A 72,089-nucleotide genomic window follows, 5' to 3' on the forward strand; every position below is an offset into this window, starting at 1 on the left:
GCTACTTTGTGGTAAATATGCACAGGCATTCAGTCCCAGTGCAGCCTTGGTAACAGAGAAAAATTCAAAGGCCCAAACAAGTACCAAACATCTGCTTGCCCTCAGAAAGTCATTAATGTTAATAATAATATTATTAATAAATTACTAAGCTCTAGCAAGCTTTTCAACATTCCAAGCCTTAGAAGGATTGCATATTGCTCACTCTGATTTAAACATTTATAATTACAAGATCGAGAGAAACTGTTGGGATGAGGAGGGTCAGGGTGAGACGTTGTAGTGTAGCTGGGAAAAAAAAAATCAATATATGCTCCAGAGATAGGGTACTTGACCAGAAAGGATATTGCAAGATACAGAAGAGCAGATATGAAATACTATTCCTGTGAAGTTCATTTCTTGATCTTATTGCATCAGTTCTGCAGCAGAGAGCTGGTCTGGAAATACACACATTATTTTGTTGCTTCCCTGAGATTAGGGTGAATTTGTATGGGAAGTTTGGCACAAACTGGCTTTTGTTCTTGCAGCTACATGCATCTCTAAGCGACGCTTTGAGAAGGGCATCTCTGTGTTCTATTTACTAAATGATATTTAAAGGTGTTCATATTTGAATCCTCTTTTTTAAGCCCATTGTTCTGCTCCAAGAGGGAAAAGCAGACTCCTCAAAATCTGCAGAGAGAAGCCTTAAGGTTCCCCTCATCACTTCATACCTTCACATTTCACACATCAGATCACTCACTCCCCATTGCCCTCATGTTTTGTCCAAGCCACTCAAGACCAAAGGTAGACTCTAGCCATGTTATTCTGGGATCGAGGCTAGATGTCGGTGCTACCAGTGGTTCTCATCCCTGCCCTTCCTGAAGCTTTCTTTCTCCAATTCCGACGTGAAGCAGATAAACTGTGAGACAGTACATAAGTTAAAGGAGAGAATCAGCGATGTTGACCTCCCCATCTCCATTCCTGATAGCAGGATCTGGACCTTCCCAGGCTCCCAGGCTGGGAGACAGACAGAACACTCATCTAAGTAATATACTCCCTGGGCTTTTTTCTACCTCTTGATTTATTTGAAGAACAAACAATGGCTTTCAACATTTCACAGGGTTGTCATACCAAAGTAAACATGACAATAGTAAAAGTTAAAGGAGAGAATTGGGGATGTTAACCTCCCCCTTTACATTCCTGATAGCAGGATCTGGACCCTCCCAGGCTCCAGAGGAAGCCATGAATTAGCAAGCATACAGTTGAGCTATTCATACTTATTTCCTTGGCAGCTCATATCCTCACCTAAAATCGTTACTTGATCTCATCATCTCTAGTCACTGCACAATCTCTGCCCTCACCAACTCTGAAATCCCTCTATTCAAACACAACTTCCTCACCTGCTTTGTCTCCCATGCACCTCAGCGTGGCTCAGTGGAAAGAGCATGGGCTTTGGAGTCAGAGGTCAGCTCCGCCAATTGTCAGCTGTGTGACTTTGGGCAAGTCACTTAACTTCTCTGAGCCTCAGTTCCCTCATCCGTAAAATGGGGATTAAGACTGTGAGTCCCAAGTGGGACAACCTGATCACCTTGTATCCCCCCATCACTTGGAACAGTTCTTTGCACATAGTAAGTGCTTAACAAATGCCATCATTATTATTATTATTACCTCCTCCCCACAAATTCGTCCTGCTCCCCAGAGAGACCTCCAATCATTTGACCCTATCCAATTTTCTTGTCATCATGTTCCTTTTAGCCTTCAGACCCAAACTACAATCCTATGATGACCAGATTGATGCCCTCAGCCACCACCTTCTCTATTGACCTCATTTCACTCACTCCCCTATCCCTCATCGATTTCATACCACTAACCCACAACCCTGGATCACCTCTACCATCCACTTCCTTCACTCCTGTGCATGAGCCTCAGAGTGCTGCTAAGTGGAAATCTAGATATCAGGCCAACCTCATCCACCTCAAGGTCATCGTTGCTTATTTTAACTCTGCCCTCTCCTCTACCCAGCAAAATTGCTTCTCCATCCTTATTGACAACCCTTGACCATTGCCCTTGCCAGCCGTTCCAAATGTTTCACTCCCTCCTCAAACCTCCATCCCTTGTCCTTAATGACTTGGCTACCTACTTCATTGAAAAAATTGAAACCATCAGGTGTGACCTCTGTAAAATAGCCCCTGCTCCTCTCCAGTCCCTCCCTGCTCCTGCCCCATCTTCAATTCTCCCATTCTTCCCAGCATTATCTCAAGCGATCTCTTGTCTTTCAAAATCCACCCCTTCTACCCCTTGCACTTGTGCATTCAGCATTATCTTGACTGTGAGTCCGTTGTTCTAGACTGTGAGCCCATTGTTGGGTAGGGACCATCTCTATATGTTGCCAACTTGTACTTCCCAAGAGCTTAGTACAGTGCTCTGCACACAGTAAGCGCTCAATAAATACTATTGAATGAATGAATGAATCCCTTCACACCTAAATCAAAACTCTTGCTCCCAAACTTCTTTCTTCCCTTACTGTCATCTTCAACTGTTCTCTCTCCAGTGGATTGTTCCTCAAGGGTTTTCAACTGGGATATGTCTCCCCTACCATAATAATAATAATAATAATGGCATTTATTAAGCGCTTACTATGTGCAAAGCACTGTTCTAAGTGCTGGGGAGGTTACAAGGTGATCAGGTTGTCCCGGGGGGGCTCACAGTCTTAATCCCCATTTTACAGATGAGGTAACTGAGGCGCAGAGAAGTGAAGTGACTAGCCCAAAGTCACACAGCTGACAGTTGGTGGTCGGAATTCGAAACCATGACCTCTGACTCCAAAGCCTGGGCTCTTTCCACTGAGCCATGCAGCTTCTCTGTCACCTCTGTCACTCAGTCACCTTGTCCCCTCCTACCTCATCTCTCTGCTCTCCTACTACAACCCAGACCACACACTTCACTCCTCTAATGCTAACCTACTCACTGTACCTCAGTCTCATCTATCTGGGTGCTGACCTCTCGCCCATGCCCTGCCTGTGGCCCAGAACACCCTCCCTTTTCACTTGTCTCTATGTGATGCCAATTTGTACTTCCCAAGCGCTTAGTACAGTGCTCTGCACATAGTAAGCGCTCAATAAATACGATTGATTGATTGATTGATTGATTGTCACAATTACTCTCCCTAGCTTGAAAGCCTTATTGAAGACACATATTTCCAAGAGGCCCTCCCTAACTAAGCTCTCATTTCTTCTTTTCCCACTACCTTCCGCATCACCCTGACTTGCTTCCTTTATTCATCACCCTGCACCCGGCACCAAAGCAGTTATGTGCATATTAGTATTTTATTTATTTATATTAATGTCTGACTCTCCCTCAAGACTGTAGTGTGGCTTAGTGGAAAGAGCACGGGCTTAGGAGTCAGAGGACATGGGTTCTAATCCTGGCTCTGCCACGTGTCTGCTGTGTGACCTTGGGCAAGTCACTTAACTTCTCTGTGCCTCAGTTAGCTCATCTGTAAAATGGGGATGAAGACTGTGAGCCCCACGTGGGACCATCTAATTATCTTGTATCTATCCCAGCACTTAGAATGGTGCTTGGCACATAGTAAGTGCTTAACAAATACCATCATCATTATTATTACTATGCTTACTGTGGGAAGGAATTGTGTCTGTTATGTTGTATTCTCCTAAGGGCTTAGTACAGTGTCCTGCACACAGTAAGTTTAATAAATATGACTGATGGTGATGATGATAATGGTGATGATGATAATAATGATGATGATGATTCCCAATAGAATGTAAACTCACTATGGGAAGGGAACCTGTTTGACCAACTCTCTTACATCGTATTCTCCCAAGCGCCTAGTTCAGTGCTCTGCACACAATAAGCACACAATAAATACCAATGATTGATTGTTTGAGTTCCTTCTCAGCCTGTTGAAAACAGGAAAGTGTGGCCCCAAAGTGAGACAGTGCTGACTGAAATGAAGAGAGCCTGATTTCACTTTCAGAGCCAAGTGGGAGACTGAAAAAAATTCAACAGTATCTTCCATTATTCTCCCTGATAGATGTTTTGCTAAAGACACAAGACACAAACTTAACACATTACCAAATTATTTAATTGAAATTTTCATTAAATTAAATTTCACCATTCCCATATTTGAGGGGAAAAAAATGAAGGAAAAAAAATCCCCCTAGTTCCTTTGGGTTTCTGGTTTTGTGGCTATGTAGGTATATACCTTGCATTCCCCCAGTGCTTAGAACAGTGCTCGGCACATAGTAAGCACTTAACAAATGCCATCATCGTCGTGTGTATGTGTGGTAGGATATGCATGTGTGTGTGTGTGTGTGTGTATGTGTGTGTGTGTGTTTTCCCTCAGACAGTTATTATGAATCCCTTAAGCCTTCTCTTCTCCAAACTAAGTAATCCCAATTCTTTTAACCTTTCTTCAGCGAGCCTATCTTCCTCCTAGTTAATCATTTTGATCGCTCTCCTCTGGTCCTTCTCCAAGTTCTCTTCATCCTTTTATGTTCAGCAAGAAGACAGAGATGCCAGTTAGAGACTCCGCTGTGGAAAAAAAGCCGGATTCACAGAGACAGCAAGACAAGCTGCCTCACTAGGGATTTGCCTAGGATAAAGAGTGTGTTCTCTTGTCCAGCGCAACTTGGAATTCTGAACTTGTGCTGTAGCATCCCCCGAGTCCCCCTGCCTATTTGATGTTGATGGCATTGTAAATACAGAACAGGGAGCAGAGTACATAATAAAAGAAAGCAATTATCTGCATATCTCAGAGAAAATATAAAATAAAAATCTTTCAAGGGACCTTTAATTTTAACGTCCCTCTGTGCTTTGCATTGAAGCAGAGAACAGATATTGAACTCCAAAACCCAGATTTTTTGTATAAGAGGGACAGAGACTGAACACTGAATCTCCCAAGCATGATGGTATAATGTTATTAATTTCGCTACCCCCGAGAAAATCATGTGGGCATGGCCCCCAACTTCTGCCTCTCATCTCCATGGTGGAGCCATCTAAAATGTTGACACTGCGCATTTGGAGAGTTGCTACAGCCTCTTCAGCACTTGCTTAAAGAACCTTTTTGTTTCTGAAGCTTTGATTGTTTATCCAAATCTGTTTCTCCTTTCTGGGTTAACATAAGGGAGCACCATTTATTAATCTGCAGCTTGGCTTAAGATATGCATTCAGTGAAGATTAACTGCTTTGATGCTGGAAACAGACTTGTACCAGACCATTGTCTGGTCATTTGATGCAATAACTTGGTAGTACACAATTCATACTTTTTGGCTATGCAGTAGGTAAATAACCTAATGAGAATGAATATCAAAGCTGTTGGCAAGAATGAATTGTGTCTACACAAGCACAGAGAAATGTTTGCAATTGTCTGGATAATTCATGCAAAACGAATCCCAGGTATAGTGCAAAAACAGGAGCTTTCAGAAACCTAGATTATTCTGGTTGGTTACCTTTGGGGGTTGAATTCCCTGGAAAATTACACAGCTCCATATTTTTGGAAAGGCATTCTTATTGTTTACATGTCACTTATTCATGGGTGAGCCCACATGCAATTTACCCTTAACAAACTAAGGTATATTGCATGCTGGTTTCTTCATCTTCCATCCTCTACAATAGACTGAAAAGTCAGAAGGGAGGGTGGGATAGAAAAAAAACTAATCGTGATCAAGCAAATATTTGTGGTCATTTTTAAGATGTTCTAAATTGGGACATGTTTCAACCTATCACCAACCTCCAACTATTTTTTGGCTTGATCTTTCCAATCAGGATGAAGCAGAACCCATCCCCTCCCCAAGAATCCTCAATAACTCGGTAGCATTTATTGAGCACCTACTTTATTCAGAGGACTTTGTAATTGTTGCCTGCCCTCCAGGAATTGACACTCTGGTAGGGGAGAAAGCTGCTGAAATAATTTACAAATAAGAGTAAAAAGGAAAAGCGACAATATATAAGTTAATTTCTAAGTAGTAGGGTACTACCTGCCAGACATTGGCTTATGCTCTGGAGTAGATACAAGCTAATCAGTTTGGACCCAATCCATGCCCCACATAGGACTCACAATAATAATAATGGTAGTTGTTAAGTGCTTACTCTGCAAAACACTGTTCTAAGCACTGGGGGGATGCAAGGTAATCAGGTTATCCCACTTGGGGCTCACTGTCTCAATCCCCATTTTACAGATGAGTTGAGGCACAGAGAAGTCAAGTGACTTGCCCGAAGTCTCACAGCTGATGAGCAGCAGAGCCGGGATTAGAACCCATGACCTCTGACTCCCAAGATCAGGCTCTTTCCACTGAGCCAAGCTGCTTCTCTGCAAGCTTAGCACCCTTTTTACAAATGAGATAACTGAGGCACAGAGAAGGCAAGTGTCTTGCCTGAGGCAACCCAGCAGACAAGTAGCAAGGCCAGGATTAGAACCTAGGTTCTTCTGATTCCCAGGCCCATGCTCTATCCACTAGACCATGCCCATTATTATTTTACCTCCCTGATTTCTTTCTTAAACAGAAAAGCAGCTTGGTTTATTGTATGGAACATGGGGCTGGGAGTGAGAAAGAACTTGGTTCTAATCCTGGCTCTGCCACTTATCTGCTGTGTGACCCTGGGCAAATCACTGAAATTCTCTGTGCCTCAGTTACTTCATCTGTAAAATGAGGATTAAGACTGTGAGCCCCACATGGGGCATGGACTACGACCAATTTATTTTGTTTGTATTTATCCCAGCTCTTAGTACGTACTTGACACATAGTAAATGCTTAACAATTACCATTAAAAAAATCCAGCCTGCTCAGTTTGCTTCTCTAATACCAATCTACTCACACAGCAGGCAAGTTATGGAGCTGAGATTAGAATTTAGGTTCTCTGGCTGCCAGACAACTCTTTAATCCACTAGGCCATGCTGTTATATTGTACTCTTCAAAGTGCTCAGTACACTGTTCTGCAAACAGTAAGCACTCAAGAAAGTTGATTGATATTTCTGGAAATAATTCATTGCATGGAAAGCACAATTTTGCAAAAACATTTTTCTCTTTTAGTAGGGTGTGAACCACCAAAATAGGGTATAAGGTGGTTGCTTCAGAGCAAAGCAAACACCCCCATATTTGTGATTTTCTTTCCCAAAGACATCTTTTCGCCAGTTCTAAATGTGAAGAAAGAAGCAGCGTGGCTTACTGGAAAGACCAAGGGCTTGGGAGTCAGAGGTCGTGGGTTCTAATCCCGGCTCCACCACTTGTCTGCAGTGTGACTTCAGACAAGTCACTTAACTTCTCTGTGCCTCAGTTCTCTTATCTGTAAAATGGGGATTGAGACTGTGAGCCCGTAATGGGACAACCTGATTACCTTGTATCTCCTCCACTGCTTAGAACAGTGCCTGGCACATAGTAAACGTTTAACAAATACCACTATTATTATTATTAATGGAGTCTCAACTTGTCGAATCTTTCTGAAATATTGTGGGCTCAATCCCCTGCCCTGTTACCTCTTCCTTTTAAAGGAAGACCAATTAAATACCACGAGGCATGCCATATGAGAACCTTTTTGATGAGATCTTTAATTCTGAATTCTTGCTTGGAAATTAAACTACTATGGAATGCTCTTCATAGATGGACCTTTTCCTTTTATCAGATATTTAATCTTGATCATCTTGAATAAACTTTGGGCAATTTTGAAGCAGCCTTATCTATAGAGGATTTTAGTCTCTGTGTAAAAGTTTTTTTTGTATTTTGTGTGCTAAAACTCAAATGTGTTATTTTATATCTAGACTGTAAGCATGTTGTCCCTAGACTGTAAACTTACAGTAGACAGGAAATGTGTCTATCAACCCTATTATATTGTATTCTCCCAAGTGCTTGTCTCAATAATATTCTGAAACCATACCTTTTCATCATCATCATCATCATCAATTGTATTTATTGAGAGCTTACTGTGTGCAGAGCACTGTACTAAGCGCTTGGGAAATACAAGTTGGCAACATATACAGACAGTCCCTACCCAACAGTGGGCTCTTTTATTCTGAATGGTTTTATTCTGAATGGTTTACTGTAATTAACAATAATAATTATGGTATTTGTCAAGCACTTACCGTGTGTTAAGCACTGTTCTAACTGCAGGGACAGATAAAATATAATCAGGTCTGACGCAGTCTGAGTCCTGTATGAGGGTCACAGTCTGAGTAGGAGGTAGAACAGCTATTGAATCCCCATTTTACAGATGAATCAATCAATCAATCGTATTTATTGAGCGCTTACTATGTGCAGAGCACTGTACTAAGCGCTTGGGAAGTACAAATTGGCATCACATAGAGACAGTCCCTACCCGATAGTGGGCTCACAGTCTAAAAGGGGGAGACAGAGAACAGAACCAAACATACCAACAAAATAAAATAAGTAGGATAGAAATGTACAAGTAAAATAAGTAAATAAATAAATAAACAGAGTAATAAATATGTACAACCATATATACATATATACAGGAGCTGTGGGGAAGGGAAGGAGGTAAGACGGGGATGGAGAGGGGGACGAGGGGGAGAGGAAAGAAGGGGCTCAGTCTGGGAAGGCCTCCTGGAGGAGGTGAGCTCTCAGCAGGGCCTTGAAGGGAGGAAGAGAGCTAGCTTGGCGGATGGGCAGAGGGAGGTCATTCCAGGCCCGGGGGATGACGTGGGCCGGGGGTCGATGGCGGGACAGGCGAGAGCGAGGTACGGTGAGGAGATTAGTGGTGGAGGAGCGGAGGGTGCGGGCTGGGCAGTAGAAGGAGAGAAGGGAGGTGAGGTAAGAGGGGGCGAGGTGATGGACAGCCTTGAAGCCCAGGGTGAGGAGTTTCTGCCTGATGCGCAGATTGATCGGTAGCCATTGGAGGTTTTTGAGGAGGGGAGTGATATGTCCAGAGTGTTTCTGGACAAAGATAATCCGGGCAGCAGCATGAAGTATGGATTGAAGTGGAGAGAGACACGAGGATGGGAGATCGGAGAGAAGGCTGGTGCAGATGAAGAAACTAAGGCAAAGAGAAGTTAAGTGACTTGTCCAAGGTAACCCAACAGGTTATTGCCAGAGCCAGGGTTAGAGGTCCATTCCTCTATCCTATAGAGGATGGGTATATCCTACAAATCCTACTCAACATCAGGCCTTGAAGATTTGGCTAATTGCTGAGCCTACAGGGAGCTAGAAGAATTTTAATCTATCAATCATTCAATAATATTTATTGAGAGCTTACTTTTTGCATAGCACTAGACTAATGGCTTGGGAGAGTACAATGCAACAGAATTAGCAGACACATTCCCAGACACATTTCCTGCCCACAAGAGAGTTTACACAGAGTCCAGTCTCTCCAGCCACAAAAGCCATCACCCCTTTTCCTTCTAAAAAAGATGGGTTTCTTGAGCCAGAAGTTATATGTTAGCTTTGTCCTTCAAATAATTCTATTAAATGTTTGGCCCCACAGCAAGAAGTTAACAATTTCTTCACTCATATGTTGCCATGCCATTCAGGTAACTCTATTAAATTCCTAGATTCATCACAAGAAGGCAAGAAATTCCTTTATGGAATCTAAGTGTGAGTCTTGATGTCTGGGAAGAAGAGAAATGGAGAGAAGAGTCCCAAGGAGCAATATTAGAAATGTCCAGAGCTGCAAAACTACAGGGTGCAATGTATTGTAATATTACAATCTTTTAGACTGTGAGCCCACTGTTGGGTAGGGACTGTCTCTATATGTTGCCAACTTGTACTTCCCAAGCGCTTAGTACAGTGATCTGCATACAGTAAGCGCTCAGTAAATACGATTGATTGATTACAATCCAGAGCTAATATATGAGAATATTTAAATCGGACTTTGATTCTATTACCATCTCTGCCTTCACCTTATAGGGGTAGGGGGTATCACCTCTTTTAATTTTGATTTTCTCATCTGAAAAATATATGAAACAATTCCATAATACCTACCTCACAGAGGTATTTTAGGGATAAAATGGGATAAGGAATATGAATGCACTTTGGAAAAATAAAAGCGACTTACAAATTTCAGGTATTATTTTTCAATCTATTCATTAGTTTTTATCATTGTGAGGTAAAGCCTGATTTACAGGCAGATGTAAAGTAATCAGGTACTTGTGACTAAGAATAGAATTGGGTAGCCAGTACATAAGCACTTTCTGATTGTAAATCTGACACAATGCTTTGGCTTTGAAGACCTGAGTTGCTCCAGGTGAAGGTGGTCTCAGAAATTTCCTCAGGTAAGAAAGCAACAACTCTTATCAGAAAGGGAAGGAAGTGCTACCATCTGTGCTCTTAGATGCGCAATTGTTCTGATAAGAACAAGTGTTGCCTGTGGGGGTAGGGAGACAATCAAGTGTTTAAAATCAGTGGCAGCGGAGTAGGAAGGGGGGAGGGGTTTATATTTTTCATTCAGTGAGGGTGACGAGAATTGCATCCTTGATTCCTGGCTGCTCTGAAGAGGAAGAAGGTGGCTTGACTTTTTGGGCTCCTGTATCAAGTGTAGACCTCTGCTTGCTTCCTGTGGAAATAGATTGCTGTCTGGGTGACTAGGTGGCTTCCTGGCACAAGTGAAGTTCAATCTCCCTGTTTTGGTCTCAGGTAAGGACTGGTGTCCTGTAATGGCTTTTGTGTTCCTTGGCATGCACATTTAAACTAGTGAGACAAAGCCCTCATGCTCGTTCTGTGAAGTTCCTGGGCCAAAGGACTTCATTTCACCTGAGAAAAAGAAAATTACTTTGACGTTATTACTCCCAAATTCGTGCACCAGCACTTATTATATCAAACATTTATTTTTGAACTCATGTATCATTCTGGGTGGTTTTGGTTTGTTTCTACTTTCACTTGTCTCTCATCCTGAAGCTTTCCTCAATCTACTCTTTCTTGTAAGGTAACACGCAGCTACTACTGTCCATCTTTAGAAAATTCTCCCTTCTCTTGAAAACTTCATGAGAAGGGGGATCTTCCCATTATGCTCTTAATACAGTTCTACATACAAGGCAAGTACTTAGTAATGATTAACTGAAGAAGTCTAATGATATCTTCAGCTGTGAAAGTAGTCTTTCTAATCATTAATGTTCTGTTTCTTATTTCACTATTGGTGAGCTGAAACTGAGTTGGATTAGGTTCTGTTTCCACTTTAGGATGAGAAATACATTTATAATCATAATAATTGTGATATTAAGCATGTAATATGTTCTTAACAAATGCACTTATTGTTGTATCTCCCAAGTACCTAGTACAGTGCTCTGTTTACAGTAAGCTCTCAATAAATACAAATGAATCAATGTGCCAGGCAATGTACTAAACACTGGGATAGATTAAAGGTAAGTGGGTTGGACACAGTCCCTGTCCCATCACTGTGTTAATCCCTATTTCAGATGAGGTAACTGAGGCCCAGTGAAGTTACTCGCCCAAGGCCACACAACAGGTATGTAGTAGAGTTGGGATTCCTAAATGGAGCTAACTGCTTATTGCCAGGGTGACACCAGACATCACTGCTGTTTCATCACCCACCAAATGACTGATACCTGTCTGCCTATTTACAGAGGACTCTCACAGAGGAGGAAATACGAGGTTGTGAATCTGAATTGTGAGACTTCTTACAGAAAGGAGGAGAAACCCTCTTTGAATCAAAAACTCTTGTTTCTGGGTTGGTTTGTTTTTCTCCACTCCCTATCAGAAGTGGCACTTTATTCTTGAACACTTTTAAATGGTCAGTACTTTTAACATTGAAGGAGTCTCACTCAACAATAGTCCACAAACTGAATCCAGGTCATAGAAAGACAGTGTCATTTTTATTTTATTTTTCTCCCCCAGTCTGACTTGGAAAAGAGGACTTGTGGAGAGAGAAAATTTCCCTGTTCTCGTTTTCCTGATGGGCATGGTGGAGATTGTGGGCTTTTTACTTCTTACATGTTGACACTTTCTACCCCAATTTACTATTAAGTATCTTCTATCTTATAACCCTTTGGTTAGGGGCACTGAGTGACAATGGAGAACAGTCATTACCCTGATAAAGATGGCATCACCTGTAACACATGGGCTGGCCGGGTGGGGAGTGAGTATTTACTATTTGGAAGCAGTGTGGCTTAAGGGAAAGAGTATGTATGAGTCTGGAAATTGGAGGACCTGAGTTCTGAATCCCAACTCTGTCCAGCTTCCTATTTGGCCTTGGGCAAGTTACTTAAATTCTGTGCCTCAGTTTCTTCATCAGTAAAATGGGAAAACAATATCTGTCCTCCCTCCTAATTTGTGAGCCCCATGTGGTGATAGCGACTGCATTCAACCTGATTACCTTAGTGCTTTCCACAGAGTAAGTACTTAACAAATACTAGTAGTCCTAGTATTAAGCACTGACTGCTTGCAGAACTCAAGTGCTTGGAGAAAATACATAGGTGGGAGTTAAAGATGGCTGTATGAAGAATTGCTCACAGAAATGGATGGTAGATATTTCCTATCTTTGGGGTGTGTGTGTAGGGGGAGGGGAAGTCTTTGCTTATCATAACAGTAGCTACCTGGGCTTCAAACTGGAGAACTAGTGGAAACAGACCTGTCCAGTGATTAATACACTGCTCTGAAACTTCTGCCTCTTTCTGTCTCTGGTCTGTCTAGTTTGATGGACTAGGTGCTCTTGTGGTGGCTTCTTTTTTTTCTCTCCACAAGAAAAAAGAAAGACTGCTTTTCCCTTTTAACTACTCTATTATGCTTGTAGAGGGGTTTCCCAAATGTGAGGGTCCAGCAATGTCTGCTCTTCAAGTCTTGTATTTTCTGTGACTCCAGAATGCATCTGTTCTCCCTACCAGCTGTCTTGTAATGTATATTACCAATCATAGGGGTATTTAAGTGCTTACTATGTGGCAGTCACTGTTCTAAGCATTGGGGTAGATAGAATGTAATTACGTTGGACACAGTTCCTGTCCCACATAGGGCTCATATTCTCAGTTCCCAACTTACAGATGTGGTAAGTGAGGCACAGAGAAGTTAAGTGATTTGTCCAATGTCACACACAAGACATTTGGGGGAGCCAGGATTGTAACCCATGTCCTCTGATTTCCAGGCCTGTGTTCTTTGTACTAGTCCATGCTCCTTTTCCCTCTGTCCTTCTGTCTATTTTAATTTACTACCTATATCCCCTGCTACCTAGTAAGCTATTTTAGGACAGGAATCATCTACTCAGTCTGCTATACTCTCAAGTGTCTCAAATATTTACTGACTGGTTCAGTGCAACAATCACTACTATTAAAACAACTCAAGGATATTTCTTGCTGGTTGGGTTTTACTTCTCCTCTAAAACTTGGGTATCTGACATTGCTCATCCTAAATGGCAAGGGGGTAGCAAAGGTTTTCTTCTGCATCTTGAGGGCCACAGTGTCTAAAGAATTCTCACTGTAACATGTAAATCCAATGATGCAATCTCACCATTACCACTTCTCAACTGAAGAACAATTCCACTTGAATAGAACCTTTCCAGGTACTGGGATTTTCACTATAAGTAGGATATGCACTTCAGCTGTTTGTTTAGTGGGAAGGAATTATGTTTAGTTGGAACTAAACTATGCACCTTCCCTAATGCGTTTCACCTGTGATCAACAATCATCATTGCAAGGTAGCCAATCAGAATTAAAGGTGTACCTATGGCCCCAGAACAAAATATTCCTTCCCTAGGTAGCGGGCACTGCTAGGCTTTTTTTTTTTTCTTGAGAGTGGCATTTCTACTATGAAATACTTTGTGAATTTTTCTACTTATCAAAGGAATAAATTAGATGGCTCATCCCTAAACACTTGGAATGGATTTGAAGGAGGTCAACTATTCTACACTTCTTCAAAGTGAAATTTTGTCCCTGTTGAGGACAGAATAATTGGCTACAGGGATTGTTGGTCTAAGTGCTGAGGAGGTACAAAGTGATCAGGTTGTCCCAAGTGTGGCTCAGTCTTCATCCCCATTTTACAGTTGAGGTAAATGAGGCACAGAGAGGTCAAGTGACTTGCCCAAAGTCACCCAGCTGATAAGTGGCAGAGTCGGGATTAGAACCCATGACCTCTGGTTCCCAACTCTGGGCTCTTTCCACTAAGCCATGCTGCTTCTGAACTATAAGTGCAGGGAAAGAACACAGGTGGTGAATTAGTAGCTCTGTCTCCTGGAGGGCTTGAATCTAAAAGATCTCATCTCAACATCACAATATTGTGAGGAACAGACACTACAAAAAGACACTGTAAAAGTACAGTGTCTCCTTGGGCTGAGAGACAGAGGTTAAATGACTTGCCCAAAGTCTCAGAAGATGAGTGGCAGAATAGATACTAGAATCTCTATTAATCAATGGTATTTAGTTCTTAGTGTGGGCAGAGCACTGTACTAAGTACTCTTTCCTCTGGACCATACTACCTCCCCTCTATCTCCAGACAGCTAAATGATGACCCTGTAAAATTGAAGGTGCTATTTCCAGGAAAGATAAGAAAAACCTTTAGTTCTGCTTTCTTTCTGACTTGCTGAGTTAGACTCACTCTGTTTTTAGCTTTGTGCCACAGTACCTCATAGGAATCATCTATTTTAAAAACAAAATGCAAACAGAGTGCATCAAAGTCCTTTATAATTTTTTAAAAAAACAGTGGCCCCTCAAACAGTTCTGGAATCTTGGAAGAATTTTTTTCCATTAGAAGTCTTCAGATAAATAACTGGAGTCCTCCAGGCACCTGTCCAGATGAGGATATTGTGATGGCAGTTTGAACTGAAATAAATTGTATTTTTATTGCATATTTTCTATTTGGGATGATTCATGGCAGAATCACATTCTTAATGTAGGACTAAAAGGTAGGGTTCATCCCCTGTGGGGGAAAATTTCCTCAACTGGAGAATGAAAACTGACTTTTTAAAATACCAGTTATACTTTCAAATATTAGTTAACAAGGATCACCCTCTTTTTTTTTTTCCTGGTTCTTTATAGGATGTTTTGTATTTTTTTTAAACAGCCTAAGAGGAAGGATAGCAACTAACATGATCTTAAAAAAAATTTATTTTGACACTCTCTCAAATTAGGAAAAGTATTTGGCTCCAATACTATATTTCTAAAATCCTACAAATCCTTATTTTAGGAATGATCACAGCATTCCTAAATGGGATTTGAGTGAAGATCAGCAAATAGGTTACTGCCTTGAATTAAAGTAAGGTGATCCTAGAACCTCAACTGAATAAAAATGACGAGGTGTTTTATTCAAAGATTAGTGTAATTACACAGAAGTAGACAGTTCTCAAAATCCTTGCATCCTCTTATACTCTGCAGCTTCCTCTCTTCCAGTTCATTCTAACATTACCACTGTTCATAGCCACTAATATCCATTTAATTTGAAAAAGCTTTATCCCAAAGATGGTTCAAGATCGGCTTAGTCATAGTTGTTTAGGTAGATTTTATTTATTTATTTTTTTAGAAACTCACATCTTGAATACATTTTCCATGAACAAGTTCATTATCTGTTTGAACAAGCCTATGCAGGCTATTCCTATGCGATGAGCAATGTTTCATTATTCAGGTGACTGCTGAAACATTTTTACATCAGTCTATTCCCTCATCCTGAAGGCTCTGGTAGTTTACTTACGCAGGTACTGCTTTTGCATGTTGCCTTTAATGGTACATTTGAGGTTCAGTATCAAAGGTCCCAGAATTTAGAGTAAGGATTCCAAATTCTATCCACCTAGCTAAAAGATTCTCAAACAATTTTCGAGGTCTACAGTGGAAAGGTGAAATTCCTTCTGGAACTCTGCATTTTCCTCTTAAGAAAATGTGGTTGGTGGCATTTTCCAGTCATTAGACCCTCTGACCTGAACTGTTATTTTTTCTATTAAAGTCGATGAATCTCTATGCCTGCCTACCTTACCAGTTGATAATTAGGCTCTTCATATGAATAAGGCATAAACTTCAGAGTATACCCTCTAAAAAAAACATGGGCTGTATTCACAAAACCTGGAAAACAGGAAGGATCCTCAGTTTAAGCAAGAAGGTGTCTCCTCGGGTTGTATTTTAGATCGCACTTAAGCTTTTGAGAAGGTGGTCAGGGAAAGAATAACAAATTAATTCTCTTTCACAATCCCATTTCTCTGAACATCTCCTTCAGGTGAGCTGACTATTCTCTTGGTTTACTCATGGTTGCAATCTATCACTGAATATGAAGTCTTATGACTTGTGGATATTATTATAATCTGATTCACCACAACCACATCTTTTTGGTCATGTGGGCCTCTAGGGTGCAGTCCTCAGAATGCATCAGCTATCTTAGAATGACTGTCTCTGGTGTTCAGTCTGAATTGGAATATGCTTCAGCACTTCTGGGAATCTTTTCTAACACCTTCCCCCAGATTTCTTGTTGCAGCCCCACTTACATGTGCATCAATCAATCAATTGTATTTCCTGACCTCTTCCTGTGTTCAGAGTGCTGTACTAAGATGCAAAGAGTAAATAACTTTCCAGGGCAGTTAATTTTCTTGTTTCTTTTCAGAACCCAATTCTCCCTCCTTCCCTCCCCTCCTCCCCTTTTCTCTTCCTTCTCTCACTTACTCATGAGTGTTATGTGGGTAAATATCAAGTAACGTAAAGCATACAGATTAAAATATATAGGGGATGCCAAATAAGGTTAGCTAAGTAATAATAGTACAGTGCCAGACACTGTACTCAGCTCTAGGGTACATACAAGCTAATTATACTAGCTTAAGCACTTAGTACAGTGCTCTGCACACAGTACGTGCTCAATAAATATGATTGAATGAATATTGGACACAGTCCTTGTCCCACATAATAATAATAATAATGTTGGTATTTGTTAAATGCTTACTATGTGCCAAGTACTGTTCTAAGCGCTGGGGTAGATACAAGGTAATGAGGTTGTCCCACGGGGGGCTCAGTCTTAATCCCCATTTCCCAGGTGAGGTAACTGAGGCACAGAGAAGTTGTGACTTGCCCAAGGTCACACAGCTGACAAGGGGCAGAGGTGGGATTAGAACCCACATCCTCTGACTCCCAAGCCCTGGCTCTTTCCACTAAGCCACGCTGCTTCTCTACATGTGACATGGGAGATATGGGCTCTCAGTCTTAATTCCCATTTTGCAGATGAGGTAACTGAGGCACCGAGAAGTGAAGTGACTTGCCCATGGCATCTCAGCAGACAAGTGGCAGACTGGGATTAGAACTCAGGACATCCGAGTCCCAGGCCTGTGTTCTTTTGACTAGCCCAAACTGCTTCTCTACTAGGGGAAGATGAGGACTTGGGAAAGGTGTCTTGGAGGTGTGATTTATAGGAGGGCTTTGAAGGTGGAGAGAGCAGTAGTTCTTTTGGAGATGAAGTAAAAGGGAATTTCAGGCCATCGGGAAGATGTGGGCAAGCAGTGGGTGGTGTGATAGTTAAAATCAAGATACAGTGAGTTGGGTGGCATTAGATGAGCAAAGCATATAGGGCTGGGTTATAGTAGATCAGAGAGGTTAGGCAGGAACTGATCGAGTACTTGAAAGCCAATGGAAAGCTATTCTTTAGAGGCTTTTGAGGAATGGGGACTGAATGGTGGTCTAGTGGTTAACATTCAGTACTCAGACACAGTCCTGATTCAACTTTTGATCAGTAAAAGAGTTCTTTTTTTCTTTGGTTTTTTTATGGAGGCGGGGGGGAGAAAGTACGGGCTAGTGGAGAGAGCACAGGCCTGAAAACCAGAGAACCTGAATTCTAATCCCAGCTCTGCCACTTGTCTGCTGTGAGACATTGGGCAAGTCACGTCACTTCTCTCTTCCTGTTACCTCATCTGTAAAATGGGGATTAAGACAATGAGCCCCATATCAGACAGGGACTGTGTCCAACTTGATTTCCTTGAATCCATCCAATTGCTTAGTACACATAATACATATGCCTGGCACATAACAAGCACTTAACAAATACTACTCTTATTATTGTTTTAAAAGTGCTCCAGGCAGCAGAGTGAAATAAACTAGAAGAGGCAGGGAGGTCAGCAAGGAGACTGATACAGTAGTCTAGATGGGATATAAGAGCATAATAAGATAAAATCAGCATGGTAGCAGTTTGGAGAGAGCAGAAAAGGTGGATTCTAGAGATGTTGTGAAGTGTCCAATTGAATATGTGGGTTGAAGGAGAGTTAATTCAAGGATAATGGCAATGGCTTGTGAGACAGGGAGGATGGTGGTATTTTCTGCAGAGATGGGAAAGTCATGGGGATGGGAGGGTTTGGTGACACAAGAAGTTATGTTTGGAACACTGATTAATGACCCAAGGCAGTACTAAACCCAATCAAGAAGGCCTGCAAGTCCTTTGGGAGAATGTGGCAGAGGATATGAGCAAAAAAACTAGCCCTGTAGTTGTCCCAACTAACCAGATCTGTGTGCTGATTTTTTTATTAGTACACTTGAAGAACTATTTCAGACCAGGGGAAGCCTACCCCTCCTAGAGTAATAACTATGATATTTATTGAGTGTATTTGAGAATGAATAAGGCCTAATGGATAGAACAGGGGCCTGGGAGACAGAAAGATCTAGATTCTAATTGCAGCTCTGCTACTTGTCTGCTGTGTGACCTTGGGCAAGTCACTAAACTTCCCTGTGCCTTAGTTGTCTCATCTGTAAAATGGGGATTAAGACTGTGAGTATCATGTTGGGTATGGACTTTATCCAACCTGTTTCAATAGGATCTACCTCAATGCTTAGTACAGGGCCTGGCACACAGTAAGCAGTTTATGATATTTAAGCACTTACTAAATATTGGGGCAGAAACAATATATTACAGTCCCACTTGAGGCTCACAGTGTAAGTAGGAGGGGGAATTGAATCCCTATTTTACAGGTGGGGGAACTGAAACACACAGAAGCTAACTGACTAGCCCAAGGCCTCAGAGGCAGAATTAGAACCCAGGCCCTCTGACTCCCAAATCCATGCTCAATCCACTAGGCAATGCTGCTTCTCATGAGATTGATACCCATATTGACACCACATCTATTTTCCTCACCAGTAGTTGGTCACAGAGAGGTCCATGGGAGGGGGATGGTTTCCTGGAAAGAGCATGGGAATGGAAGTCAGACAAAGGGTACTGGGCCTGTCTTGGACACTGGGCTGCTGTCTGATCTTGGCAGGTCACTTATACCTCTGTACCTCAGTATACTTATCTGTAAAATAGAGAAAATACCTATCCTCCCAGTTCTTAGATTATGAACCCTGTGTGACAGGCTAGCATCAATCCCTACTTTACTATCTCGGAGTTCAGAACAATGTTTTACACATAGTAAGAATGTCCTAAATATCATTCTTGTTATATGACTTGGAATGATATCTCATTTCTTTGCCAACTTTCAAGCAGGAGTCTATTCTCTGAGAGAGTTTTTGGAGGTTGTAGTAATGGAGAGAGCATGGGCTTGGGAGTCAGAGGTCATGGGTTCAAATCCCTGCTCCACCACTTGTCATCTGTGTGACTTTGGGCAAGTTACTTAACCTCTCTGTGCCTGTTACCTCATCTGTAAAATGGGGATGAAGACTATGAGCCCCACGTGGGGCAACCTGATTACCTTGTATCTACCCCAGTGCTTAGAACAGTGCTTGGCAAAAAGTAAATGCTTAAACACCAGCATTATTGTTATTATTATTATTATTGCCCCTTCCCAATCTATTTTCTAGTTTTCTCTGGATGTGTGGACCCATTCAGCATGAGAATGTCAAGTTGTACATCTTGGCTATTAAGAGGTAAAAATGCAAAACCTACATTCCAGTAGTTCTGAAAATGTGCCTGAAATAGAGATGAGACACCTTCATTAATTACAGGATTGTAGCATCCAAAAATAGTTTGAGGCAGCACACTGATCCACGAGGAGTCAAGAAATAAGCCATATCCTTACAGAACGCAAATTTCAGCTTCAGTCCAGGTAAAGGAAGGGGAAAAGAAGTTGCCAGTGTTAGCACAGCTGCAGTTCTGTAAGACATGCACAGGAAAACTTCCAGCTGAGAAAAGCTCAGTACAACTCTTAAGACTCCACTTCCATTTGGCTCACCTAAAAAAGCTGTGGCCCATGAGTCACGTAGACAGAGATCAGGAGCAGGCAGAGTGCACAAGGCAGACATTCAGAAAGTCCCCACACTGGTCTGGGCACCCTCTTAATTGGGCAAATCCACATCAGGCCAGAGAGAAGCAGCAACTGCACAACTGAACAGAAAAACGTGGATGAGCCAAATGTACAGTTTGTTTAGGTAGCTGCAAGGAGGCTGGTGTGGGCCATGGGGAGAAAAGCAGGCAGCCAACTCTGGCAGTTCTGAATAGACTTTGCATTTCATTTTCCAGCTGTTATAGTGAGAAACGCCAGTGCATTGTTTCCACGTCCCTGGGAACACTGTTGGTGAAGTATTTGTCAAATTCTAAGTCAGAAGAAGAGGGTTTTTTTTTTGTTTTTTGTTTGTTTTTTAAACCCAAGGAGGATTGGGCTGTATTTCTTCCCTCCCAACTTCAGTGTCTTTCAGTGGCTTGGTAGGTACTCTTTCACTGGGCCATCTCAACCTTTAAGAGTAGATGGTGATGACAATAATTATGGTATTTAAGCACTTACTGTGTGCTAGGCACTGTACTAAGTGCTGGGGTGGATATGAGCAAATTGGGTTGGATGTGAACTAAGGCTAACAGACACATACAATCACTCTTATTGTTAATGAGCCAAATTAGTTAATAAATGTTCACTGAGAACCTCAACTTATCACCTCCCTTTTGACTCAGTAGCCTAGCCTACCCATTGAGGGAAAAAAAATATCTACTGGTAGAATGTGAGTTCCTACTTTGGGTAGAACTATGTACTAAGTGTTTGGGGGACTAAAGCTATATTAGTTGGCATAATTCTTCCCCTCAAGGAGTTTGCAATCTAGAAGGTGGGGAAAACACTGAAATAATTTACATATGGGAAGAAGCAGCTATGTGTCTATCAAACAAACAATAATATTCAAGTACCTACTGTGTGAAGTGCATTGAACTAAGTGCTTAGGAGAGTATGGCAGCATGGCTTAGTGAAAAGAGCACAGGCCTGAGTGTCAAAGGGTCTGTGTTCAAATTTGCCTGGGCCACTTGCCTGCTGTGACTTTGGGCAAGTCACTTTTCTGTGCCTTGGTTTCCTCATATGTAAAATGGGGTTCAATACCTGACCTCCCTATTAGGCTGTGAGCCTGATATTGGATGGACTTTGTCCAACTTAATAATTTTGTATCTACCCCAGTGCTAAGTACAGTGCTTGCACACATTAAATGCCACTATTAAAATTGCAGAAGAATTAGAATGAGTAGATATTGCCCGTTCGGTAGGGACCATTTCTATATGTTGCCAAATTGCCAAACTTACTTCCTAAGTGCCTAGTACAGTGCCCTGTACACAGTAAGCACTCAAGAAATATGAATAAATATTGCCCTTGAGTTGTTCAGTCACAGCAGACACTAAAATAAACTTAAATAGGGAACAAGAGAGTATAAAGATGTGCAAGTACTATGCGTTGAGCATAGAATAGAGAAAATAATATTAAATAAACACGCAGTGGTTTGGGGGACTGATTATACCCAAGTTTTGATAATGTGGGAGTTGCCGGGGGGCGGGGGGATATAGGGCACAGAGAAGAAACATTAATCACAAAGATCTCCTGGGGAAGATGTGACTTCAGAATGGCTTAGAAGGTGAGCAACAGTCTGCTGGATGTGAAGGAGGGAGGAGATCCAGGAAGAACAGAGGGTGTGATTAAAGAGTCAGCAACAGGGGAGATGACAATGAAGCATAGTGAAGTCGATTGACTTGAGAGGAACAAAGTGTGCAAGGTGAGATATAGCCAGAGAAGGGTAAGGACAAGTTAAAAAAAATAAAGAGAGAGATGAGTGAGTACCTTAAAGCTGATAGGAGTTTCTGCTTGATGTGAAGAGGACTAGGTGACCATTGGAGGGTTGTTTTTTTTGGTTTTGTTTTTGGTTGTTTTTTTCTTTTTTTTTTTAAGATCTGCCAGGCATGAACAGAATCATTAGAAAAGGGATGCAGGCAGCCAAGTGAAGTATTGACTGACTGGAGTTAGGAAAATCAGTAAGCTTAATGCAGTTGTAAAGTCAGGATATGGTACACCCCTGGACCAACAAGATGCCAGTTGAAATTGACTGGAAGGGGAGGATTCTGAAAGTATTGTAGAGAAAGAACTGGCAGGATGTGGTGATGGACTGAATATGAGGGTTGAAGGAAAGGGAAGAATCAGATGATGCCAAAGTTCCAATCCTGAGATTTGCAGAGAATGGTAGTGGTGTCCTTTGAATAGGAAAGGTAAGCAGAGAAGAGGATTTGAAAAAATGAGTTCAGATTTGGAAATATTGAGCTTGAGGTTCCAGAGGGACACCAGCCCCTGTCCCATGTCCTGCCTCTGGCCTGGAATGCCCTCCTTCCTCTTATCTGACAGACAACCACTCTCTCTCACTTCGAAGTCTTATTGAAGGCACATCTCCAAAAGGCCTTCCCAGACTAAGCCCCACTTTTTCTCATTTCCCACTCCCCGTTCCCGCCACCTCCCAGCCTCAAAGCACTTATGTTCATAACTGTAATTTTATTTATATTGCCATCTCTCCCCCACTCCAGACTGTGAGCTTGTTTTGGGCTGGGAATGTCACTGCTTATTGTTGCGTTGTACTTTCCCAAGAGCTTAATACAATGCTCTGCACACAGTAAGCACTAAATAAATATGATTGAATGAATGGAGGAAGGAGTATATGTGAGATTGAAGAGCTGGAGAGGTTTGGGATAGTGAGTAAGACTTGGGAGATATCTGTATAAGGGTGGAAATTGGAGCTATGGGAGCAGATGAGCTCCCTGGAGGAGATAGTGTAGACTGAAAAGAGAAGGCAATGTTGGGTAGGGATTGTCTCTATATAGAGAGATATGTTATGATAGATATGTATATAGATATGTTGCCGACTTGTACTTCCCAAGTGCTTAATAGTGATCTGCACACAGTAAGCGCTCAATAAATGATTGAATGAATGAGTAGTTAGGAGGTGAGAGGAAAAGTCAGTGAAAGACTGAAGGATCAGCCAGAGTGGTGGAGGGGGTGAAATCAGGAAGAGATTGTGACAGAAAATCCATCAGATTGACACTGTGGATTAATTCATTTTTCTAGAAACAATGGCAGCCCACATGGCTCAGGACTAGTGCTAATATTAGTGCCTTAATATGTGTATGTACAGAAACGTTATGGATATTTGTGAGTACTCAAGTCCATATAGTTGATGCAGAAGTGCTGACATGAAGACATGCTGACATGTCATGCTGACATGACAGGAAGATGGGGAGAGCTGTGGTCTGGTGAATTTGAAACGAAAGGGAGTTGCAGCCCTGAGAGAAGGCTTGAAAAGAAGAGTGTAGGTGGGAGAGATTAAAATATAGCCTAATGTGTGTGTGATTCATTCAATTGTACTTACTGTGTGCAGAGCACTGTACTTAGCTCTTGGGAGAGTACAATATAACAATTAAAAACTTACATTCCCTGCCCACAATAAGCTTACAGTACACACCTTTATTCCTGGTTCCATATTCAAAGGGGAAATTAGGACAAAGCCCTATTGAGAACTCACCTCCTCTGGGAGTCCTTCCCAGACTGAGCCCCCTCCTTCCTCTCCCACTCCTCTCCCTCCCAACCCCCCCGCCTTACCTCCTTCCCCTCCCCCACAGCACCTGTATATATGTATATATGTTTGTGCGTATTTATTACTCTATTTTATTTGTACATATTTATTTTAGTTAATATGTTTTGTTCTCTGTCTCCCCCTTCTAGACTGTGAGCCCACTGTTGGGTAGGGACGGTCTCTATATGTTGCCAACTTGTACTTCCCAAGCACTTAGTACAGTGCTCTGCACACAGTAAGCACTCAATAAATACTATTGAATAAATGACAAGAAAAAAAAATGATGGAAGTGTCTGTGTCTAAGCAAGAGGGGTCGGGGGAAAGGCTGCAAAATCACTAGCATAAATCCCTGGACTTGGAAAGAAGGAACTTTCCAATTATGACTTTCAAAATGACCCTTTGGGTAATGAAAGGAGAAAGACAAAAAAGGGTGCAGAAGAGATGCAGGAAAATGATGAAAGTTGGGAAAAGATGGTTCAGCACCAGGATTTTTTTTTTTTTTAAAAGGAAACATGGGCATATCAAAATCAGATTAGTTGGCTTACCCCTGTTTCTCCTTCTTCCTTTCTTGTTTCTTCTGCCCTGGCTCTAGCACCCAGCTCACTTCCCACCCTTACTCCTCTCAAACCTCCAGGGCTCTCACAATTAGAACTGCGTCCCTCAAAGCCAAGCCAGTTTTTCCTTTCAACCAGAAGTCATTATTTTTTTAATTTCCAGGGCGGAGAGGCAATTTATATTGTACTCTCCCAGGCACTTAGTACAGTATTCTGCACACAGTATGTGCTCAACAAATGAGTGATTTATTTGGATAGGAAAGAACATAGGTCTGAGCATCAGCAGACAGGAGATCTGAGTGCTAATTCCAGCTTAGCTACTGGAAGAAAGATGAGTGGTTAATTTCATCAAAGTTAGTGGTAAGTAATGGAAGAGGAAAATGAGGAGGGAAGGATAACTTTCTCACCTGCCTCCTCACTCACACATCTCCCCTGTAAATCTATATTACTACATCAGAGACCTCCGCTCTCTCAACCCCATCCAACTTTGAGTGCCTCACACCCCACCTCGCCTCCCTTTTCCTCTCTACCAAATCTTGATGATCAGATTACTGCTCTCAACTCTACCCTCTACTCAGCTTGACTCGCTTGTTCCCCATTCCTTTTGCCACTCTTGTACCACTAACCCACAGCCCTGTATCACTGCCACTGTCCACCTCCTTTGCTCTTATGCTTGAGCTGCTGAACGCTGCTTGCGAAAGTCTAAACATCAAGCCAACCTTGTTCACTTCAAGTTTATTCTTTCCTGCCTTAACTCTGCCCTCTCCTCTGCCAGACAAAACTTTCTCCTCCCTTATTGACACCCATGCCCATCATCCCGTCAGCTCTTCCATACATTTAACACCCTTCTCAGGCCCCCTGTTCCTCCCCCTCCTCCTTCCCTCACCCTCAACGATCTGGCCTCCTACTACATTAGTAAAATCAACTCCACCAGGTCTGAGCTCCCCAAAGTTACTCCTCCCCCTTCTCCAACCCTCCTCCTCTCAACCCTTTCTGCTACTCTCCCATCCTTCCCAGCAGTATCCTCAGATGAGATCTCCTCCCTCCTCTCAAGTGCTACTCCAGCCACCTGTGCTTCTGACCCCATTCCTTCTCATCTTATGAAATCTCTCACCCCATCCCTCCTCCCCTCCTTAACTTCCATCTTCAACCACTCACTCTCCACTGGTTCCTTCCCCTCTGCCTTCAAACATGCCCACGTCTCCCCCATCCTAAAAAACCCCTCTCTTGACCCCACCTCCCCTTCTAGTTATCACCCTATCTAACTCCCGCAATTGTTTTCCAAACTCCTTAAATGAGTCATCTACACACGCGTTGCCTCGAATTCCTCAACACCAACTCTCTCCTTGACCCCCTCCAATTTGGCTTCTGTCCCCTACATTTCACAGAAACTGCCCTCTCAAAGGTCACCAATGACCTCCTGCTTGCCAAATCCAATGGCTCCTTCTCTATCCTAATCCTCCTCGACCTCTCAGCTGCCTTTGACACTGTGGACCACCCCCTTCTCCTCAACACGCTATCTAAACCTGGCTTCACAGACTCCATCCTCTCCTGATTCTCCTCTTATCTTTCCGGCCATTCATTCTCAGTCTCCTTTGCAGGCTCTTCCTCCCCCTCCCATCCCTTACTGTAGGGTTTCCTCAAGGGTCAGTTCTTGGTCCCCTTCTGTTCTCTATCTACACTCACTCCCTTGGTGAACTCATTCGCTCCCACGGCTTCAACTATCATCTCTACACTGATGACACCAAAATCTACATCTCTGCCCCAGCTCTCTCTCCCTCCCTTCAGGCTTGTGTCTCCTGCCTTCAAGACATCTCCATCTGGATGTCTCCCCGCCATCTAAAACTCAATATGTCCAAGACTGAACTCCTTGTCTTCCCTCCCAGGCCCTGCCCTCTCCCTGACTTTCCCATCACTATTGACGGCACTACCATCCTTCCCATCTCACAAGCCCACGACCTTGGTGTCATACTCTACTCTCTCATTCACCCCTCACATCCAATCCATCACCAAAAACTGCCTGTCTCACTTCCGCAACATCGCCAAGATCCGCCCTTTCCTCTCCATCCAAACCGCTACCCTGCTGGTTCAATCTCTCATCCTATCCCGACCAGATAAGCAGCGTGGCTCAGTGGTAAGAGCACGGGCTTTGGAGTCAAAAGTCATGGGTTCAAATCCCAGCTCTGCCACTTGTCAGCTGTGTGACTTTGGGCAAGTCACTTCACTTCTCTGGGCCTCAGTTACCTCATCTGTAAAATGGGGATGAAGACTGTGAGCCCCCTGTGGGACAAACTGATCACCTTGTAACCTCCCCAACACTTAGAACAGTGCTTTGCACATAGTAAGCACTTAATAAATGCCATTATTATTAGTATTATTATTATTATTATTATTACTGCATCAGCCTCCTCTCTGATCTCCCATCCTTCTGTCTCTCCCCACTTCAGTCTACACTTCATGCAGCTGCCTGGATCATCTTTGTGCAGAAACGCTCTGGGGATGTTACTCCCCTCCTCAAAAATCTCCAGTGGCTACCAGTCAACATATGCATCAGGCAAAAACTCCTCACCTGCTTCAAGGCTGTCCATCACCTCTCCCCCTCCTACCTCACCTCCCTTCTTTCCTTCTACAGCCCAGCCCGCACCCTCCACTCCTCTGCTGCTAACCTCCTCACTGTGCCTCATTCTCACCTGTCCCGCCACTGACCCCCGGCCCACATCCTCCCCCTGTCCTGTAATGCCCTCCCTCTGCACATCTGCCAAGCTAGCTCTCTTTCTCCCTTCAAAACCCTACTGAGAGCTCACCTCCTCCAGGACACCTTCCCAGCCTGAGCCCCCTCCTTCCTCTCCCCCTCCCCATCCCCCTCGCACCTCCTTCCCCTCCCCCCAGCTTCTGTAAATGTGTTTGTACAGATTTATTACTCTATTTATTTTACTTGTATATATTTACTATTCTATTTTATTTTGTTAATATGTTTTGTTGTCTGTCTCCCCCTTCTAGACTGTGAGCCCATTGTTAGGTAGGGACCGTCTCTATATGTTGCCAACTTGTACTTCCCAAGTGCTTAGTACAGTGCTCTGCACACAGTAAGCACTCAATAAATATGATTGAATGAATGAAAGTAAAATGGGAAGGATAAAAGCAAATTTGATAGACCAGTTTGGCAAGAGGCAATCAGCAGAGAGGCTGCCTTCCTTGAACAGACTAAAGTAAGATCAGGAAACCAGGAGGCAGTCTCAAACAGGGACAGGTCCTGCAAGTGGCCAGTGTACCTGCACAGGAAGGAGCTACACTCAGTTCTGCTATGCTGCAAGAGTCATTCTTGACAAACCTCATTAGAAAACTTACCCTGTTCTACTTATCCCTTCTACTGCCATGTGCGCAAGTGGTTTCTTCCAATAACATGGCACCCCAAGCTCAAATAGTCACATTTTCCGAGGAAGGTTCTCTAATGTCCAAACAGTGTTCTAACCAAAGTATATGATGGAAGAACTTAGGGTAGCTCTCTTACCAAGAATTTGGAGCACACACACACACACACACACACACACACACACACACACACACACACACACACTCCATATAAATGTGTACACACATGTACAGCTTTTACCTCTATCTTGGACTATCTGCTTGCATTGCATCCAATTTTTTTTTCCTTCTGATTAGATTGAAAGTACCCTTAGGGCAGAGATGCCATCTTTTTATACCTTTTGTAACCCTCACACATCACCTTTCAGCCCTCTGCATTTAGTGGCTGTTCCATACATACTATACAATGACAGATATTTTCTCAAACATTTGCCTGAGTGAATTCTCCACAATGTTGAGCACAAAAGGGCCCTAAGCCGCAGTCTATTTTAGGATATAGGCACCATAAAGCTATATAAGTTGCTATTATCAGCGGCTTCCATCTGCAAGGAGAAGCTACATGACCATTTTATTCAAATAACAGACTTTGAAATTAACACTGAAGCACTGGAACTGAATTCTAAAAAGGCTCTTAAGGGGACTTTTTACCTGAGATTACACTTGATGTGTCAAACTATTTAAAAGCAATTGGAATAGTCAGTGAACCATTCCACCCACCAGTTCATGAATATCATAGATACCAGTGCATCTGTATAGGGGAATTTTTTGTCCATTCAATACTAGCAGTTTTAATGTTGTCTTGTGTTTCAATTCATATTTTTTTTCAAAGGCACAATGAGATGAGTGCCCAGAGTAAGTTAAAATGACTTTAGGGCATTATAAAAACACGGGAAATAATAGTGATTGAAAAACTACACTTTTGCATAGAATCAGGTTCCACTAATAGAAATATGCTACGACACTGTTATGAAATAACAAGAATATAGTATGACAATATTACAATAAAAGAGGTTTTTATCATGCTACTGATTTTTACGTCTTGACAATGAATGGTGAACATGATCTGATGAGAAAAATCAGTTAACACAAATGACTGTCACTTGTATATTAAAACTTGAGGCTTGTAGTAAAATTCAATATGGGAAATCCCTGTATTTCTAGTTGCATTGCTCTGATATCTATGTAACCAGTTACTGTTTAAAAATGAAGTCCTGGTCATTTTATAAGGTAACTATTGAAAAGTCATCATTTCATCTAATTTCAAAGTATGTTTGAGCAAGTCATTTGTCATGACTTAGTTTCCCAATACTTAGCTTGGTAGTCCAGGGGAGGTTTGTAACCAAATTTGAGAGTGTCTATGATTTGCAAATGGAGTAAATGAGCATCTTTTGGAACAAGGACAATTATCTGTTTAGCGGAAAGGGAGCAGATAATCTATTCTGTGATACATTTCATGTGTTACTCCTGTGGGTTTTTTTTGTGTGTGTTTTTGGCATGTGACATTATTAAATGCAATTTAGAAATGTTATCTAATAGTCTAAGAAGGAAGGAAAGGGAAATGAAGACCTTGAGGTGTAGTAGCCCATAAGCTACTGTACAGGAAAGGAGAGAGAAGATGACTTCTGTTACTTGAAAGAGGCTGGGATGGGAAGGATACTCAGTGGAAATAATACTTCGGCATAGTTGTAACTGCTATATGATAGGCAGGTGTAGCCATCTTGCAAGAATAGATGTCAGAGCAGCCAATGTACCTAGTATAGTCAAAGCATATATGCAGAATGTTGCTTTCTTAAACAAGCATGAGTCACTGTGAAAAATGAAGTATTGGTGCTTCCCTTAGTAATGAAAGTTTCCTTCTCCTTTATTTAATGGAGACATCCCCAAAGAATGGTCACAGGAAGGATCCTTGAGCAAAACATAGGCATCCAGTTTGGGAAAAATGCAGGTCCAGGGAATGAAAGTAGGGACAGTATGACCAATCGATCCGTGATATTTGAGTGCTTACTGTGTGCAGAGCAGTGTACAAAGAACAAAGGTCCAAGCTCAAAAGATAGAAGCCTATTTTCCAGGAAAAAGAATTTGTCTCCTGCCTTCCTGGAAGATAGACTTTCCAACACACCCCTTCCATTTCCACCACATCCTAAAGTTCTGGGGTGTGTACAGTGTCTTTCTTCATCATCATCATCATCACTCATTTGAACACAAGCCCAAGTCTTTTGTACAGGAAAAAAACTTTTAAACTCATATGCAGAGAAGAAGTACAGAATAGTTTGAAGATGTGAGGTACAGAAATAAAATAAGATGACCTTATTTATGATAGTGCTCTGCATACAATAAGAGCTCAATAAATACAGTTGAATGAATGAATTGAACACATTGTATGCAGAGCACTGTACTAAGAGCTTGTCCCTTCTGTGTTGGGATACTTGTTAAGAAAATATCAAATTAAGCTCTTTTCTGTATGTCTTGATAAAGACCCCATGTCCTTAAAAACTTTCAAAATTTTTAATCAAGGATATTTATCAAGTTTTGCTATGCACACAGCACTGTACTAAGTGCTTGAGAGAGCATGATAAAACAGTTGATAGACATGTTCCTTGCCCAACTGAAGTTTACAGCCTAGAAGGGGAGACAGATGTTAAAATAAGGATATGTGCAGAAGTTCTGTGTGGGGTGAATATCAAGTGTTTAAAGGTTACAGATCCAATAGAAATTTAATTTCCCTTTTAAGAGAAATGTAGATAAGTGGGTGGGGAGAACAAATATGGTTGTAATGAAGGTTGAGGCACTTCTCTGTTGCTCAGAAAGCAGAGCAAAGCAGGTGATTCCAAGACCCTATTATAGCTTTGTCCACCTATATCGTCCCTGTATTAAAGAGATTTTTTTCTAGCAGAGAGGTGATCCCTCCAATACAGATGTTCTATTAAGATTTGTCTGGGAGAACACCCTTGTTTAAAAGTTACCTGAGCCCATGATAATATTTAGTAATGATAATTAATAATGGTGTTTAAGTACTTACTGGGTATCAAACACTCTAAATTCAGGGGTAGATTCAAGATAGATTGGACACCATCTCTGACCCGTGCTGGAGTGAGCTGACCTGCACCCTGATCCCAGAGACAATTCCATTCTGACCATGATGAAATAAAAAAAAAAAAGAGGTGATCTGTTGGAGGAAACTGTAACAGCACTCCATGTTAAAGATGTGCCTCACAATCCAATGACATGCAAATGAGGCCAGAGTGATCAGGGGTAATGATAGTGTTCCAAAAGCGATCTGTCAAACCACTTTAATGGTCTTACAAAGGGGCATGTCAGGGATTTGCAGATGAGTTTCATTTGCTTTACATCTGGACAGGAAGGGATTTGACATCTCTCCAAAGCACAGGGCTCAAATCCCTTTTCCCGAACCCACCCTTTTAGCTTTGCTGGTCACATGATATTCCTTTTCCTCTTCTGAAACCAGTGAGCTACTGGAGGGGGAGAGTGGGTTGTTCTGGGGTCTTTACCCTGAACTACTATTTCAGCATCTTTGAAGATGGGTATCTACAAGGGTAGTTATCACTCCATTTCTCCAACTACCCTGTGATGCTATTGGTGGGGACAAAATCCAGGTCTAGACAGACCTTTGGCATGGTAATATGGTCCTGAACATGGTAACATGGTCCTATTTCCTAAGAGGTGCTATGGCAGAGGCATTCTTTACGGTATGTGAAAGCAAATGAATCTGCTACATTCCTACACACATGAACAAAGTGAACAGACCACATTAAAATGCACACTTTTGTGTGGTGGGGCTTCTGTGGGGTGGGCCAGTTACCCATCAAAGGATCAATTTAGGAACGTGCCCACCCCGTACGGCTGCAGACTTCACCACTTCGGGTTTTTGCTCACTTTCCTCCCCTGTAGCCAGACAGTTTTGGGGAACTGTGGGTAAGTGTAAGAGCAAGCAGTGGAGGGTTAGGAATAGGGGATGGAGACCTTTCTTCCCTCAAGTTCTTTCCTTTAGGGTGGGTCAGAGATGACAGGGCCCTAGGTAAATTTGATAAACAGAGATTTAATAATTGATTAATCTTAAAAATGATTGATTTCTTCCCCCCTGTGGATTAGAGAAGTAGCCTGACCTAGTGGATAGAGCACAGGCCTAGAACTCAAAAGGATCTGTGTTCTAATCCTGGCTCTCACATACCTCCTGTGTGACCTTGTGCAAATCACTTAACTTCTCTCTGTGCCTCGTTTACCTCATCCAGGAAATGGGGATTAAGACTGTAAGCCCCATCTGAGGTATAGACTGTGTCCAACCTGACTAGCTTGTATCTCCCCCAGCTCTTATTATAGGGCACACAGGAACTGCTTAACAAATTCCATTAAAAAAAAAAGAAACCTAAACTATCTGGTTCTGCTGGTGAGAATTCAGTATTCATACCTAGTTTGACAAGATAATAATGATATTAAGCATTTTGCCAAACATTTTGCTAAACACCTGGTTGGACAGTTTGTGACCCACATGGGATTCAAAGGTCTGACAGAGAGCAGGTATTTTATTCCCATTTTACAACTGTGGGGGTGGAGGCACAGAAGCTGAGTCACTTAATAACTGTGGTATGTAAGTACTTCAGTGCCAAGTACTGTACTAAGTTCTGGAATAGATAAAAGATGATCAGGTCCCACACGAGACTAAGTAAGTGGAATAGGTAATGGAACCTTTTTTTTTTTTTTTTTTCAGGTGAGGGAACTGAGGCATAGAGAAGTTAAGTGACTTATCCAAGGTCAATCAGCAGGGAAGGGGTAAGGCTGGGACAAGTCTTCTGTTCTTTCTATTAAGTTGTGATATGTTCCTCCAACAATTGATGTGCTAGTCTCATGTAGTCTGGCTTACCAAGGACATGTATGTATGGACTATGAATAACAGTCACATTAGTTAATGAGACAAATGACATCTTTCTGTTCAGATCATCTCATCAGCCATTGACATTAATATATAGGTCTGATTATGTTTTTAATAATCATTTTAACTGTGGCATTTAAGGGCTTTTGATGTGCCAAGCACTGTTTTAAACGCTGGGGTAGATAAAAGATAATCAGCGTGGATACAGTCCCTTTCCCACACAGGGATCACAGTCTTAATACCCACCTTACAGATGAATGGACTGAGGCACAGAGAAGTTGAAAGACTTGTGCAAGGTCACACACCAGACAATTGGCAGATACAGAATTAGAACCCAGGTCCTCTGATTCCCAGGCCTGTGCTCTATCCATTAAGGCATGCTGCTTTTCAGCTTCTGGCTTTTGTGGTTATCACTTGCACCTGAACTCTGACTCTTTACCTGCTACATGTTTGTAACCTGAGTCCACTTTCCTTCCTTTAGATTTTAAACATCTAAATGATGGGGACAAGAGTTCTATTTCCAGGCACCCAGGACCATGCTCTGCATATAGTAAGGGTCAAATAAATGCTGCTGTTGATGATGATGGTGGTGATGATAGAGGAAGTCCAATTTATGGAGAGGGCAACTGTATAAAGCACAAGTTAGTGGACCAAAGAGAAACAGTAGGCACCCAGTTCTTTTATAACCCAGGAGAAATTTTTGCAAACCTAGTGTTTAGGGATGATATGCATTCTTTTCAGTGTTGTTCTCATGAGGAGAAACTGTTGCTTTTGACACTGTCTCACTGTATCCAAACAGGCTCATGCTGTTTTAGTCAAAATGCAGGGTTTTTTGTTTTTAAAAAGGAAAAAATACACATTGACAGAACTGAATATATTTTTTTTGTCTCCTGTCTTTTGTTTGATTTTTCTGTGAGTCTTACCTTCTCTGTCTGCGTCTTGCCCTATCACACAACAATAGTTTGAGGTGAAACAAGGAAGCTCAATGAAATAATGATGGCATTTATTAAGTGCTTACAATGTGCAAAGCACTGTTCTAAGTGCAGGGGAGGTTACAGGGTGATTGTCCCATGGAGGCGAGGCAACTGAAGCATAGAGAAGTTAAGTGACTTGCCCAAAGTCCCACAGCTGACAATTGGCAGAGCCAGGATTTGAACCCATGACCTCTGACTCCAAAGTCTGTGCTCTTTTCCACTGAGCCTTGCTGCTTCTCTATTGATAGCATCAATTTAAATAAATAGAATTATAACTCTATAGAATATACACAGCATTAATAAAATAGAATTATAAATACGTACTAAATAAGTGCTGTACCACTGAATCTTTCCACTGGACCACAGAATGAAAGTGAATCTTAGAAAATAAATTATATAGCTAAAGTCTCATGTAAAGGTATGTACTAAAGGAAATGTTTTTATGCATTTATTCAGGCATATGAAAATAAGGGTGTCTTACTGAATATCTTGACTCTCTGTATTGACCTGGATACTTCCCCAGACAGTCTCTGAAGATTCAGATCACAGGCAGCTTCCATAAGAACGAACGAAATATTATCTCCCTAGCATTATCAGTATCCTCACCCAACTGTATTTTTTTTAGCACCTACTATAGCACTGAACTAGGCACTTGAGGAACATTTAGAGCTTACAAATTAATGGGATAACGTACATCTTTCATAGTAGAATACATATTGTGTGTTTGTGTGTGTGTGCTGAGGCAGCTGATCAGATAGCATGGCTGTTAGGTAGAGAGACTATTAATCAGTTTATAGGTGACTTGCAGATGTTTACTGACTCTAAAATATTAGCATACTTGTCTTAGCTAGACTATATATACAGCCCCATAAAAAACACAATAATAAGCAACCTTAAGCTCAAAGCATTTCAGGACTCCCATTTCAGTGTTTTTAAAAAGAAAACTGCCGTCAGCTTTGCTGGTGGAGAGAGTTTTAGCAGCTCTGTTTATTCTAAATGTAATCACTTCTTGATTCAAACTGCTTCACAAGTAAATAGAATATCTCAGGACATTAATTATATGGGAAAGGAATCTACGAGAAATAACTGTTACAATTCATTACTGTACAAGAACTAGCCAGAAAGGGGAGAAAGTGTAGAGATGGAGATAATTGTTATTGCCTCGGCTTCTTATGGTATTGGAATAAATGGATTGGAAATGGATTATCTCCTTTGTAATAAAGCAGAGCATGTGGAGCCCAGAGACAGAGCCTTTCCAGACAATTAGCTACCGGCTGCCTGCTTAAGGACTCTCAGAAGATGGTAACCCCAGATTGGCCTACCATCTCCCAAGAAATCCTCGATATTGAAATGCTGGTCTCTTCCAATTTGGGATTTGGGGACTGAACTTCTGTGGCTCCAGAAAAGTCTAGGCAGCTGGGTGCCTACTCTGTCAACAATCTCCAGGGGTAAAAAAAATTTGCCTATTCTTGTACCAGGTGCTTGCACGCTGGAAACATCTTGGCATCTTTACTCTTATCTTCAGATTTATTTAGCCAAACTGAGATTTCAGTAAGAATAGAGTAAGGTATGTGTTTTAGGAAAGTATGGAAGGGAGCTACCTGAACTTCTTGACAATTCCCTCCCACCCTCCCACTGTTAATATTTGTCCATTATCTTACTAACAGCATTGGGGGAAACAGAGGAAGACAGTGGATGCTGAGACCCTTTGTTCAGTGTAAGAAACGGGTGGTCATGAGGCATGACATCCCCTGATCAACTTAGTCTTGTGATGGTGATTATAGCCTGTTGAGTTAAAAGGCCTTGCAGGCTAATACTGAGAAATAGGGCAGAATATGACTTGGTCTTTGGTAGGCACAACTCTGGATCTATTAGTGTAAAATCAGGCTGTCACCTGCACTTACCACCCAGTTTTCTATAAGTCCCAGCTCCTATTCTACATTGAAGAGCTTTATTATATTTCATTTTTTTAACCTATGAAATACCTGGACATCAGCAGTACTTTTTCCAAACCAAAATCAAGAAAAAGAAATTTAACATCCCCTACTCTTTCCTCCTCATATACACCACTAGTCAATAAAATTAGGTTTAAATGTAGCATTTTTCTAGGCAAAAGAAGTTACAAGCAAGTCTTTCAGATAGTTGCAAGGTAAATTGATTTCTGTGTACAAAATGTCCTTTCCTTGATTTGATTAAAATTTTAATGTTATATATGTTAGAACTATTAAACACATCCTCTATGTATGGAGCATTTATTGGTGTAACAGTTTTCCCTTCTATCACTTGTTTCATTAAGAGTTTACCATTATGTTGAAAATTGGGTAGATTGTGTGACTGGGAAATGAAATGTTAACTGTTACCAAAGGCACATTATTGCTTGTTGTTAACTTCCCCCAAGTGTAAGTGCTTATGATGGAAAAGAAGCTACCTGTTGTAAAATAAAAATTGCCTTTTTCGATTGGATGAACAGACCTCAAGTGCTCGTTATACTATAGATTTAATTCCAATATGTGGAATTTACCTGAATCTAGAAGGATATCAGAAATGAAATTCAGGCCTTAGACTGGATATTTTCTTTAAGGAAAAACTGAAGTTCTAGGGGAAAGAAAACAATTCTCACAGTATGAGAGATTGGAAAGTCCAATAATAATGTTGGTATTTGCTAAGTGCTTACTTTGTGCCAAGCACTGTTCTATGTGCTGGGATAGATACAAGATAATCAGATGGTTCCATGTGGGGCTCACAGTCTTCATCCCCATTTTACAGATGAGGTAACTGAGTCACAGAGAAGTTTGTGACTTGCCCCAGGTCACACAGCTGACAAGGTGGCGGAGCTGGGATTAGAACCCACAACCTCTGACTCTCAAGCCTCTCCATCTTCCAACAACCATTGTTGATGAACAAAATCTGAAAATGAAAGCACCTTGACTCCAGTATCGTGTAGGTCACGTCATATGATTCAGAAGGCTCTGAAGTCTGAAATGCCTCTTGGAGTCAAGAGAAAATAGAACAAAAGGATGGTTACCAAAGTTGAAAAAAGAAGCCAGGAACACTAAGGGGGAATCTCACCAAGCAGAGAGGTTGATGCATATGCATAAGTGATTTGAGCAAGGATATTCAACAGGACACTGACAATGCTGAGATTAGTCCTGGAATCTCTTGGCTACTGGCCTCATGCTCTTTCTATTAGGCTACCCTCCTTTTTTAAAAAAAAAAAAGAAAAGAAAAGAGAAAGGTTGAAGAATTATTGTTAACATTGAAATAGGTGACAACATCCTGCCTCAAGAGCCATCTTATTATTGGTGATGACAAACCTTAGGAAGAACTTTGGACTCCAAGAGTTGTGAGGCCATAGAAAATAGGAACAAGGAAGATTGTGGAATATTTTTGGAGATCACAAAGGAAGTGGTATATCACACTTTTTTAATTACATGACTTAAATTTAGTTCAGCCATGAAAACAAGCACAGGCCTATGTGCCCAAGATTTAATCAGTGAAATATAGAGACACTGAGCCTAAAATGATTTTCTCATTCTCTGCTTTTGCATGTTATATCTCTTGGCTGGATTTTTATAGGAATCTTTCTCTGAGGGAACTCTGCTACTACCAAATATTTTTTTTCACTTAATAGTATCAGGAAGAGGGTATGGCTAGCAACTGGAGGAAAAAGTGATTTTTCACAAAGGAGATGAAGATACTAGAAGCAGCATGGCTCAGTGGAAAGAGCCCGGGCTTGGGAGTCAGAGGTCATGAGTTCGAATCCCAGCCCTGCCACTTGTCAGCTGTGTGACCTTGGGCAAGCCACTTAACTTATCTGTGCCTCAGTTACCTCATCTGTAAAATGGAGATTAAAACTGAGAGCCCCATGTGGGACAATCTCATCACCTTGTACCCCCCAGCGCTTAGACCAGTGCTTTGCACATAGTAAGTGCTTTAACAAATACCATCATTATTATTTATTATTATTATTATATTGGCTAGTCCAATAAGAATTTTGTAAACAAAGTAGATTTTTCCATGGCTTCACTGACAAATTATTTATAAAACCTGTACCTTTTCTTATGGTATTTATTCCAGTAGTTACAATTTGCCAAGCATAAGTACTCGTGCCGGGGTAGATAGAAGATAATCAGGTTGGACCCAGAACATGTCCCATTTGCGGCTCATAGTCTCAATCCCCATTTTACAGAAGATGGAACTGAGGGGCAGAGAAGGGAAGTGCCTTGCCCGAGGTCACACAGCAAACAAGTGGCAGAGTTGGGATGAGAACTCAGATCCTGACTCCCAAACCCGTGCTCTTTCCAGTGGGCCACACTAACTCTTCCCTCTTGGACTCAGGAGGATGGGAAGAGAAACCTCTTGCAATGTTTTCAGTTCTCAGATTCAGTGATTCAGCAATAATAGTATTTGACTTTTACCCTTTCAATCAATCAACTGCATTTATTGAACACTAGCGGAGAACTGTACTTAGCACTAACGAGAGTACACTATAACAGAGTAGGTAGACAGATTTCCTCCAAAATCTCCAGAACTGTATACTGGTTTCACAAGGTGCAAAATGTGTTCTAGGGTGTAATACCAACAAAAACTGGAATCCCCCAGCCAACCAGCTGCTATACCTCTTCTTCAGAAGACTCTTCAATGATCATTTGCATAAAGTTTGCATAGGCAATTCTTTTCAGCTCAATATAGTTTTAGGGGGGTTTAGGAGGGATCCGCTAGGGCAAGGTTAAGGTGATTTTCTATTTTTCCTGATTCCGTTCTATTAGCGATGCCTAATTGATCATGGTAGCAAAGGCAGTCATCGTTGAGGTCTCCTCCACGGGAGCTCCTTTCCAGAAAATTTACTTAATGGTTTTCTGTTTACTAAATCACCATCCTGGCTCTATCATGCATTCAGCTGATATGCAAGATTAATTACCACCTCTGCTTACCCCCAGATATCAAAGCCACTTTGTATATTTGTCGCAAATGACTCATGAGGAAAATGAATGCCTTTAATTGGCCATAGGCTACAATTTATTGCCTTCCTTTCTTTAAAAAAAGTATATGATCCTTATCAAGTGAATAGAATGGTACTATGTGAGTATCATACAGAATCCTGGAGGAAGACAAAGGGGAGGAAGGGTCTCTAGCTAATGATTTCTAGACCTGTAACTGCTAAAAACTGACAGACATGCCCATTATTTTATCCCTATTCTGTATTCTTTTGGTGGAAATTTGAGGGGTTTTTGCCCCTTTTCCATTTTGGGCATGGAGAGCAGGAGAGGACTGAAGTAGCAGGTTCAGAAATAATCACCAGCATGAGTATTTGAAAATTCTTGGAATATGGCAGGAAAAACCTCCAGTTGAGTAGCCTGCTGGCAATTCAAACTTTGTCTAAAACTAAAATACCCACCCTCCCTCCTAAACCTTCTCTTCCTTGGAATCTTTCCATCTCTGTCAATTACAATCATCCTCCCTATCCCAGAAGTCCAACATTGGTGTTATCCTCCTTGACAAATCCATCAATTCATGGCCTCTACTCCATCTGAATTCTTCTCAACCTCTCAGTTTCCTTCAACACCATGGACCATGCCTTTCTCCTTGAAACATTACTTAACCTTGGCTTTATCGACACTGTCCTCCTGATTCTCCTCATATTAATTTGGTTGCTTATTCTCAGTCTCTTTCGTGGGCTCTTCCTTTACCTCCCAGCCCCTAATTGTGGGAGTCCCTCAAGGTTCATTTCTAGGTCCCCTTGAATTCATCTACTCCAACTGCCTTGGGGAACTCTTTTGTTCCCATAGCTTCAAGAACCACCTGTATGCAGATGATTCCCAAATCTGTCTTAAGCCCTGATCTATCTCTCTCCCTCTCTCCCCCTCTCCCCCTCTCCCTCTCTCCCCCTCTCCCCCTCTCTCCCTCCTGCCTTTAGGACGTCTCTACTTGGTTGTCCCACTGACAACTCAAATTTAACATGTCCCAAACAGAACTCCTTATTTTCCCACCCAAACACTGCCTTCTCCCTGACTTTCCTATCAGTGTAGAAAGCACCATCATTCCTGTCCCACAAGCCTGTAAATCTGGTGTGATTGACTCCTCTCTCATTCAACCCACGTGTTCAATCTGTCACTGAATCCTGTTCTACCTTTGCAACATTACTTAAATCTGCTCTTCCTCTCCATCCAGACTCCTCTATATTAATCCACTTATCCTATCCCACCTTGATTACTGTATCAGCCTCTTGCTGACCTCACTGCCTCCTGTCTCTCCCCACCTCCTGCCTCTCCCCATTCGAACTCCATACTTTGCTGCCCAGATCACCTAGCTAGAAAAACATTCAGTCCATGTTTTCCTCACTCTTCAAAAGCTCCCAATTGCCCACCCATCTTCTAATAAAAGAGAAACTATTGGCTTCAAAGGACTCAATCACCTTGGCCCTCCTACCTTAACTTGCTGCTCTCCCACTCCAACCCACCCCACACACTTTGCTCCTGTTTTACCAAATACTCACTGTATCTTGAGCTCACCTATCTTGCCACTGACTTAAAAATAATAATGGCATTTATTAAGCGCTTACTATGTGCAAAGCACTGTTCTAAGTGCTGGGAAGGTTACAAGGTGATCAGGTTGCCCCACAGGGACAGTCTTAATCCCCATATCCTGCCTCTGGACTAGAATTTCCTCCATCTATGTATACAGGTGATGACTCTCCCACTTTCAAAGCCTTTCTGAAGCCACATCTCCCAACAAGAGGCCAACCTAGACTAGTCCCTCATTTCCTCTTCTTCCATTCACTTCTGAGTTGCCCTTGCACTTGGATATGTACGTTTACAAATTCCCCACTTCCTCATCTCTGAAACACTTATGTATATATGTATTATGGATTCATATTATTGTCCATTTCCCCCACCCGCAACCTGTAAGCTTGTTGTAGGCTTGAACTATATCTACTTATTGTTATAATGCACTTTCCCAAGTGCTTGGTATGGTGCTCTACAAACAGTAAGCACTCAAATACAGTTGATTGGTCAATCTCTGACTTTTCACTGCCTTTCAACTCTCACATTCAATCTACTGTGACATCACGCTGCTTTTTTTACACATTTCCCTTATCTTTCACTTCCTTTCCACCCAAATTACTATCTCAAGGTTTGGCCATACCACAGTTTAACTATTGTATCAGCCTCCTCACTGGCCCCCCAGTCTCTCCCAACTTCCAACTATAATGCACACAACTACATGGATCTTCTTAAACTGTTATTCAGTACACATCTCCCTTTTCCTATGGTATTTAAACTCATGCTATGTTCCAGGCACTGTACTAAGAACTGGGTGGATGCAAGCTAATCAGGTTGGGCACAGTCCATGTCCCACATGGGGCTTATAGTCTGAATCTCCATTTTCCAGATGAGGTAGCTGTCACAGAGAAGTTAAGTGATTTGCCCAAGGTCACACAGCAGACAAGTGACAGAGCTGGGATTAGAAACACAGACGTGTGCTCTATTCCAGTAGACCACACTGCTGTTCTCCTCAAAATCCTTCAATGACTTCTCACTTCCTCCCACATTAAGCAAAACTCTTCCTCATCAAATTCAAGATTCTCTACCAACTCTTTCCATCTTACTCATCCACTTTATTTAACCCATTACTTCCCAAGTGACACTTTTAACTTCTTGCAAATTAACCTGCTAACTGTTCCAGTCCTGATCACTCTCCTTCTCTGCAGTCTTGCATTCCTTCCTGACCTAAAGATATCTCTACTTGGATGTCCAACTGACACCTCAAACTTTACATGGTTAAAACAGAATTCCTCATCTTCCCAACCAAATCATGTCCTTCCCATGACTCTCCCGTCACTGAAGACAGTATTACCATCTTTCCTGTCTCACAAGCCTTAATGTTATCCTTGACTTAACTCTCTTGTTCAACCTACATGCTCTATATGTCGGGTCAACACAACCTTCACAACATAACTAAAATACACCCTTTCCCCTCTATCCAAACTGCTGCCACATTAATCCAAGCATTTATCCTACCCTGTCTTAATTGCTCTATTAGCCTCCTCACTGACCTCCCTGCCTCTCCATACTGCACTCTGCTGCCTAGATCATTTTTCTACAATAAGCATTCAGCCCAAGTTTCCCCACTCCTCAAGAACTTCAGTCGCTGCCCACACATCTCTGCATCAAACTCCTTATCTGCTTTAAAGCACTTGATCACCTTGTCTTATCCTAATTTACCTCACTGCTCTACCACAACAACCCAGACCACACACTTGGCTCCTCTAATGCTATCCTACTCACTATACCTCCATCTCATTTTTCTCACCTCCTTCTTGCCCACGTGCTGCCTCTGGCTTAGAATGCCCTCCTTCAATATGACAGACAATTACTCTCCCCACCTTCAAAGCCGTAGTGAAGGATTTTCTCCTCCAAGAGGTCTTCCCTGACTTAGCCCTCATTTCATTTTCTCCTACTCCCTTTTGTGCCAACCTTGCCCTGGGATTTGCTCCATTTTATCACCCCTCCCACAGCCCTTATGTAAATATCTGTAATCTTTTTCATTTACATTGCTTCCTCCTCTAGACTGTATGCTCATTATGGGCGGGGAACCTGTCTTCTAACTCAGTTATATTGTAGTCTCCCAAGCACCTAGTACAGTGCTCCTCACACAGTAAGTGCTCAAATATGATTGATTCATTGATTCAAGGCTTGGGGTTTTCCAGCAGAGAGGAGTGCTCAGCTGGAGCATGATGGTCTGTGGGGAACCCAAGCAATGACTTCAGCACTGTTGACATAACAAGTGTCACTTTCAGTGAGATAACTTGGAGATGCTCTGTGCTGGTACTAGAACACCACTGGTAGAGTCACTTTTGAACAGAGAGTAGGAGTTGCTGTGGCTTGGGATCCTGGCTAACATATACTCTATTCATGCCTCCAAATATCCATCATCCCTTTCTATTCTTCTTCCTATCTGTAATTTATTTTTTTCTATCTCTACAACTACACTGAAATCTCCTTGAGGGCAGACATTGTGTCTTCTAACTCTACTGTACTCTCTAGCACTTGGTGCGGGGCTCAGCACATAGTAGGGGCTCTACCAATGCTACTGAGAGATTGATTGATCTCTGGGTGTTTGCTACAAGCCAGATACTTATATTTTCTAAGTCTATGATAATAATAATTGTGGCGTTTAAGCACTTACTATGTGCCAGGCACTGTACTAAGTGCTGGGCTGGATAAAAGCAAATCTGGTTGGGCACAGTCCCGGTCCCCGATGGGTGTCTGTCTTAATCCCCATTTTACAGATGAGGGAACTGAGCCACAGATAAGTAAAATGACTTGCCCAAGGCCACACAGCAGACAAGTGGCAAAACTTGGATTAGAACCCATGACCTTCTGACTCATAGGCCCATGTTCTATCCACTAAGCCATTGTGTGAGTAGGAGATGACAGTAATTAGGAGGAGATCTGATGCACATTTTTTCCTTTTTTTCCCCTAATGGAAGTAACAACAAAAAAAATTAAGCACTTAATATGTGTCAAGCAATGTACTCAGCTTTAGGATATGTTCATTATTATTATAATTATCATTATTATATTAAGCACTTACTATGTTTCAAAGACTATTCTAAGTGCTGGGGTAGGTAGAAGAAAATCAGGTTGGATGCAGTCAATCATGTTTGACGGCTTTCTGTGTGCAGAGCATTGAACTAATTACTTGGGAGAGTATAGCAGTCATATTCTTTGCCCACAGTGAATCCTTGTCCAACATGGGGTTCACAGTTTAGTCCTCTGACGATTCGAGAAAACTAGTGAAAAGTCTGCCCTAATTTAGCGTTTACACATATTTATTCCCTTTACCAGGCCAAAAAGTGAAATAATCATGTGGATATCACATTCCTGAACTCCGGAATTATAAATTAGAAGACATACTCACACATTATTACATTTCAATATGTAATTAGATTTAACTTGAATGAGCTTTGAGTAGGGAAAAATTCAAACATAACCTCCAATCAGAAATGTTCTGCTTTTTCTCTTCCTATCTTCCCCTCTATGCCAAATGCAAAACTGCATTAGGCAAGACAGCAGACTTTCATATTTCCTTTCTCCAATATAGATAAGATCCACTTGGAACATATTTTTCCTTTGTCTCCAGATTTCTTGTTTGTCTCGTTTTTCTTTCAATTTAATGATTTTATTTTTGGCTTTGCTTTTTTTTTTTTATTTCCTTTTTTGGTTACGGGATCTTTACTGATTTCAGGAGCTTGTACTTTTTCTCTTTCAACTTTCTCTTTATTGAGAGTATAGAAATTTCACTTTTTGTTTTCCCATGACATTATTTGCACTTTTCTTTTACAAACCAGTAACAATCAAAATTTCATGTTTTTTTTTTTTTCATTCTCCCTTTAGTGATTTCCATAGAATTTCTATATCCTTTCACAGGTTCTCTCAGAACCCACTTTGAAAAGGTTTCTATTGTTTCAGAGGGTCTTGAACAAACGCAGTGTGATGCAATCCAAGATAAACTTTATTTTCAGACAAGTTATATCTCTGTCTCTGAAGCATGACCACCACTTTAGGGTACTGTAAATTAAATCTGAGAGTTCTCCTGGAATCTAGATGGTCTGGAGAAAGATGCCATCATTTATCCTAGTAAAAGCTCATTTCTGTGATATTGAACTCTCGCAAGTGCTTAGTATAGTGCACTGCACACTAGGTGCTCAGAAAACACAATTGATTCAGTATCTTTAACGTCAAAAGCTCTTCTAAATAGTAATAGTATTTATCAAGCAATTATTGTGTGCATAGGTTACTAAGCGCTGGGAAAGAGTATACAAAAAGGAATTAGACATGGGCTCTTTCCCTTGAGGGGCTAAGATGTCCTAAAGAGAATATCAGTAGCAATAGGAGTTAATACAGTAGAAACAAACTCTGGACTGTTGGCTCAGTGGAAAGAGCATGGGCTTTGGAGTCAGAGGTCATGGGTTCGAATCCCGACTCCGCCACATGTCTGCTGTGTGATCTTGGGCAAGTCACTTAACTTCTCTGGGCCTCAGTTACCTAATCTGTAAAATGGGGATTAAGACTGTGAGCCCCACGTGGGACAACCTGATCATCCTGTATCCTCCCCAGCACTTAGAACAGTGCTTTGCATGTAGTAAGCGCTTAACAAATGGCAATTATTATTATTATTACATAGTCCAGTAGTGAACTGGACCTGAGTTCTAATCCCAGCTCTGCCACTTGCCTGCTGGGTGCCCTTGGGCAAATCACTTTTCTGTGTCTCAATACCTCATCTGTAAAATGGGCATTAGGACCATCAGCCCCATGTGGGATCTGATTATCTTGTATCTTCCCCAGTGCTTAGAACAGTGCTTGACACATAGTATACAATGAATACCACCATTATTAAGGAAGTTAGTATTGAGTGAATTGAGACTCATAGGAAAATCACCCAACAAGAAATCACACTTCTGAATCTCATTAAGCAGTGAAAATTCTGATATGCCAAGTCATTAATAATAATAATGTTATTTGTTAAGTGCTTACTATGTGCCAGGCACAAGTCACTGGATGATGATTCAAAGGTTTGCATCCACGGACAAGTGAAGTACTGCATGGCATTACCAGAGGATGTAGCTAGGTCAGGGGAGAGGTAAGTGTGTTCTTCACATCCTGTCCCACCTCCTGCTTGTGAAAGTACAAAAATTTCAGTTCACTCAATAGGTCATTGGGCAGACTTTCATTTCTTCTGGGGTAGTCTGATCTTTTTTTTTATTAAGCAAACTATTGATTTTTAGATTTAATTCCAACTGCACAAAGTGACAAACTAGGTGAGACCAATGGTTACTCCAATCCAGTATTTTTTGGCCCTGACTGTAACACCAAATGGAGCAGTAGTGAATAAACCTGACCAGCTCAATCCATCAGTGGCATTTGAGCATGTACCATGTGCAGAGCATTCTGCTAGGTGCTTAGGGAAATGCTATACAACAGAGTTGGTAGATGCAATCACTGCCCACAAGGAGTTTACAGTCTACAGGGGGAGACAGACATTGAAACTGATTAGAGATAGGGGAAATAGAGTATAAGCATATTTACACAGGGGCTATTTTGACTATCAAAGTGCTTAATGGCTATATGACGTAGTGCATAGGTGATGCAGAGGGAGAGAAGAAAGAGAATGTAAAGGGCTTGGTCTAAGAAGGCCTCTTGGATCCCAAGAGTGGTGGGCTGTTGGATATGAAACAGGATGGGCTGAGGCAGAACTTGGACAAGGGGTTGGTGAAGGATTAGATGAAAATTAGGTACAGAGAGCAGGTTGGTGCTAGAGGAGCAGAGTGTGGGGTTGCATGCAAAGATTTTAGTAATGAAAGTAAACTAACACCAACCAAAAAAAGTCTTCTATCCCCTTTTCTTTCCTTGAAACATTTGGGAAATTTTATCTGAATAATAATAATTGTGGTATATTAAACCCTTACTATGTGCCAAGTATTTGACTAAGCCCTGGGGTGGTTACAAAATAATCAGGTCAGACATGTTCCCTCTCCTACATCGGGCTACCGGTCAGAGGGAAAGAGTGACGACTTCATATTTTTTTTAGGCATATGAGAACCTGTTCCATTTGTGACATCATTTAATGTCATCAAACTAGATGCATGAGCAAATTTGGTTCACTGAGGCCCTTGACCAGGAAACCTCCAACTGTGTTGCATTATTGAGTACCAAACTTAAGACTGCTTGGAGGCTCACAGCTGCCTCTAAGAACCCTATTGATTTTGGAAACCCTGGCTTCTTACAAATTGCCAGGAATTTTTTTTTAAAAAAAACACCTATCCTTACCACCACTAGAAATAATTAATAATTATGTTTCTTCTCATAAAACTCCCATTGAAATTCTTGAAATATTAAGCTTATCCCCACATGTTTGTTTATTTCATAATTCTTGTGGCCACTTTGCTGGCAAGGACCAGAACAGAGGAATCCAAGATATATTGATTTTTCTCCTTCATGACTATTTAATTGGTTAAAGTGTGCACCACTTGTGAGGGCCAGAGATGCCGGTTACATTTTAATAAATGTACTCTTTGTCTGATCAATACTTCCTTGCAAAAAAGTGCTGTTCTATCATATGTTAATGGGGAGAAAATCTTTTTACCATCGTCAGTCATCATGACAAACAAGAATATGAAAAGTGTTAATGAAATGACCAACTGTCTATAAAACGAAAGACTTGCAAGACTGTCTCCTTTCTTCCCTTAATTTGATGAAACAAAATGGAAAATTACACTAGTGCCCATCTAGCATGAAATGATGTTAACAAGCAGAAAACAAATGCTACAGTGAGGAGCGGCTAGGAGGCACCATGTATAGTTGTATGTGTATAGGGAGAATTACACACTAAGGTACTGTTTGTAAAATACTTCTGTCTTGTATAGTAGGAAATCAGTTGTCATCCTGGTATGACAGATACTAAGTTACTGGTTTGACAGGTACTCAGTTTCAAAAATTGGTATCCAGAGACTAATAATTATTTAGGTGCTACAATCCTCAGACAACACAATAGCCCTTGCTAGTGTAGACCCAGCATGCAAAGCAGTAGGAAGAGCTGAGATAATTTTCTAGGTTTATTGTTTCTTAGACCTGACATGACTTGGGTGAGTTGACTTCAAATGATCAAATCAATCATCCTACTCTCTTAGCACTTTCCATTTAGATATGGCCTTAGTTTCATAAAAAACTAGTATTTGGGGGTTAAAGGCTTGGGTTTTTGTACCCACATATTTAAGCCATTTTACTAGCAGGGATCACTAAAGTATTGTGTCAAATAATGAAAGGCATCATCTACTCTATATACCCTACTTAAAGTTGCTTTTACTATCAGAATAGTCTGCAGTATTTTATTCCTTGTATTTTTTAATCTCCTCAAAGATTAAGAAATTTATCAAGGAAAAGAGTGGCTCCCTATTTCATTCATTAGCTATTTTGGGCCATTAAGTTACTATTTTAAAAATGGCTGAACTTAAGATTCAAATTCTAGAGTAGCTCAAAAAAAGTTAGCGACTCACCAAAGTGAGTTATTTCTCCATGGTAGGCCCAAAGGGTGATTTAAGCTTAATGATGTACCAATCCTCTCTTTGCCAAATCATATACCTAAAGATGCTCCCATGTCAGAGTTTCTTAGTCTTGGTCAGGCAGTACATTTTTTAAGAATATAAGTCAAAAGCAGTACTGTTATAGATGGAATTTGATTTTGGATTTTTAAAAAAGAGAATCAGTGGATTAAATTTATCTTCATGGACTACCATGAGAAATTCTTTGGTTACACATTGTAACTACCCTCCTAACAAATGATGGTTGGAAAAAAATGTTGTTGTTGGATGTGATAGAAGATGGGACGCTATGTTTTTTAAGGTGTAAACTGTAAGCTCCTTGTGGACAAGTGTCATTTCTTCCACGATCATGCTGGGAAGCAGTGTAGACTAGTGGAAAGAACACGGTCCTGGGAGTGAGAGGCCCTGGGTTCTAATCCTGGCTCTGCTACATATTTGCTGTGTGTCCTTGGACAAGACACCTAATTTATCTATGCTATAGCTTTCTCATCTGCAAAATGGGTGTTCAATATCCTTTCTCCCTCCTACTTAGACCCACATAGGGGTTACATTCTTAATTACCATTTTACTGATGAGGTATCTGAGGCACAGAAAAGTAAAGTGACTTGCTCATGGCCACATGGAAGACGTGGTGAAGCTGAGATTAGAACCCATGACCACCTGACTCCCGGGTCCAACCTCTATCCACTCCGCCATGCAGGGAACACATCTACCAACTTTGTTATAATACATTCTCCCAAGCACTTACTACAATTCTGGAAACACAGTAAGCACTTAATAAATATGATTGATTGACTCATCTCCCCAACTTTCCTCTTCTCCTTGCCTCATACCTCTTCTCCCTCCTGTCTATACTCTGTTATGCTGCCTGAAGCATCTTCCTGAAACATCACTAACTCACCGCTCTCCACTCAGTACCCTTCAATAACTATTCATCTCACTTCAAATCAGATGAAAACAACCTACCTTTGGATTGGAGATTCTCCATATAGGTGTTCTTCATTTGCTACTCCCCAGATTCTGTTGTTTGTTCTTCTAAGTTAATGTTCTAACTCTACCCTGTTCCAGACTTTCCTGACTTGGAGGCTTAACTCAAGCTATTCAATCACTCAATGAATTACAACGATTGAGCGTTATTTTGTGCAGAGCACTGTACTGTTTTGGAGAATATAATACTTCAGAGCTGATAGACATGTTCCATGTCCATCAGAAGCTTGCAGTCTGGAGGGGGAGGCACCCATGAAAATAAATAATGGGTATGTGCATAAGCCCTGTGGGCTAAGAGTGGGGAGACTCTCAAGGGTTAAGAGCCAAGTGTCAGGGGTTTATGTGGAAATTGGGGGGAGTAGTGGAAATGAGGCCCTAGTCAGGGAAGATGTGATTTCAATAAGGCTTTGAAGGTGGAGATCGCGGTGTTCTGTTGTATATGAAGGGGAAGGGAGTTCCAGACTAGAGAGAGGATATGGGCAAGGGGTCATTAGTAAGATAGAAAAGTTCAAAGTATAATGCCTAACTTAGGGTTAGAGGAGCAAAGCATGCAGGCTGTGTTGTAATAGGAAATCAGTGAGTGGAAGGTAGGAAGGAGAGAGTAGCTCAAGTATCTTAAAGCTCAGGTTATTCATTCATTCAATCGTATTTATTGAGTGCTTACTGTGTGCTGAGCACTGTACTAAGTGCTTGGTAAGTACAAGTAGGTAACATATAGAGATGGCCCCTACCCAACCAATGGGCTCACAGTCTAGAAGGTTATGGTAAGGAGTTTCTGTTTGATATGGAAGTGGATAGGTAACCACTGGAGGCCCTTGAGGAATTTTTAAAAGGTAAACAAATTTTGCTGCCTAATACAAGTTCTCAAGGTAGAAGTCTGTGTTACTGCCTACATCTAATGGGACTGTGTTATAACCTTTACCAACTCCTGGTCAGGTCTATTTGCAAAGCAATTATGTTCAGTTGCCTGGGTAACTTTCCCTCTGAATTTTTCCCAACTGGAAAAATCTTAGTTTTACCTTATCATTTACAGTGTCACCCACTTTTTACATTTCGTTGAGGATACATAATGTGATCTGAACAATGATCAATGTCATCTCTGAGGTGATAATTACTGTATTCATGTATTACTCTCTCCATAAACCTATATTTGACAACTGAGCTTCTGAAGGGTAATTATCTAATAAAAAATGGATTTTTAACTAGTGCTGCTTGCAGCTATATAGTCTAACCAACCTTTACATAGCACCTGGCCCTGCTTTTCACCCACATATCCAAAACGATCCCTTGCACTAATTTTTTTTTTCCTTCGCAGTAATGATGTGAGGTAGATAATCCCACATTGCGTATGGAAATTGAGTAGCTAATAGGCTGTGTGTCTGAGTTTACATGGCAACAGAGCAAAATTCAAATTCTTATTCTTCTCTGAAACAAAGCCTTAAGGAGAATTTTATATTATCAGAGAGCTCTATGGCAATGCCCTTAGTTTGGAAGGTTAAATTAAGTTGTAGGCATTTGTTGACACACATTCTCCCAGTGAGTCGCCCAACCCTTGGAGAAACATCTAGTAATTGCAAGAATAGACCTAATTTATTGTCAGAGAGTAAAGGATGCAATGGCAGCATCTGTCTCCCTGATTTCTCTCCCTTCTCGAAGATGGGAATTTGAAAATCAGCACTGGTGGGGCATATGTTGAGGTTTCAGAGCTGTGGTAACCTGAGGCAGGCAGTCAGTCAGTTGAGGGGCAGATGTGACAGTGGTGGTGGAGACAACCTATTTCATACAATATTCTGTATGGCATCATTGCTCTATTGTAGATTTTTGTGATGATATGACTCCACCATGCAGATTGTGGGGAAGCTAATGTACAAACTTTTAATTATACTTCAAATTACTTATTTATTCATATTAATGCCTGTCTCCCCCTCTAGACTGTAAACTTGGATTGGGCAGGGAGAGTGCTGATTCTGTTATTATACTGTCCCAAGCCATTAGTACGGTGCTCTGCACATAGTAAGTGTTCCATAAATACCATTGGTTAACTGGTTGATTTAAGCACTGCTTCAGAACAGCAAAATGCCCAAAGTTTCTGGTCATCATGCATAGTAATAGCATAAAGTGTTTTTTGTCATAAATCTTGCCCTTTTCTGTGCCTCCTCATAACATTCTTGTTCCAAAATGGTCAAAGCAACTATGATGGTAAGGAGGATGGAGATGCTTTGGGAATATTGGAAATAGACAGAAAAGGTAATGATTCTTCCATGTGGAAAACTGTAGGCTGAGCGGTACCAAGGTTTTCAGAATGTAAAATTATGAAGTATGGACAGTCAACCAGAATTTGTGTTCACCAAATCCCATTATGGATAAGGGGACATGATCCAGTGAAGCATGAGGCAATCAATTCTTGAGGGCAAGGAATGTGGATCTTGCTTTTATTTACCTCTCCCAAGGTGCTCAGTACAGTGTTTCACACTTAGAGCTCAGTAAACATCCTGTATTGATAGACTAATGAACAAATTAAGATGTTGAATAGTTCATCACTAAAGAGTTTGATGAAAATTGATTAAAACAACCATCATTTTCTTTCTTCCAAGGTCCTGTTCCCTCCATCAGATACAGCATACAGGCTGGGCTGGATAGAGGAATGATCTGATCCACTAATGGCATTTCTTATGTTCAAGGCACTCTGACATTATGAAAGCCACCCTATTATAGCAATTTACCCCAGTTACAGAAGTGACATGAATAGTGAATGAGATCTTAGAGGAAACTATCTACCTGGCTTCCATTAGCACTGTGGCTATGGAAACGTAGTCCCAAAAGCACAGATACAACCTGATTACCTTGTATCTGTCCAGTACTTAGTACAGGGCCTGGTACATCATCATCAATCGTATTTATTGAGCGCTTACTATGTGCAGAGCACTGTACTAAGCGCTTGGGAAGTACAAATTGGCAACATATAGAGACAGTCCCTACCCAACAGTGGATCATAAACACTTAGCCAATGCCATAAAAAGAGGCAGTCAAGACTCTTGATGAAAACGGCTCAGACATGATAAAAATATTTTCCACATGGAGCTCACAGTCTAAGTAGAGGGGAGATCAGGTATTGAACTTCCTGTTTTATAGATGAGGAAACTGAGGCACAGAGAAGCCCATTAGGGGCAGGAAATGTGATTGCTAATTATGTTGTATTGTACTCTCCCAAGCACTTAGTACAATGTTCTGCCCATAGTAAGCACTAAATAAGTATGATTGATTGATTGATTTGATTTCTCGAAGATCGAACAGCAGACAGGTGGTGGAATCAGGATTAGAACCCAAATCTTCTGACTCCCAGGCCCATGCTCTTTCCGATGATGATGATGATGATGATGATGATAATAATAATAATGATGGCATCTATGTGCAAAGCACTGTTCTAAACGCTGGGAAGGTTACAAGGTGATCAGGTTGTCCCAAGGGGGGCTCACAGTCTTAATCCCCATTTTACAGATGAGGGAACTGAGGCACAGAGACGTGAAGTGACTTGCCCAAAGTCACACAGCTGACAATTGGCAGAGCTGGGATTTGAACCCATGACCTCTGACTCCAAAGCCCGGGCTCTTTCCATTGAGCCACGCTGCTCACATTGCTTCTCATACCCTTCTTTTCCTCCTCTCTCTCCCTTCCCAACTCTGTTCTTTTCCCTTCTTCCCCCTCCCCTTTTCTTCCTCTCCTTCTCCCCTTCTTTTCCCATGTGTCTAACTCTGTTTCCTCTGTCTGTCGCTCCTCTAATAATTGTGCTTTTAAAGTGGTTACTATGTTCCATCCCTGTTCTAAGCACTGCATAGATGCAAGATAATTAGGACCAACACTGTGCTCACAGCCTATGTAGAGGAGAGAATAGGTATTGAATTTCCACTTCACTGATGAGGAAACTGAGGCCCAGGGAAATTGTGACTTGCCCAAGTTCACACAGCAGAAAACTGTCAGAGACAGAATGTGAGAACCCAGGTCTTCTGAGTCCCAGGCTCATGCTCTTTCCACCAAACTGCACTGCTTTATTTCCTGCCTTTCCTCACCTCTCATCTTAGACTGCTGCCCTGGCCCAGACTTGCTCCGTCCACTCACAATGTACCTGCAAGAAAATAGTAAAGGGAGCTCTATTCAATTTGTCTTTTTGTGCCAATTATTCATTCGTTCAATCAATCATATTTATTGCACACTTACTGTGTGCGCAAAGCACTGTACTAGGGGCTTAGAAGAGAAGAAGCAACTTGGCTTAGTGGAAAGAACATGGGCTTGGGAATCAGAGGTTGTGGGTTTGAATCTCGGCTCTGCCACTTCTCAGCTGTGTGACTTTGGGCAAACCATTTAACTTCTCTGTGCCTCAATTACCTCACCTGTAAAATGGGGACTCAGACTGTGAGCCTCATGTGGGACAACTTGATAACCTTGTATGTACCCCAGCTCTTAAAACAGTACTAGGCACATAGTAAGCCTTAACAAATACCATTATTATTATAATATAACAATAAACAGACACATTTCCTGCCCACAGCGAGTTTACAGTTTAGAGGACAAGGTTGCAGTCTATAATATAGTAGGTTATCAATAGTTGACAATGAGTTTAAGAAATAATTTGCAGCTTTTAGAAAATGTGGCTGCTATGTGAATGTTTAACTGCATATGCCACCTATCAAAGGAACAAGAGTTTCTTATACTTTACCAGGAGGCTCAGCCAGCGTAGTTAAATTAGCAACACAGAAGATGGCGGCTACAGGAAAGCCTGGAAAATCCCTGTTTTGGGCTACTTTTTTTATGTTTGTGTTATTGTGCTATTTTTATTGCCAGATTGATATTAAAGTTCACTGCTTAGGATGACCAGATATCACTAGGGCAGCACAGGAAAGCTGGCATAGATGGAACTCAACTTAGAAAACCCCAAACACCTCTCACCACTACTTTAAGCATTGTGGAAAATAAGGCCACCCCATCACTCACTATATCCCTCCTTTGACTCCTTGTATTGTCTAAATTTCAGCTGCCAAGCCTCTAGTGACCCTGTAGACACCAGGTCCAATCCATCAGTAAGAGGAGCAGCATGGCCTAGTGGCAAGAACACGGGATTGGGAGTCAGAGGTCTTGGGTTCTAATCCGGACTCTGCCACTTGTCTGCTGTGACCTTGGGCAAGTCACTTAACCTCTCTGACTGTTATGTCATCTGTAAAATGGGGATTGAGACTGTGAGCCCCACGTGGGACATCCTGATTACCTTGGATTTACCCCAGTGCTTAGAACAGTGCTTGGTACATAGTAAGCACTTAACAAAATACTATTATTATTATTATTATTATTATTATTATTATTATTATTATCTCACTGGGGAAGCCTTTAATCAATCACATTTATTACTGCAGTTTTGGTACTTCCCAAGTGCTCAGTACAGTGCTCTGCACACAGTAAGCACTCAATAAATACGATTGACTGATTAAGCATTTACTATGTGTCATATAGTGTACTAAGCCCTGGAGTATATGCAAGACAAGCAGGTCAAATAGTAATTTTGGTATTTTTAAGCACTTCTATGTGCCAGGCACCATACTAAGCACTGAGATGGATTCAAGCAAACTGGGTTGGACACAGTCCCTGTTCCCCATAGGGCTCACAGTCTCAGTTCCCATTTTAAAGATGAGGTAACTGAGGCACAAAGAAGTTAAGTGACTTGCCCAAGATCACACAGCAGACAAGTGGCAGAGCTGGGATTAGAACCTATGAACTTCTGACCCCCAGGCCCGTGCTCTATCCACTATGCCAGGCTGCTTCCCTGTTCAGTCTAAGTAGGAGGAGAACAAGTATTCAATCTCCATTTCCCATATCGTGAAACTGACAAATGTATTTCAAGTGACTTGCCCAAGGTCATACAGAAGGCTAGTGGTGGAGTCAGGATTTGAACCCAAGTCCTCTGGCCCTTAAGCCTGTGCTCTTTCCACTGGTAACACCACTTCCAAATGAATATCTGAGCCCCGAGACTGAGGTGGAGAAGCAGGCTGCTGAGTGGATTTAATAGTAATAATGATAATAACGATGCCATTTGTTTAACACTAACTATGTGCCAGGCACTGTACTAAGTGCTGGGGTGGATGCAAGTAAATCGGGTTGGACACAGTCCCTGTTCCACATGGGACTCCGTCTTAATTCCCATTTTACAGATGAGGTAACTGAGGCCCAGAGAACTGACGTGACAAAATGGTGAGGCCGTAATTAGAATCAGTGACCACCTGACTCCCGTGGTGGCTTTATCCCCAGCTTGGAAACAGAGGCGGAAAGAAACCTACCTGAGAAGCAGCAGCTGGGGAATCAGGTTCCATCTGTGCCACTCAGGTAGAATGAAAATCTGAAAGGAATTTCAGTTCTTATGCAGGTCGAGCCTTTATGAAAACCCATCTGTGTTTCAGACCTAAATGCTAAAAGATGTTATCGCCCTGCCAGATACTTGAAGCTGAAAGGCCCTTCTTCAAGAAGAAGAGCTGTCTGGTGCCTCCTGAAATGTGCCCTGAGTTTTGCAACTGTAAAAGACACAGATCAGAGTGAAGTTTTTTTTTTTTTAAAAAAAGATCCTGTCTCACATGGATTCAAGTAAACATGCAAACAGTAGGTGATTAAAGCTCCTTGGTCAGCAATCTTAATCCCATTTTTAGCCTTTCCCCATAAGTTCTTTTATTAGCCATGATGATAATAAGGCAAATGATGCTTCACTTAAGTCCAGGCTCTCCAATTCCTTTCAATAATTTATGTTCTCCATTTTTGTCAGGATTTCAGCACCATTTCAACCTAAAAAAAGAGAAAAAAAATTGGAAGTTACACACAGAAAATGAATTATGCACCAAATTGTAAATATTCCATTTCTTTTGCTGATCTGAAACTCCCCAAAGAAATATGAACACTTGATTTAAAATTCAGCCGCAATGACATTTCTTGGATGGAAAGAACGCTTTCACAAATTCTCAAGTATTTGCAAAAAGATAACTTTTTCTGGAGGTTCCAGTATATCCGAATTTGTTTCTTAGAGCCATTTTCTGCAAACTTTCTAATAATTTCTGCCAGGTGGCGTGAAGAAGTATATTCTGGAGGAAACATTCTGAAAGACACGTCTGAGCTTGGAGAGCAACAATAAGGATAAAAGTTAGTTGAATGGAAGAACTTTCTCAACAGAGGGCTGTGGGAAGTTTGTAGTGCACTGTTCCAGGATTATCAGTCAATTAATCATATTTATTGAACACTTACTGTGTGCAAAGCACTGTACTAATCACTTGGGAGAATGCAATATAACAGACACATTCCCTGTCCACAGTGAGTTTACAGTTTGGAGTATCACAGCTCAGCTGAGTTTACAGACTTTCTCTTGACTCCAGGGTGGCCAGTTATCTAATTTCACACTGGGTGCTAATGCACTGGACACCTCTATGCATGGTACTTAATTTTTAGTCCCCAGCCTCCCTCCACCTTAGCTCTGGCTGCTGAATTCTACAGAGCAGAAATGATAGCCATATTTAGGGAAATCATGGAGAGGAATACAGAGGACCTGGAGAAGGTGGTAGATACTCTAGGTGAGTGTGAACTCAGCATATGTTTTCCAAATGGTGCTTCATCATCATAAATGGTATTTATTGAGCACTTACTGTGTGCAGAACACTGTGGTAAGCTCTTGAAGATGATACAAGAGAGTTGGTAGACACTACCTGCTTACAAGAGCATTCCACTCCACGTCCAGTGTAGCACATGTGATGTTACATGCCTTTCCACGTCCAGCATTTTGGTGTGCCATCTGTGGTCATCCTACCAGCTCTCCACAGGAAGGGGATATGGTTTAATTTTGGCTAGAGGGTATTTAGCAGGGAGTGGGCGAGATGTAGTGGGCAGACCTCTTGTCCAGACATACTGTGAACCTGAAATGTTTTTAAAATTGCCCCCTCTTTTGTCCCCAGTTCTCACATGAGATTGTTGTTTCCTAAAGCCAAAACTGACACATTCTGTGAGTACACCTGGGGTCCTATCTTGTTCTCAGCCTCCCTAGGAGGCAACTGTGAGACCACTTTGAAATCCCCCATTGGTCCTTGGAGGTCCTCATAGATAATAATTGTGGTATTAAGTGCATACCATGTAGCAGTGACAATACAGTCAGATCAGATCCAGTCCCCAGTCCCACCTGGCTTATAGCCAGAGAGGTATGGAATCTGCACTTTATAGATGAGGAGACTGAGGCACAGAGAAGTTAAATCACTTGCCCAGGGTCACATAGCAGGCAAGTTACAGAGCTCATATTAGAACCCAGGTCTCACATCTCCCCAACCCATGTTCTTTCCATTAGGCAATGCTGTTTATCAGTTCTTTTGTTGGAGGAGGACTTCCTTTCTTCCTACAATTCCCTTTTCATTGTCTTTTGTCTCCACTACAATAAATTCCCAGAAGCCATGGATGGTTTAGGAGTAAACCTTTGAGAAGCTTAATGAATTTTTTCCAACCTTTTGGTGTTATGATTTCCTGACTTATAGATGGTCAAAATACATCATTTCCTTGACTCTGGAGGCCTGTTAAAATGAACAAACTATGGGAGACTAGGGTAGTATTCTTCCTGCTGTTTACTGAGTTATTTATAACCTGCTGTCACCTTAGTCCCTATGAAGGTTAAAAAATAGAGCAAATCAAGACAACTTATTGATTAGCAGGGAATGTATAACAATGATAAATGCAGTTAGAATATTATTAATTAGCAATACATTTATTAATTGAGTGGCAATCAGTCAATGGTATTCATTGAGCATTATATTAACATCATTCTCCCCCTCTAGACTGTAAGCTCACTGTAGGCAGGGAACATGTCAATTCTGCTGTATTACGTTCTCCCAAGCACTTAGTACATAAGCACTCAATCATCATCATCATCATCATCATCGATCATATTTATTGAGCGCTTACTGTGTGCAGAGCACTGTACTAAGCGCTTGGGAAGTACAAGTTGGCAACACATAGAGACAGTCCCTACCCAACAGTGGGCTCAATAAATATCATTCATTGAATGACTACATAATGCTAGCTTTGTAGGCACTTGTGTACTAAAAACAAAACAAAAAAAATCATGGGCTCAGTTGTTGGACTTTTATTTTTCCATGATAGTCCTTATTCATCCGTCCAGGCTGACAAATTTCAGGCAGAGATTTAAAGTATGTTGTGGGATGTGGGGTGGTGAGGGAGAGGGGATGGGTACACTTGTTAGGGGTGGGGTGGGAGGGGGGATAGAGAGAGAGAGAAAGTTAGAGAATGAGAGAGAAAGTTAGAGAATGCAGTGTTTCTACAGATTTCCTAGTTATCTGAAGTCCAATCAGGGCACAACAGAGCCCTTGGGAATCGTTGGTTCATGCCCCTGTATCACTGTTGTGTAGGGATCATGGAGATACAGAGAAGAGATGGTCTTTGCCCTCTAGGGGACTGTGCTAATGACACTGGGAATGGCTTTAGAGCCGCTAAAGAATACCTCCTAGTCCTTTACATGACCCCGGCTTGCATTCTGTTGACCCAAGTCCACACATAACGTTTATGGGGATTCTGGCCTGCTTTTAGTTCTTGTGTGTTTGCCTGAGCGGCCCTCTCGGTGGGACTCTAGACCCTTTACCCACCTCCCAGTGGGACAAGATGGCCAGATACAATAGGCAACTGTGGCTGACAGCAGAGTGGAAGCTCATCAGGTATGCAATAGCCATGTCCCTGGTAACCCCAACCACCTCTCCGTGAGCCAGGTCAGAATAAATAGCAAGGAATACAATATTCAAAGGCATTGAGACCACTGATGTCCATCAAAGCTGCAACAAGCTCCCAGAGGATATTTTCCTCTTAGCCCATAGTCAGAGCTGTGACTTTGCCAACAGAGCCCCTAACACACATTTGATGGCACTATCTTGACATTCAGCTGCACCTCAATAATGTTGGCAATTTTCTCCGGGGCTCTTTCCTTGAAACAATTTCAAAGCCCCTTCCTGTTATTTTACATACGCATACCAAGGTGATCCTTTGTATTCAAAGATGAAGTTACTTGTTTGCTATGGCTCTAAGTCTATATAGGACTAATTAAAGGGATCAAGGCCCCAGACCACTCTTTCATTTAAATCTGCACAGTGAGTCAGTGGACATCATGTATTATATCCACTGGGTGAATTTAAATGTGACATCTAGGGCAACAAGGATGCAGATAAAGATCTCCCCATTGTTTAAACTCTTGCCAAGGGGTATATTCAGCCCTTCTGGAAAGTTCAATCACTTTTCCTTGAACAGCAAAGTGCTGTCAGAGCAGGGAGTGTTGGATTTACAGGGAGAGATTCCCAAGAGTTTCATTAAAGTCAGTTGAATTTCCTAACATTGACAACTCTTTGTTAGAGGGAGTCATTGCTGATTGGTATTTTAGACAAATGGACAGTTTACAACTGGGCTTGTGGTCATAAATTTGTGAAAATTTGACCTGTGAAGCCTGTTTTATTATTGTTCACTAAGTAACCCACATAGTCTCCCACAAAACCGGCTACAGAAGTTCATCACTCGGAGAGCAGTAATTTACATGTCTTGCCCCTTGATAGTGATAAATTTGGAGTAGGACTCGAGGGAGGAAGATTTTCTGGTCAGGAAGTTTAAGATAAAAAGTTGCCTTTTGAATATTCTCCTCAATGAGCTAATTAAATAATAAAATAAAAATCCCTTGATATTTGCAAAAGAGTTTGTGTAGGTAGCTATTATCCAGCTGACACATTGTACTAAGCAGAACTACACTTAACCCCAATCAATCAATAGTATCTATTGATTTTTTTTTTTAATGATTGCAGAACTCTTTTTCCAAGTGCTTGGGAGAATACAATAGAATTAGTTGACAAAAGCCCTACCCTCAAGGGGTTTACAACCCTAGGGGAATGACAGGGAGTTAGCTAAAATACAAATAAGAGGAAGAAGGAGAAGAGGATATGTATGCTGGTGAGTGCATAAGTACCTGGTATGTGTGTATATATATATGCTACAGGAGGTTGATTGTGCTTAAGTGATTAGATGGCACAGAGAAATGAAGTACTAAAGGAAGGAGATAAGGAATTTAATTTCCACTGAATTTTCATTATTCCTAGTATTTGTAGATATTAGGGGTAAGCATTTTTTCCTGCTGAAGATAGTGTATATACTCATGGAAAATAAGTTTTCATAAACTGGAAATACAATAGTTAATTATTAAAGGAACAAGTGTCGCTTTAGAGAAGCAGGGTGGCTCAGTGAAAAGAGATGGGCTTTGGAGTCAGAGGTCATGGGTTCAAATCCCGGCTCCGCCACTTGTCAGTTGTATGACTTCATGCAAGTCACTTCTCTGTGCCTGTTACGTCATCTGTAAAATGGGAATTAAGACTGTGAGCCCCCCGTGGGACAACCTGATTACTTTGTAACCTCCCCAGTGCTTAAAACAGTGCTTTGCACATAGTAAGCACTTAATGAATGCCATTATTATTATTATTATTATTATTATTATTATTAAATGTCATAACGCTTTGCTCCTACTGCTTTGAAAGCAGGGTGGACAGCTTCTGTAACTATCTCTAGAGGTTTCACAACTACCTAAAATACAGTCGTTTCTTGTCACTTGGATGAGATTTATGACAAAAAAAAAAGGTTTTCAACCCTGTGACTGCCTGGGTCTCCCTCCCTCCCTCCCTCTGCAACTCCCTCATCTTTACTGTTACAACGGTACTGTATTTCAGGCACATTGCTAAGTTTATTCTCCATGTCCCTTGCTGGTCTCATGATCAAATATCACCATGCTGATGATATTCCCCAGATCCTATGTTCTAGCACAGCCAGAGACTTTTTAAGGCTTTATTATTACAATATTTGAGAAATATTCCTATGCCAGAATTTAGGAATCAAAAATCATCCTAGCTGTTAGATACTTCAAGTGGTATCCAGGTTAACTGTAATAAGAACTGTAATTTATTTTAATGTTTGTCTCTCCCATTAGATGGTAAGCTCCTTGAGGGCAGGGAGACTTCCAACTCCTATTGTACTCTCCCAGTAACTTGTCCAGTGCTCTGTATGAAGAAAATCACTCAATAAGTGCCACTGATTGATTGGTTGGAAGGGCACTGCTGAGACTGAACTAAACTGAATATATCTTTCATCCTAGTGGTCTGAAACAATCCAGCCATGAATGAATAGTCATAGTAGAAGCACTAAGAGTAGTAACAATTATTGAGTACATATTTAGTATGGCGCCTGTAGTAGACACTAAGAAAGTTCAAAAAATTTAGTGATATGACTGAGGCCCACACAAGGTGCTTACACATCTGCGAAGAAAAAAATGAAAGAAAAAAACCCTAAAAAACAACCTAGAGAAGTAAAAAAATACATAAATATACTAGACATGTCTACATAAGTGCTAAGAAGGTTATTGATAAGTTCCTAAGTGCTAGAGTTAACTGAAGGGATGATATGGTTCAGGGTGTTGGGGAACTAATTTGGGAAAGTTATTTGGAAAAGGTGGGATTTTTTCAGAGGGCTTTCAATGTGGGGAGAGCTGTGATCTGTCTGATCAATCAATCATTCAATCGTATTTATTGAGCACTTACTGTGTGCAGAGCACTGTACTAAGTGCTTGGGAAGTTCAAGTTGGCAACATATAGAGACGGTCCCTACCCAACAGTGGGCTCACAGTCTAGAAGGGGGAGCCAGAGAACAAAACAAAACATATTAACAAAATAAATAGAATAGATATGTACAAGTAAAATAAATAAATTTATTCATAAATAAATAAATTTATAAATAAATAAATAAAAATAAATAAATTTTAAATAAATAAAGAGTAATAAATACGTACAAACATACATACAGGTCTGATGTGGGAAGGGAGTGAGTTCCAAATTGAGAGAACAGCATGAGTGAGGAGATAAAGGTGGGAGGGTGGAGAGCCGGGTTACAGCTGAGAGTTAATATTACTACTACTACTAATAAATGTTAATAATTGTTGTTATTCTGATACTTGTCAAGCACTTTGTTCCAAGCACTGTTCTAAGCACTGCGGTAGGTACAAGTTAATCAGGTTGGACATAGCCTCTATCCCACATGGAGCACACACTCTTAATCTCCATTTTACAGATGAAGTAACTGAGGTCTAGAGAAGTTGTCACTTCTCAAGGGATCAGGGATTAGAATCCAGGTCTTTCTGACTCCCAGGACTGTGCTCTATCTACTAAGTATGCTGGTTCTGGCCTGGGAAGAGAGAAGACAGTGAAAACAGTGATTTTTGAGAATAGTAGGCAAAGAGAGCAGATAGTTAAAGGGGAGCCAGATAATGACAGGCCTTGAAGGAGATTGTGAGGGGGTTTTTGTTTCATGTGAAGTGACACAAGGAGCCAGCAGAAGGTTTAGAGGTGAGGAAATATGTGGGTCAAGGGAGGCTTCAGTGAAATAATCTGTGCAGGAGAATATAGTAGAGACTGGAGCGGGGAGAAGTATTAAACCTTCTTTACTGAAATGAGGAAACTTTGTTTTTTTTTCTTTAGGTAACATCTGTAAGTTCCCAAAGCTTCTTAGCACCCCACAGGTATATTGCAATATTTTAGAAAATGCAAACCATTTGGAAACTCTATTCCATATGATCTGAACAGAGTGGCACTGGATCTGTTACCATCTTACCTCCTTCCCTTCCCCACAGCACCTGTATATATGTATATATGTTTGTACATATTTATTAGTCTATTTATCTTATACATATCTATTCTATTTATTTTATTTTGTTAGTATGTTAGGTTTTGTTCTCTGTCTCCCCCTTCTAGACTGTGAGCCCGCTGTTGGGTAGGGACTGTCTCTATGTGTTGCCGACTTGTACTTCCCAAGCACTTAGTACAGTGCTCTGCACACAGTAAGTGCTCAATAAATATGATTGATTGATTGGATCAGAAGTCTTTACTCAGGAATCCAGACATAGATGTCTGAGAACGGTGGAGTTGGTTTATCTCTATGTGTAATAACCACATGATTATGAAATTTATTAGGTGTTGACTATGTGCCAAGCACTGTGCTAAGTGTAGAATCTCCTCAATGTCTGGGTGCCTAACTCTGAAGAAGTAGAGGAAGTCTTGAAGCCATATACTTTTTTAAATAGTATTCGTTAAGCTCTATGTTCCAGGAACTATCCTAAGTACTGGGGTAGATACCAGCTAATCAGGTTGGACACAGTCCATGTCTCAAAAGAGGCTCCCAACCTGATTAACTTCCATCTACCCCAGAGCTTAGCACAATGCTTGGCACAGAGTAAGCACTTAAGTACTATGGTTACTGCATTCTTAATCCTCATTTTACAGATGAGGTAACTGAGAAACAGAGAGGTTAAATGTCTTGCCCAAGGTCACACAGCAGACAAGTGGCAAAGCCAGGATTAGAATCTAGGTCCTTCTGGCTTCCAGACATGGCCTCTCAGCCCTCAGCGGCCCTGGCACTGTGGGCTTTTCTTGGTATCGTCATGGATTAGTCCATCCCTGGATTTGAATGATCTGAAAAAACAGATGGGGAAAGTGATGAATCTAATATTCATGTGGTTTTCATAAACTAGATAACTGATTCACATTTGGAAAAAAATTGTTAGTGCATTTGGCATCCCCATAGTTGTTTTATGGAATTTAAGTGCTTACGATGGGTCAAACACTGTTCTAAGCTCTGAGGTAGATACAATTTATCAGGTTGGACAGAGATTCCATCCCACACTGGGCTCTAAGTAGAAGGGAGTAGGACTTAGCCCCCATTTTACAGTTGAGGAAACTGAGGGACAGAGAAGTTAAATTACTTGCCCAAAGTCACACAATAAGCACTTAGCAGAGCCAGGATTAGAATCCAGGTCTTCTGACTTTCAAGGGCATGCTCTTTCCACTAGGTCACACTGCTTCTCTCTAAGATAGATTTTTGAATCCCAGGCAAGTGTAAAAGAATAATGATACAAAAGTAAAAAAAAGAAAAAAGTTTAAAATGTATTTTTCCTTCCACCCTGGAAATTGTTTCCATAGGTACTATGAGTGCAAGGTAAATCATATTACCTTAAGGTCCTAAAATGTAAACGTATAAGATAGTTTCTGTCTGTCTGTCTCTGTCTCTCTCTCTCTCTCGCTCTCTCTTTCTCTCTCTCTCATGAAGTGCTGGCATTATTGCCAGTGACAAAGAAACCAACTAGATGGCTATATGTGATAAAGCTCTATTTTTCTCCTGGAGGGAAATGAAATGGCAATCCTTTTTGTGAGTTAGCTTGCTGGAAGAAACTTAATTTTTTTCTTTAATCCCTTTTCTCTTTCATCTTTTGGTTCATCAATACATCAAAGAGCAAATGTGATGACTCCTCAATATATCTGCTTTTCAGATTTCATTCACCTCTGACCCGTAATGTCCCAATTTACTTCAAGTACTCTTATTTATGCCATTCCTTAGACCTATATATTTTGATCAAAAAAACTGTACTCTCTGTTCAGTGCCTTCAGAGAGCACTTTCCAGGTACCATCAGTTCAGAAAAAGCAGTCACCCAATATATGAGATTGTGACAGGGTATAATGTAATGGTAGTTATGCGAACCTCCAATAAACCAGTGGTACTTCACAGATTACTTGGAGAGAAAGTCTCTTAGCGTGCTTGAAGAAGTATGAAATGAATTTCATTTCCTTCTCATTTGCCTTGCTTCTGAAAGGTTTCATGCAAGATATGTGACCAACTATTATAGTACTAATCCATCCATGACAGAGCTCAATTTTCTCTGAGAATTTACTTCTGAATGGGCTTCAGAAATACTTGAAAGCTCAAAATTAAAGTACACTGAACAGAGCAACCACTGAGCTGTGGACAACTGTCTGTCAAGAAAACCAGTTGGAACAAAATGTAAATTTTATTTTATTTTATTTTACTTTTTAAAAGTGATCTATAATGGTACTATGGTAAAGTTTTATTGCCCATTTCCAAACAAGAACAATAAGGAGGAAGGTGGTGAAGCATCATTGTTGTGAGTTTTTTTCATTAGTGGAAATGAAAATGCTTTTGTGGGCTATTGAAACTTCAGAAGCAGAGTGCAGAAACCGTGGCTTGTTTAATGTTCTATTTTAGGGGGACTAGATGGTTACATTACGTGCAAACTTTCACCTCCTGGTGAGCGGTTCTCATCTTGCCCAGGCTGTTTAAAGACCAAAGGTCAAAGTTTTGGATTATTGCCTTTTGGGCTATGGTGAAGAAATGTTTAGGTCTTGGAGCAGTAGTAAAGGACAAGTATCCCACGAAACAAATAAGTGGCATAGGTTTCATGAAAAATCAATCAATCAATGTTATTTACTGAGTATTTTCAAGTCCAGAGTATCAGTGAATGTACGCTCTTGGGAAACACTATGCTGTCCTTTCAAGTTGCACCAAGGCACAGGATTGGGAATAGAGGATTTCTGTGGCAGGAGGGGAGAGTGGTGACCCAGAATGGGTGACTATGTGTGACGAATACATGTGGTGAATAACAGGGAGGTATGAAGTGAGTTCATGGTGCCACCGCTCTGGCTTTAACCGTCCTGTAGACAAATAGAGTACTTTAGTTTCCAGGCCTGGAAATCAGCTTTCAAGCTGTAATCCAATCAAGTCAACCGGATAAAGGATAGAGAGTGATTGTGCAATATTCCAAAAGCTCAAATCAGACACAGTCTTCACATGAAAGCCTCCAAAATTGTTGTAATGGAAGGAACAGCTTTGGGTTAACATATTTAAGAATTCGAACTTCTCATAATAGGGATGCAAAAGTTGCAACCCAGGAATAATACAGAACTTGATGTTATAGAATTAATCAATTCATTTTTGGGCATTTGAAATACAGGCCCAGTTCAACTGTCTTTTATGCTGTCAAGTTGTCTCTGACCCATAGTGACTCCATGGACACATCTCTCCCCCAAAAGCTCCACCTCCACCTGCAATTGTTCTGGTAGTGAATCCTCTGAGTTTTCTTAGTAAAAATACAGAAGTGGTTTACCATTGCCTTCTTCCATACAGAAAACTTGAGTTTCCATCCTTGACTCCCTCCCATGTCACTGCTGCCCAGCACAGGTGAATTTTGACTTATAGCAAATTGCCTTCCATTCATTCATTCCTTCAATTCAATTGTATTTGAGCCCTTACTGTGTGCAGGGCACTGCACTAAGCACTTGGAAAGTACAATGCAGCAATAGAGACAATCCCTGCCCACAATGGGCTTACAGTCTGGCTGGGGGGGAGACAAACATCAAAACAAGTAAATAGGCATCAATATAAATTATAAGAATTACAGATTATATGCATAAGTCCTGGGAGGGAAAGAGCAAAGGGGGTGATGTGGAAGGGAGCAGGGTGCTGAGGAAAAGGGGGCTTAGTCTGGGAAGGCGTTTTGGAGGAGGTATGCCTTCACTAGAGCTTTGAAGAGTGATTATTTGGTGGATTTGAGGAGGTAGGGCATTCCAGGCCAGGAGTAGGATATGGGTCAGTGGATGGTGGCGAGACAGGAGAGACTGAGGCATAGTGAGAAGGTTAACACTAGAGGAGCCGAGTGTGTAGGCTGGGATGTAGAAGGAGAGAAAGGAGGTGAGGTAAGAAGGGGCAAGATGATGGAGAGCTTCCACTAGCTAGTCACTGCCCAAGCTAGAAATGGAAGGGCTATACCTCTGCTTGACTCTCCCTCCTGTAGCCTAGACTGGTAAAGTACTGGAAACTTTCCAAGTGAGATCCTGATAGAGGACCAATTCAATTAGAACTCCTGAAATCCTGGAAAATCCACTGCTGCCTTTTCCTAGAATCAAACAGATTGCACATTTCATCTGGAACCTGCGGTAGGTGATCCAGAAAACTGGAATTGTACCTTTTCTTCTGGAAAGAATATTGGAACTATAAGCAAGGAAATGTGCGGTTGAAGAATTGGTTATATCATAAATGTATTCCACTTCCTGGAATGTAACATTTTAGCTGTCAGTAGCTCCAAATGTCACTTAATAAACTAAATATCCCATGTCATTTTTCAGCTAAAAATCTATTTGAGATACCCATGCAGGATCGGGGAGTGGAGGAGGAAGCAGGAATATACTTTGTTCTCCCTTGGTTTTCACTCCCCCGTTTGTGATAGAACACTTTTAGGTAATTAGAGAATGCTCTTCCAACAATGTATGTCTGCCTGGATAGAATGACACATTAAGCGCTCAAAAAATGCAATTGTTGATTGAAAGACAATGTCCAAAAAATGACTGTGCTTATATGTGTGGTAGTAATGGCATTGATCAAGGCATAATCACTATAATAATTTCCCATAACATGGGTTCCCCAAGAACATAACCCCTACATTAAAGGAGAACTGACTATATTGCCACTTTTGTTCAACCTGGAATTGACTGTACACATACCAGTACATTGAGGTGTCTTATTAAAAACACATCTCCAAGAGGCCTTCCTCGACTAGGCACTCACTTCCTCTACTCAAACTCCCTTCTGCATCACCCTTGCACTTGTATTTTCACCCTTTACTCCTGTACAATTTCAGGAGTATGTACATATAGGTAATTTATAATGTCTCTCTCTGGGCTTTAAGCTCATTGTGGGCAGGGATTGTGTCCACCAACTCTATTAGATTGTACTCTCCCAAGAGCTTAGTACAATACTCTGCACTCAGTACGTGTTCAATAAATACTATTGATTCAATGATTGTTGGACTCTTCTAATAGTAATGATACCCTGCATAGAGCCATCCACACTCCCTTGCCTGTTCCCTTGTGATCAGTATCGGATAATTAGGGATGAAATATCTCTGTTCCTCTTTACCAGAAGGGACAAAACCAGGTCTGCCCAACTGGATTAATCATGGAAGATTCTCCTGTACTTCCGTGGAACAGCTGTTTCCTCCTTAATAGGAAAGGGTGCCCTGGATTCTCTCCCAAGAAGTTTACTACCATGATGAAGAGTCCAGCCTCCACTCATTGGCAAAATATCCTCTAAAGTAGAACTCCTGGAAGGAACACTCAGTTCTCCTCCTTCTAAGGATTGTTTTAGGCCACTATTGAAGAACACTGATTGAATGACGCATCATGGCTTCTCCTTGGGTGTATGTCTTCAAGGATAGTAATCGAAGTAGTAATATTATCCTTATTTGACAAGGACACAACTGATGGTGAGGTCTGTTTATGTATATAAGATTTAAAAGACCACTGTAAAGCTCATCATGGGAAGGGAATGTGTCTACTAACTCTGTACTGCACTCACCCATGTTCTTAGTTCAGTGCTCTGCACAAATAAGTGCTCAATAAAAACCATTGATTGATCAATTGTTGAACTGACACACCATACCACATGATTTACCAGTAAGATGTTACTTCACTGGCTCATTAAAGTTCACCAGGAATGGTACTCCCAGGAGCCAGGTTTGAGATTGCTGAGGCAGGCTATGTTTAGGGGACCTTTTCTTCTCTCTCACCAATTCAGTATGAGCAGTGCATCCCTAAATAGGGCTACTCAGTAACATGGGATGTGCCAAACATTGTCTCATTAGTGACTGATAGGCTGAATAAGACTGAATAAAAGCATAATCCACTATCACCAGGACATGTGCTCAGGTTGATTATTTTCCTGTGCCTCTTTACCAGAAAGGACACAGAAATGTGGGCCAATCAGTCATTCTGCTGTGAGAAGCAGTGTGCTCTAGTGGATAGAACATGGGCCTGGGACTCCAAAGGACCTGGATTTTAATCCTGGCTCTGCCACTTGTCTGCTGTGTGATCTTGGGCAAGGCACTCAACTTCTCTGTTGCTCAGTTATCTCATCTGTAAAAAGGGGATTAAGACTGTGAACACCATTTGGAACATGGACTGTGTCCAACTGATTAGCTTGTATCTGCCCCAGTGTTTAGAACAGTCCCTTGAAGACAGTAAGTGCTTAACTAATGCAATTAAAAAAAATCAATCGTGCTTACTGAGCACTTATTCTGCAAAGTATTGTATTGAGTCCTTGGGAGAATACAGTATAACAAAGATACAATCCTTGCCCACAATACTGTCATTTTAGTAGGTCTTTGTAGGAGGGAAGGACCATTATTTGATGAAGCATAATGGAGAGTCCACGAGCAGCAGTGTGGCCTAATGGATAGAGCATGTGTCTGGGAGTCCGAGGAACTAGGTTCTATTCCTGGCTCTGCCACATGTCTCCTGTGTGACCTTGGGAAAGTCACGTCACTTCTCTGTACCTCAGTTTCCTCATCTGTAAAATGGGAATTAAGACTGTGAGCCCTACATGGGACAGGGACTGTGTCCAACCCGATTATCTTGTATCTACCCCAGGGCTTACTACAGTGCCTGGCGCAGAGTAAGTGCTTAACAAATACCCCAATTATCATTATTATTCTGGCAGGGTTAAAGGATGACCAAAGAGCCAGAGGAAGGAAGGGGAGAGCACAGAGTGATTAGGAACAGTTCAGTTTATTGAGAGCAGAAAGAATGGGTGGTTGTTCTCTTGTACTTTCCCAAGTTTTTAGTTTAATACGTAGCATTCTTTGTGAGAAGAGAGGGTGCAGAATTGTGTGGTAGAGAAGTAACAAATTCAACAGAGCCTTGAAGCCTATGGTCACAAGCTTTTGTTTCACATGAGAAGCAGTGGAGAGCATTTGGATATTTTTGGTGAAAAAGGTGATGAGTGTAATCCACTAGACATTTTAGAAGGGAGATACGTGCAGCTGAATATAAAATGGAGGAAAAGGCTGCAATCAAAACGTAGGTAAGGAAGAATCCAGTTGGGTGGTGAGACCAACAAAGGTCAAATCTAACCAGTGGGCATTTGCAGGAGTGGAGAGGAGGGGCAAATAAATGAAATACTACAAAAGAAGAAAACTGGAAATTTTAGACCCAAGCAGTATGGCGGGTGAATAAGAATGAGGGAAAGGAGTCAAAGACAACCTGAAGGTTGTGAGTTTGTGGAATAGCAAGATGGTGGTGCTAGTATGGACAGCAGAGGGGAAAGGCAGTTTCATCTCTGAAAGCAGACTATTCATTTTCCTGTGTTATCAACCATCATGCTTATACAATTTGCAATTCTTATTAATGTGTTAAGGCCCAGAAGGATTTTGTTCCATAATCACTGATGATTTTACTTTGTGGATAGGGAAAATCATTTAAACCGTATGCCTGTCTCTTTTTTGGAAATAAGCTATATTATTATACATCGGTTATAGAAATCATGGTGTAGTCAGATGGTTATTATATTGTTTTAGGTGTTATATCAATTAGGTCAATTTACCAACATCACCTTCACCAAATTATAAAGACGTACTTCATCTATTCTCCTAGTCTTCTGTTTACTGAAAACACCACCACCACCACCAATAATGATAATAGTGGTGTTAATCACTTACTATGTGCCAAGCACAGTAGGATACCCTGGGGTAGATGAGAAATAATGGTAAGACTCACATTTTAAGGGGAGGGAGAACAGGTATTTAATCCTCATTTTGCAGATGAGGAAAGGGAGGCACAGAGAAGTAATTGACTTGCCTAAGGTCATACAATAGACAAAAAGTGGAGATGGGATTACAAAACTCCTCCTGGGCAAGCTGCTTTTATTCAAATCAATCATTGGTTATTTGTTGGGCACTTACTGCATGCAGAGCACTGTAATAAGCACCTGGGAGAGTAAAATGCAAAAGAATTGGTAAATTACAAACATGTGAGAGCATCTGAAGGAGGAATTTGCCCATCCTTGCTGACTTATTCAGACATCTGAATTTTGGCACCATGTCCTTTATATAATTTATAAACTTTCATTGATATTTCTGGTCTGGATGTCATCATCATACACTGACTGGAAACTCCCTTGGGAAAGTTTCCTCCCTTTCTGGTCCTAATTCTGAGAATAACTTTCCTCATCCTTCACCCAAAGTCTCCTGAGCTGGGCCTCTTACTCAGTGAAAGGATTTATAGCCATAGCACCAAGTCCTCTATTAGATGCTTCATCTGCAGTTTTTGGGTGGTGCTGTAGATGACTTACTGCTTTGTCCACATTCTCATTTATTTCCTCCAATTAACAGAGGGCAGTATAACAAAGAAGTATTGGCACCAAGAGCAGTAAAAGTTAAGCACAAATATTTTCCATCTGTCAAATAAGTATTTTCATTCCAGAGGCATAGCATTTTTTGTATTTAAAATGACAGATCCTCTCTCAAAGGGTCTTAATATTATATTGAAAAGATATCTGTATTACAGCAGAGGTTAAAAAACTCATTTATTTATAAGGCTCTAGGGTCCAGGGAGAGTTGTTCTGTCTCTTTTTCCCTGCAGACAGTTAATATCATTGAAAATAAAGAGCTGTGATATTGTGACACAGCACAATGGAAGGAAAAAAATATAAAAAGCAAACACACACTAGATAGTCCGAATAAGAAATCTTCCTAAAGTGTTCTAATTCACTCATTCAATCATATTTATTGAGAACTTACTGTGTGCAGAGCACTGTACTAAGTGCTTGGAAAGTACAAATCGGCAACAGAGACAATCCCTACCCAACAACTGGCTCACAGTCTAGAAATTGAAGAGTAATGTGTTATAATTTGGGTATTCTTCCAATAGCTTTTCTGGGTGAAGTCTGATTCATTAAATCCGGCACTTAGAACAGTGCTTTGCACATAGTAAGTGCTTAATAAATGCCATTATTATTATAATAATTATTTTAAAAGTCACAGTTTCTGAAGGATTTGTAGGAGGATAGTATTAAGTATAGAGGAGGAATTGCTCTTTGGAGGGATCTGGGGAAATAGGATGTGCATTTGGGTATTCCCACATGATAGAGAGTCTCTGATTGCAGCTGGGAGAGAGGGAAGCCAAGTCACAGGGAAATGAATCATTACCCCAAGAGTTACTCCTAAAGAGAAAATAGCAGAATGTGATTTGAAGTTATCAATCAGTGAGTAGAAATTTGCCAGTTATTAATTACCATATAGTATGAATAAAACTATTGAGTAAAGCTTGCTTCAATCTATCAATCAATTTATGGGTTTTATCAAGCACTTTCTATTTGCAGAACACTGTACTAAGCATGTGGGGAAGTACAATACAATGGAGTTGGTAGATACCATCTTTGCCCTTAAGAAGCTGACAATTTAGTAGAGGAGCTCACAGTACAGTTAAATGAGTCCCACATTATCCATCTGCTTCAGGGACAGATCAGCATGGCCTAATGGAAAGATTAGGAGCCTGGGAGTCAGAGGACCTGGGTTCTAATCTTGGCTCTGGCACTTGGCTGCAATATAATCTTGGGCAATTAATTCAACTTCTCTATGTCTCAGTTTCCTCATCTATAAAATCAGAATGAAATACCTGTTCTCTCTTTTTTAAGGATGATATTGTTAAGCGCTTACAATGTGCCAATCAATCATATTTATTGAGTACTTACTCTGTGCAGAGCACTGTACTAAGCGCTTGGGAAGTACAAGTTGGCAACAAATAGAGACAGTCCCTACCCAACAGTGGGCACTGTTCTGGGATTGGGGAGGGGGGGTTACAAGGTAATCAGATTGTCCCACAT

Source organism: Tachyglossus aculeatus, chromosome 3 (assembly GCF_015852505.1).
Source record: "Tachyglossus aculeatus isolate mTacAcu1 chromosome 3, mTacAcu1.pri, whole genome shotgun sequence".
Taxonomy (NCBI): domain Eukaryota; kingdom Metazoa; phylum Chordata; class Mammalia; order Monotremata; family Tachyglossidae; genus Tachyglossus; species Tachyglossus aculeatus.